Source organism: Helianthus annuus, chromosome 8, assembly GCF_002127325.2.
Source record: "Helianthus annuus cultivar XRQ/B chromosome 8, HanXRQr2.0-SUNRISE, whole genome shotgun sequence".
Lineage (NCBI taxonomy): Eukaryota > Viridiplantae > Streptophyta > Magnoliopsida > Asterales > Asteraceae > Helianthus > Helianthus annuus.
This window is the reverse complement of record NC_035440.2, coordinates 7,107,082-7,179,170: the sequence shown is the minus strand read 5'-3', so window position 1 is coordinate 7,179,170 and position 72,089 is coordinate 7,107,082. Positions and strand designations below refer to the sequence as shown.

At 41.1% G+C, this 72,089-nt stretch overlaps 2 protein-coding genes, 4 long non-coding RNA genes and 1 other non-coding gene across 7 annotated transcripts; 6 read left to right on the top strand and 1 right to left on the bottom strand.

Moving 5' to 3' along the window:
* The first annotated feature begins 15,879 nt into the window (after positions 1–15,879).
* LOC110870778 lies at positions 15,880–17,209 on the top strand. The gene is made up of 3 exons (XR_002553228.2): positions 15,880–16,016; positions 16,555–16,608; positions 16,909–17,209. It is a non-coding gene; the product is annotated as an uncharacterized LOC110870778 (long non-coding RNA).
* A 5,368-nt stretch (positions 17,210–22,577) lies between these two features.
* On the top strand, positions 22,578–23,826 carry LOC110870779. The gene is made up of 3 exons (XR_002553229.2): positions 22,578–22,714; positions 23,253–23,306; positions 23,607–23,826. It is a non-coding gene; the product is annotated as an uncharacterized LOC110870779 (long non-coding RNA).
* A 3,032-nt stretch (positions 23,827–26,858) lies between these two features.
* LOC110870780 lies at positions 26,859–28,107 on the top strand. Its single transcript, XR_002553230.2, has 3 exons — positions 26,859–26,995; positions 27,534–27,587; positions 27,888–28,107. It is a non-coding gene; the product is annotated as an uncharacterized LOC110870780 (long non-coding RNA).
* A 5,473-nt stretch (positions 28,108–33,580) lies between these two features.
* On the top strand, positions 33,581–34,808 carry LOC110870781. Its single transcript, XR_002553231.2, has 3 exons — positions 33,581–33,696; positions 34,235–34,288; positions 34,589–34,808. It is a non-coding gene; the product is annotated as an uncharacterized LOC110870781 (long non-coding RNA).
* Positions 34,809–49,711: 14,903 nt separating this feature from the next.
* On the top strand, positions 49,712–49,783 carry TRNAT-CGU. Its single transcript has one exon. It is a non-coding gene; the product is annotated as a tRNA-Thr (tRNA).
* Positions 49,784–50,376: 593 nt separating this feature from the next.
* LOC110869477 (probable LRR receptor-like serine/threonine-protein kinase RPK1) lies at positions 50,377–51,570 on the bottom strand. Its single transcript, XM_022118730.1, has one exon. It carries the CDS (start codon positions 51,568–51,570, stop codon positions 50,377–50,379), a length of 1,194 nt encoding a protein of 397 aa, XP_021974422.1.
* A 13,961-nt stretch (positions 51,571–65,531) lies between these two features.
* LOC110871896 (magnesium transporter MRS2-5) lies at positions 65,532–70,582 on the top strand. The gene is made up of 7 exons (XM_022120653.2): positions 65,532–65,728; positions 67,150–67,728; positions 67,834–67,904; positions 68,687–68,815; positions 69,287–69,652; positions 70,057–70,104; positions 70,212–70,582. The coding sequence occupies exons 2-7, from the start codon at positions 67,281–67,283 to the stop codon at positions 70,440–70,442; spliced, it is 1,293 nt and encodes a 430-aa protein (XP_021976345.1). The 5' UTR covers positions 65,532–65,728; positions 67,150–67,280; the 3' UTR covers positions 70,443–70,582.
* Positions 70,583–72,089: the final 1,507 nt, after the last annotated feature.

The following is a 72,089-nucleotide window of genomic DNA, read 5'->3' as shown; positions in this document are numbered from 1 at the left end:
GGTTGTTACAACTGATTACATAAATGGATTTAAGGTGCAACAATATACTTCCTTAACATGAAAATATCACTCCTAAATGCAGAGCAAACAACTATAACTAGTTCTATACTCGCTCGGTGGACGGGTTATCTAAAGTCATCATGGCAATAAAAAAAATTAATTGATTTGTAAGGCAAAAATATTTATTTAATAAAGAGCCAAACCATGTAGAATGTTTCACTTAAGACTGAAGGGAGTGGGGCGTCCACCCCTACCCAAGAAGCCCCAAGTCGCCCCTCACACCGCGCCACATAGGCGTTCCTTGGGCGTCCACCTCCAAGGCGTCTCCCACAAGTCGCCCAAACCTCCACTTTTCCTTTTTCATCAACCAATTAAAAACCTCACTTTTTCAAAACCTCACTTTATCAAACCTCACTTTTTCAAACAACCAATCACAACTCTTTATTGGGCATCTTGAGTTGCCATGAACACCACCCCCATTTTTTACCCAACTACCTCTATGATGATGTGGCGCCACGTGTCGCAAGACGCCCCCTCTAAGGACGCCCCACTCTCTTTAGTCTAAGAATTCATATTAACATGTAATTTATGACAAAGAACCCTGACAAAGCAATGTTGAAGGCAAGTTTTCGATTTTAGATCGCCAGAGATAAAGCATCACACGGTCATAACATCATGATAATCAGGCCAAATTGCTAGTCTAGTTGAAAGACCTTAATACTCCATCATAATTCCTCTAGTATGTTTTGTATTTCTCAATATCAATACCTAACCATAGTTCATAACTCCATCATTATAAGTTATTGTGGATGGTCTAATGTAGTTTAGTAGTAAATTATAAGAGTGGTATCTTCTAAATACACGGCCTTGGCATAACGTATTTTTTTTTATTTAAATAAATGCAAACCACCAATATGTTATTATTGTTGTGTAAAGATTAGATACAAATGTGTCTTAACATACAATATACCCTTTAACGTAAGAAGCTAAGGAGAAATTTTGTTAAAATTACATAATTACTCTACTAGTGAAATCATGATTTTATTGGATTCCGAGACCAAAATACATGCTTAATAAGTAGGGAAAAATTTTCAAAAAAATAAAAATTTCCCCCTTCACTTCTTACGTTAAGGTTACTTTATATGTTAAGACTCATTTGTATAATAACTTAATCCTTAGGTGACCCGGGGCGGTAACGTGATGACCACCGGTCACGCGTGATAATCAAACGGCACACCGCCGCCGGTGAACATATAACGCGTTATATGTCTAACGCGTTAACCACACAACGCGTTGAAATTTTAAAAAATCGACCGTTGGGCACATGACCGTTGATGAACGGTAAGTTCAATAAAAAAAAATAATAATAATCCATTTTATATATATATATATCCACATTTTAACCATTTTTTCACACACCAAACTATATCTTTTAAACCATTTTAAACCCATTTCACACAATTTTTTATATCTTTCTCAAATGGAATTCCCTACCGATTCGACGTTTCCGATGTCTAGCGATACCGATACCGAGTCGTCTTCCGACAACGACACGCTAAACTATTTTGTGTCGGTGTATAACGAGCTTGATGCCGAGTCGTCCCGCCCAAAGAAGAAGATGGTCGGCCGTGATCGTATAAGTGCCAACGAAGTTTTGATGAACGATTATTTTGTGGAAAACCCGCTATACAATGCCAAAACGTTTAGAGATCGTTTTCGTTTACCCAAAGAATTATTTTTAAAGATTGTTGGAGACATCGAGGCAAGCGAGGGATGGTTTCAAGAAGGTTACGATGCGAGGAGCAAACCAAGTTTCACGCCGATTCAAAAATGCACGTCCGCCATTCGCCAACTAGCGACAGGTAACCCACCCGATCAATATGATGAATACCTAGCTATGTCTGAAAGAACTTCACGTGAGTGTTTGCAATTTTTTTGCAATGCGGTCATTACGTTGTATTCTAATGAGTTTTTACGTAAACCGACGAGCCACGACATCTCACGTATTTACGCCGCACACGAGGCTAGATGGCATTTTCCCGGGATGCTCGGTAGCATCGATTGTACACATATCGAGTGGAAAAATTGTCCAAGAGAGTTGCGAGGGGCGTATGTGAGGGGAGACATCAAAAGACCAACCATCATACTAGAAGCGGTGGCGTCGAATGATTTATGGATTTGGCATTCGTATTTTGGTGTCCCAGGTTCAAACAACGACATCAATGTGTTGCACACGTCGCCGTTGTTCCAAAGCGTAACGGATGGTACCGCACCTTCCTCTCCTTTCTATGTTAACGGTCGTCATTACAGACGAGGCTTTTATCTTGTGGATGGTATCTACCCGTCTTGGTCTGTTTTTGTGAAAGCTCCCTCATTTCCCGTCGAGGCTAAAGAAAAGGCGTTCAAAAAATTGCAAGAATCGGCAAGAAAAGATGTTGAGAGGGCATTTGGTGTTTTAAAGGGTAGATGGGGTATACTACACCGACCGGTTCGTTCGATGACCAAGAAAGCAATACATAGCATAGTGTATGCGTGTATCATATTGCACAATATGTTGATCAAACACGACGGACGTGCAATATCCCCGGATTGGGTACCGGATCCTCCTACACAAGTTCAAGTTCCACAAGATATCAATTTACAATTGCGTAACGAAGAAACTCACTTTCGGTTGAGATACGATTTAATCGAACTAGTAGGTTCTCTAGGTTTGGAGTTTCCGGATTCGGACGTGGAGTAGTTTTTTTTTTTTAAATTGTATGTTTCTAGTATGTTAAATTCGAGTAGTAGGTTTTTTTTTTTTTTTTTTTTTTTTTTTTTTTTTTTTTACAAATTATATGTTTCTAGTATGTGAAACTGAAGTAGTATGTTTTAAAATTAATGAAATTTTTAATTTTAGTGTTTTATTGTTAATTTCTAATTTAAAATAAAAAATTAAAAAAATTGGGAGGGAGTGATAGAATTCCATCACTAGTGATTCCACCCCTCCTACATTTCTATAACTAGTGATGGAAATTGGATTGATGACATGGCATTACTTGATTGGATAGTGGGAGTGATGGAATTCCATCACTAGTGAACCACCCTTTAGTCCCCTTATTAACAGACTTTCAAACTTAAAACAAATTTAGTATAAGTTGATATCGTGATTCACTTTAATTCTTATATATTGAAAATATAAAACCAAAATGATTAAAACATTTTAAATTGATCAATATACTTTGTGAATAATCAGTTTGATCTACCATATAAAACAATTTATTATTAAAGGTTTTATAAGTTTTTTTTAATTATAAAAATTTTTAAGTCTTCTTTATATGCTATTTTAGGAGACTAGATAGCCGTCACTTTTGAGGTGTATGTGGAGTGAAGTTGCAGAGAAAGAGGGAGGAAACCCCATTTTCGGCTTAAGATGCAAAGTATACCACACACTAATAATACACCATATACAGGTGGCAAACATACGTAGTTGGTTACGGATCACGTAAACCCACTGAAATTAAAATTTTTGATAGACACTGGAGCGAACCCATTAATATATTGTGAGGTGAACCCATAAATACCAAACAATCAGCCGATGAAGTGGGGACTAGCAATTAATCAGGGATAAATCATCGATTAATTAGCGCCTAGTTAGAATTTTTACGACCATTTACATATGTGACACAGTGAAAAAGGCATTTGTTTTCCATAGAGACCTGGTTCGGGTCTTGTGCCTGTCACTTATTAATTCCAAGTAGTTTTGAGTCATTAAACCCGATATTCTTTTAGCTTGAGCCAGAATCCAGATTTGAATTTCACCAAGAGGTACTTGACTTCTAATTGATCAGATTTACTATTACTTTATTAATTTATAGAAATAGTAAATCTGATGTATTCTTTTCCTGTTTGATTGTAGTATGGAATCACGATTCTCTGTTATACCTTGTTTAATCATCTTTTTTTTCTCCTTCCAACTTTTACAATTTCCATTCAATTTCCGTTCCTGTTTCTGATTCTTTTCTTCCAACTTTTACAATTTCCATTCAATCTCCGATCTCCATTGACGAGGTGTGACCCGCATCGGTCACCCGACCCGGTTACAACCTTTTATATTAATGTGAATACAAACATTTATTCTAGAACCTTCCATATCTACATGGAAGGTGCACAACTAAATCTCCCACTTTTTGGGAAGATCGTGTAAATTTCCAGTTTATCGGAACGTATCCTGGAATAAGGGAAACCCTAATGGAAAACCTATAAATAGAGACGAATGCATAAGGTATGATCATCTAATTCCCATATATCTTCCTCTCCAATACTTCTCTCAAGAACCAATACTTATTCTCACGCCGGAGGGTGGTTACAGGAATAACCCCATTCCTGTAACGAGTCCTAACGGTGTTTCTGTTTTGCAGCCACTCGTTCAAGTCACTAATCATCGAAGTCATTGGTGCTGTTAAGGTTAGTGTTTCTTCATTGGCGCCATCCGTGGGACCATATTAGCGACAAAGAACTTCATGGCAAGTGATCAGAACATGGCTGGTCAAACGTTGACAAATAATAACTTGGCGCTGGGGGCGGGAAGCGGAACCACTCCACTATCGTCCCCGGCCGTCACCAGGTCGTTAGATCCAGAGTTCGAGGCGGAAGGGCCGCCACCGGGTTTTGATAATATCACCACCGTCTCTTCCCAGGCCGTGGTTACAAACCCTTTCCTCTATATGCCCTCACAAACACCACCTGGGAAGACGGAGGGGACAGGCGGTAGCGCCTTTGCCCCAGGGACTGCTGTTTTTTCACAGACTTCACGCCTTTACTCCACTCCCGTCATCACCTCGGCGAGTCCCAGTATCTTAGTATCTGAAACAATACTCCCCAATACTACCAACCGTTGGTTTCTAATCCAATGCCACCGTTGTATTCAGCCGCGCTTACGGCGGCGTTATCTACCCCACCTCATCAGCCGGTCATCATGCCAACCGGGGTAATGAATGCCCCTGTTACACCAGGAAATCAAATGTATTTCCCGGGGTATTGCTACGCGCCCCCTTTTGGGTATTTACCCTCATACGGGGGAACAGCTTATCCGCTTCAGGGAACAGCGCAAGGAAGCTCTCAATCGCCATACGCGGCCTACATGCCGCCGTGGTGGAACTTTCCGACGCCACAACCAATGTATACCCAAGCGCCAACTGAACCTGTGCACAACAGAGAAAATGCGGTCAGACCCCGGATGACTCCTTTGGAAAACTCCGGTCTGGGAACAGGTCCCGCCCCGGGTGTGAACATCCCACCTACACAGCCGGTGAATGTAGAAGAGGACGAATTAACCAAGCCGTACAAGCCAGTAGATGCAACATTCCGATCCAAATTCACGCGTAGGATCGCTGAAGCCCCTATCAAAGAAAAACCGAACATGCCCCAAACAGTCGGCAAGTACGATGGCCTCACTGACCCGGACGATCATCTTAATTTATTTAAGAGCGCGGGTGAAGTGGCCTGCTGGCCCATGCCCCTATGGTGTAAGATGTTCGTACAAACTTTAGTGGGAGCGGCGCGAGTATGGTGGGACAGCTTACCCACGGGTGAGATAGATAGTTTTGAAGATTTGGAGTCAAAGTTCATCCTGCAGTTCAGTCAGCAGCGCCGACACACGAAAGATAGGAACGAACTCCTTCATATCCGTCGTCGAGACAATGAGACGGTAGAAAACTTCATCATCAGATTCAACAAAGAAAGCCTGGCGATACCAGGCGTCACCAATGATTTGGCATGTGGAGCTTTCCTCCAAGGGGTTAACGATGATGAATTACTGAGAACATTGCACGGAAGGGACGGGGTACCCCCGACCATAGACGAGATACTGCGGATAGCCAAAGTATACGTTATACAGGAAAAAGCGGTAGCGGCCAGCCACGCGGCTAACAGAAAGAAAGAAGCCCTAAAAAACCAGGAGGAAAAAGATCACCGGGGGTCCAAGAGCAAGCACAGGGGAGACCGATATCAGCGAAACGACAAAGACTCGCGGTATGACAGACACCGGAGCTCCTATTCAAGGAATGAGACGTCAAAACCTCGGTCTGAATATCCCAATTTAAGCAAGACCCCGGCAGAGATTCTTGCCTCAGAAAACCTCAGGCTCAATCCACCAAAACCACTGAAAGACAACCCGAACAAAGATACGAGCAAATACTGCGAGTATCACAAGGGGAGCGGACACGACACTAACGATTGTTTCCAGCTTAAGAAAAAGATCGAATACTTCGTAAAGTCAGGAAAATTGGCACACCTAGTGCGAGATATCAAACAAGGCCCGCCCGTGGTCAAGGAGGAGAACGATAAGGCGGCAGGAAAAAGGCCGCGCGAGTTGAACATGGTTCATGCCGATATAAGAAGAGGGGCGAAGCGGAGTTTCTCCACGCTCGAACCCTGGATGTTGGCAACAATGACTATAGAACCACGAATGGAAGATTTGCATCTTACCACGGACGCCCTGATCATTTCCGCGGCGGTAGGGGACTACCGTATGAGGCGAATCCTAGTCGACACTGGAAGCTCAGAAGATATCATCTACGAACATTGCTTTGATAGAATGCAACCAGAAGATAAAAAGCTGCTCGAATCAGTACATGCCCCTATTAAAGGTTTCACAGGAGAGAAGGTGGATCCTATTGGTCAAATCACCTTCCCGGTAACTTTCGGGCAAGCACCCAAAGAAAGAACAATACTACTAACTTTCCTCGTGGTCCGCGCCGAGTCCTACCACAATGTGATTATCGGAAGGTTCACCCTGGGAAAGTTAGACGCCATAGTCTCCACGGCGAGAGGTTTTATGAAGTTTCCAACACCACAAGGTATCGCTACCGTATTTCGTGATAGAATTGGAGAAATATTGGATACCAAACGATGTCACCAAGGGCCCGCGGGGGCCACGGGACCGGAAAGGTGGGTATTAAGCACACGCCACCCGGACCAAATGGTCACCATCGGCGACACTCTGTCCCCAGAAGTAAAGAGCGATTTGAAGCAATTGTTAAAAAGAAACGCAGACATCTTCGCTTTCGAGCACGCCGATATGACGGGAGTCCCCCGCGATAAAGCGGAACATAAACTCGCCACGCTCCCAGGCATTAAGCCAGTCGCCCAGGGTAAACGCAGCATGGCCCCGGATCGCCGGGCAGCGGTCGTTAAGGAAGTGCGCAAGTTAGTGGAAGCTGGAATCCTCAGGGAAACACAGTACCATACTTGGGTGTCTAACCCGGTCATGGTTAAGAAACCAGATGGCACATGGCGGATGTGCATCGACTTCAAAGATCTGAACAAGGCGTGTCCAAAAGACGCGTACCCGTTGCCCGAGATTGATTTAAAGGTCGACTCCCTGGTGCCATATCGATACAAGTGTTTTTTAGATGCGTATAAAGGATACCACCAGATCAAAATGTCCAAAGAAGATGAAGAGAAAACAGCCTTCCACACCGATGTTGGCATCTTTTGTTACACCAAAATGCCTTTTGGGCTACGGAATGCAGGAGCTACCTACCAGAGGCTCATGGACAAGGTGTTCGAAATTTGGAAGTCTATGTAGACGACCTTGTAATCAAGAGCAGCGAAGAAAAACAAATGTTGGCAGATATAGAGGAAACTTTCCAGCGGCTCAGAGAGTACAACATAAAGTTAAACCCAAAGAAGTGTTCGAAGAGGGGAAGTTCCTGGGGGTAGTAGTCACCCGAGACGGTTTTAAAGCTAACCCAGAGAAAATAACCGCCATATCGCGAATGCCTTCTCCCCGAACGTTGAAGGAAGCTCAAGCCCTAAATGGACGACTGGTAGCAATCAACAGGTTCTTAGCAAGGCATGCTGAGAAATCGTTACCATTCATAAAAACGCTAAAAGATTGCCTCGACAAAAAGAATTTCAAATGGACCAGCGAAGCGGAACGAGCTCTGCAGGAAATGAAGCGTTTCATAGAAAGGCTACCCACGCTGACTGCGCCTAGACACGGTGAAGTGATAAAAATGTATCTAGCGGCAGCCCACACAGCAGTGAGCGCCGTGCTCATGGTTGAGCGGGAAGGAAAACAAACACCAATATACTACATAAGCCGGGTATTAGCAGGGCCTGAAACGCGCTACCCTACGCTGGAAAAGCTAGTTTTAGCATTGGTACACGCCACGAGGCGATTAAGAAGGTACTTTCAGGCACATCGCGTACAGATCTTAACCAACTATCCGCTACAGCAGGTCCTGCACAAACCGGAGGTCTCGGGTAGGTTGGCCAAGTGGGCTATCGAGCTGGGAGCCCTAGATATCGAATATCAGAAACGAACGGCGGTTAAGGGGCAAGTAATTGCTGATTTCTTAGCCGAAATACCGGAAGGAGAGGTTGTTACAGACCCGGTCATCCAAGATATACCAGAGTCCAGCACCGCGAGGCAGACTTGGAAGTTATACACAGATGGATCATCTAGTGGAAAGGGATCCGGGGCAGGCCTGATGCTGATAAGTCCAGATCAAATCAGGCTAATGTACGCCTTACGTTTTGACTTCGAGTGCTCTAATAACGAAGCGGAATATGAGGCATTACTGGCAGGGTTGCGAATGGCAAAATCCATGGGGGCAGCCAGGGTAGACGCGTACGTCGACTCGCTGCTGGTCAACAATCAAGTCAACGAAACATATGAAGCAAAAGACGAGGCAATGGCAAAATATCTGGCAAAAACCAAAGAGCTCATGAATTCCTTCGACAAAGTCACACTTAACCACGTGCACAGAGGGAAGAATCAGATAGCAGACGTCTTAAGCAAACTCGCCACCTCCGGCATGGAAAGGGAAGTCAAAGTTGAAACATTACAGACGCCTTCAATCGAACCACGAAGCGTTTCCGCTGTCACAATAGAAGAACCCTGTTGGTATACCCCAATCCTACTTTTTCTTAAAACAGGCGAGCTGCCCCCCGCCAAGGGCGAAGCACGAAAGGTACAAACGAAAGCGCTGCAATATGAAGTCAACGATGGCGTCCTGTATCGAAAATCTTACTTGGGTCCGCTGCTGCGATGTGTTTCCCCAGTAGAAGCAAAATACCTCATCAGCGAAATACATGAGGGTATATGCGGCATACACGCCGGACCTCGAGCAGTGGTGGCCAAAATTCATAGCGCAGGGTATTACTGGCCCGGGATGCACGAAGACGCTGTAAGAGAATTGCGAAGATGCCTTAGCTGTCAGAAGTTTGCTCCTCAAACAATTCGGCCCAAAAATAGCCTGGTACCGGTGACATCAGCATGGCCTTTTCAGAAATGGGCCGTAGATATCGTGGGACCTTTCCCGCCAGCTCCCGGGAAGTTAAGATATTTAATCGTGGCGGTTGATTACTTCACCAAATGGGTGGAAGCAAAACCTTTGGCTAAGATAACGGCGGAAAACGCCAAAAAGTTTCTCTGGGAACACATTGTATGCAGGTTCGGCTTACCGCTCTACCTGGTAAGTGACAATGGGACGCAGTTCACGGATAGAATTTTCCAGGAATGGTGCGCCGACCTCCACATCCAGCAGATCTTCACGTCGGTAGCACACCCACAGGGTAACGGGCAGGTGGAGCGGACGAACAGGAGCTTGCTAGAGGGTATTAAAAAGCGGTTAGGACACGAGGGAAGCTCGTGGGTGGAAGAGTTACCACATGTCCTTTGGGCACATCGAACAATGCCCAAGACTAGCAACAACGAAACCCCATTCAGCCTTACCTACGGAATGGAGGCGATGATACCTGCTGAAGCAGGGTTGCCGTCATTACGCCGTCTCAAGGTAAACAACAACAATGATCAATCGCTGAGAGAGGGCCTAGATTTGTTGGAAGAGAGGCGCAAGGCGGCCGCCATCAGCGAGGCACGATACAAAAAAGCGCTGGAAAAATATTACAACAAACGGGTGGCTAAACTAAGTTTCAAGGTAGGCGATTACGTCATGCGCGATAACGAAGCAAGCCGAATGGAACCAGCGGGAAAACTGGGCCCAAACTGGGAAGGCTCCTATGTCATCCATGAAGACCTGGGTAAAGGGGCCTATCGCCTGTCCCGACTAGATGGCACGCCGGTCCCGCGCAGTTGGAACATCGCCCAGTTGAAGAAATGCTACCTATAATGCCTTGCTCCTAACAGCAAGAGTTAATTATCTCCTCCAACTCACACTTGTAACCCGTGATGGGACTTTTTTCTGTTTTTCTTTTTTGCTTCATGCAAGTTTAACAAAGATTTAAGTTCATTTACTACAAAAGTTACCACCGCACGATGAATGCATTAACCGGTAAAAACAAAAACAAAACCCTTAAACACGAAATATCTTTCATTATAAGTCATAGGGTTAACCACAACAAGCGCTTACGGCGGGTATCTTGGTAATAGATACATAAACCGCCTCAAAAATAGATAGGCATCATCACATATACATGACCTATCTCAAAAAAAATAAATAAATTAAAAACCAAGTACTTGTCCCTGTTTCTAAAAACCAAACATAAGGGAACCAAAATACAGAACATGTTCACAAACACCTACTGAGGAAGGCTGGGTGCCATCACCACTGCAGGGGTATGCACTCCCACCTCATCATCCACCACCACCACAGGGTTGACGGCCAAATGATCAGTTGAGCCACCAACCATTGGGGGTACCATGCCAGAGCCATCCATCTGCTGCCTCCTCGTCCGACCACCGGACTGGCGCTGGTAGGTCAGACGATATCGCCGTTCAGGGTCCACCGGAATTAAACCAGTCAGCACATCAGCCGATAGCTGCACTCCGGGATCCACCGGTTGAGGATCCAAAATAACAAGGCTCTGACATGCTCGGTTGGCACGAACCGGAGCAGCATTTGGGATGGGTCTTCTCCCCCTAAGCATCGATTTTGTTACCGGATGTTGCAGCATCAGCAGGCCATCAGCAGCATCAAGCACCCGGAAGATTTCGAAAAGTCTTTGCCTGTACCGTTTTCTTTCCATTACACAAACATAACCAAAAATGGAAACGAGGGGTGAATTTATAGCAGTAGTTAAAAAGTTTTGACAGTGGTGACATCAGATGTATTAATTAAAAGTAATCATCACAAGTCACAGAGCCATATTTTACAAGCCGACGGTGTCAGAAATCATGACATCTGCATTAATTTAGCTGTCAAATCAAAACAGAAAATGGGCACTAAACCCAATTCAAACAGTGTCATTAACAAGGCAACAAGAGTACACAACAAGCAACAAAACGAATAACGGAGTAGTCATTCTTCTTCGGATTCATCCGCGGGGTCCAGCATCAGACGTAGCGATTCTATTCCATCCTCATTGACTTTATCCATTAGGTCGCCATAGCACGGTAGAGGCTCGGTATACGCCGCTTCAAGGGCACTCGCCATATCAGCCTGCAACTTATCTTTGATAGCTTGAAAATCCAGCGGCACTCTCTCCACTTGCTGGCAATCCATGTAGCCTTTATGAACACCGTCATGATGCCCGGATTGGTAGGCAGCTGCGGAGAGACGGTCAATCAGGCTAGTAAAATGGGACGATTCACGCAGATACTCGAACGCCCCCACAAGCCCATTAGTTATCAACCAATTCCTGTCTCCCCGCATAGCCGCTAGCTGGCTGGTCAAATCATCGATTTCCGCATTGGATTGTGCCAGCGCGTTCTCCACCTCCTTTAACTTCGAAGACGACGATGCAGCAAGTTTGTTGTTTTGAGTGACAAGGGAGTCACAATGATCCTGCATCTCCTTGAGTTTTTCTTCACGCTCCTCCAGCTCTCCTTGCATCAGTCGGATTTTGGTATGGCAAGCTTCTACTTCAGCTGTCAAATCCTGGTATCGCTCCTGAACCTGGGACACAAAATCGGTGTCAACACGAAATTTTTCCAATTGGGCTGACAACTCGTGTCTCACCTTCTGAGCCTCCGCTACAGCCTTACGTTCCAACTCCTCTTGCACATTTTTCGCCTGAGCCAAAACCCGATCTTTTTCCGCCATATCGCGGGCCCATAAGATCCGTTCCTCAGCAAGATGTTTGGTCACCCTTCGCAAATCTTCTTCGGCTTTGTTTTTCTCCGACAAAAATCGGGCCTCCTTTAAACCCGCAATTTGCAGTTGACTTTCGAGGCGATGCTTGTCGTCCCTCAGTTCTTGAATAGTCGCCCGAGCCTCATGAAGTTGGGTGTTATCACGCATCCACCGACGTCGAATCTCTACCAACCTTCGTGGTAAGGTCACAGAATCTGATATGGAAGAATTCATCAAATCTTCATTATTTAACCCCTCAACGTACGCCGCTTCGGCAGGTGGATACGCCCTCTCGATCCAATGTTGAACCACAGGAGGAAAGATCAGCCGGGAGGATTCAGCAATTTTCCATTGAGGTTGGTAACGTTTATCCTGAGCATGAGGATCCCAGCAAACGGTGGGTATAAATAGGTCGTCAATCAAACGAGCACCGTCGTCAGCAATACCGCTGCTTGACCCTCGATTGTCACCACCACCCACGCTAGTCGCCTCATGCGCGGTCGACGTGGCAGCAGCATTCGTGTCAACACCAACAAAAATGCCCTTGGGCGAGTCAAGTAAAGGTGTGTCAAGACCGCCTGATCGAAGCGACGATAGCGGATCAACAGATACAGCTACCGATACTGTAGGACTAGGGAGCGGCATGACACAGCTCACAGCGGGAGCAACGGAGGCTAAGGATTGCGGGCCCGTAGACACGCTAACATTAATACCAGGGCATGACGCCGCTACGGTCGGCACAATAGTGGATGTCACAACTCCGGATGACACTCCCACGGAGGTACCTACACCATAAGCATAGAAGGACGTTAGTAACATGAGCGCCAATACGCTATAAGGGTAGTTAGCAATAGATACCTGGTGAAAAAGCACACGCAGCCTGCACCGCTTTAAACGCGCTCAGAGTAGGCGCGACGAAGGTTTTTCTTTTCTTCGAGACACGACCGGGACTGGTCAGGTCGGAGACCAAGGGAACATCACGCCCCATACTGGACGTTTCCTCCATTGTGGGCACACTCCCGTGAGTTGCTGTGTGTTTTTTCCCGGACAGTTTTATTCGGGCAGCTTTTTTCTCCGACAACGCCACGACAGTAATCGTCATACCCGACAGGGGAGCAATGTACGCCAAGGGGTCCGCTGGTACAGCGGGTAGAAGAAATTGCTCCAGGTGCACTTTTAGCACATCAGGATCCCCTTCGTCCAACATACGGTCGGCAGACTTCAACGCGAGGTGCCGTGGTGGGTCAATAAAGTCAAACATACCCCACTCCCCTGCGCGAAGTAAGTGATTTTTAAAAAAAATAATAATAATAATAAATACACAAAAAACAAACTGTAAAGGTTAACAAGGCACGATGATGTCAACATACCTCCATCGTCCCGTTGAAATGAGGGATAACGCTTTATATCCGGCCATAACAGACTCATGCCGGCCATCACCAGTGCACCTTCTGGAATTGTCACACCCCGATTTCCACGTGTCTCACCGGTGGGCCCGGTGGGGGATTACCGTGACGATGTTGGCAACAATATAGTCAAACCACACAATTATATAATGCACAGCGGAAGCATAAGATAAATATATAAACTCAACCTCTGGTTGTAATATCAAATGTATTACAGAAGTTGAATATATCCACAGTGGATCGTAAATAAACATAAAGTATTGTTCCATCAGATACTGCAATCAAGCTTGCGAGACTTATCACGACGCTAGGGAGCTAATACCAGCCAATTTACGTTTAGGTACCTGCACTTAATCTTTTGGGGGAAAATACGTCAGTTTACACTGGTAAATACATTCAACTGACACATTTGAAAATGTTTATTAAAATTGATTTGAATGCACAAGGCACAAACTCTTTTATAACTTGGGAAAATTATAATAAAATCTTGTGAACGTTTTACATGTTCTTTTATGCGTTCAGTAGCCCGGGTCGTGCCGGGTTAAAGATTTATAGACACACCACGTTTGCGTAAAACCGTAGTATAAAAACCAACGGCTACGTCTTTTAATTTAATGTCGACACTTTATACCGGGTGTACGCCTACACCGGGATGTCGATGGTCGTGGCCATTTCGTAAAATGATGCCAAGGATATCCGGGACAACGGTCATTAAACCCCCCAAAGGCTTATAAGCAACAAAACTGTTTAAATGAGCCGATCATATTATTTAATTGACCACCTAAGCGATGGATGAATATAATGCTCAATCAAGCGGTATTAATATACCGTAACCCAAGCCCATATAGGGGAAATAAGTTAAAGTATTTACCTTTGCAAGTATATTTCCTTAATCGGATTAAATCACCGATAGCTTTTACTGGGGCTCCTAATCTGGAACGAAGGTTTTAATTAACCTCTTAGAATCCTAACGGGTCGTTATAATGGCCGTAGCCTAGACCGGTTGGTTCCGATATATATAGATATGGTTTAATCACGTGAAAGGCGAAAACCGAGAATGGAGTGTGATTCTGACCCAACAAGTTCAGAGACTTGTTTTATATGGGTTAATGGTTCACACTCTGGCTTTTGGGGTTCAAATGATATTATTTGACCCGTATCGGCTAAATTATGAAAACTAGTTTCATAAGCCGAACCGTGCGCGCAATAGGCGAAACGGTTAACCATGAGAGTCGTACGCTTATTTCCTAAGTCAACATGCCTTAAATGGGTTGTGGTATCAGTAGGATACCTTCCGTGATGCCCGTAACGAGTTTAAGTTAATACTATGCCCCGTAGGGGCTTTTCGGTCATTTTAAAGACTTTAAAAGGGCTTTTCGAGTTCTACAGGAAATCTGAGTTTCCCGAACAGCTTATAAAGCTTAAAATACTTTATTTATTATTTAAAACCAGTAGCAACTGGAATCGGGTCAAAAGACCTTGTAGAACTCATGTTTTGGCCGAAAAGGGCATATTCGGTATTTACCGAACCGTAGCCATAACCGCAGGTTATGAGCGAGGTAAAAATTATTAAAAATCTTTAAAATTCCCAAACTATTATTTTAATACAGTGGGTAAAAGTTTTGGTGGCGAAATCTTGGTTTAGATAGGTGTTATGCTAATTGCGCCGTTTATTACAAAAGTTTATTTAAATTGCGCTAATTAGCATAACTCTCATTCTAGAGCTCGGATTGATGTGAAACTTTGCGGACATGCTTATAATTTAATAAGCAAGGTTTTGGTCCGTTCACGCGTCCGAAATACTCGTTTTAATTTTAAAAGGCCGTTACGGTCAACTTTTAGGCGAATGACGGAAATGCGCAAAAGACTCGGATAACTCATGAACCGATCACAGAGGTTTATACCAATATGTGACCTGGTCCTAAGAGAGTCCTAAGGCATATCTATACCTCACTAAAACGGGTCAGAACTGAAGTCAAAGCAAAAGTCAAACTTTTGCGACATTCGGCTCCGAACCGGTTCAATATAGCAAATGGTCGATTCAAACGAGCGCAAACAAGTTTATATACTTATTATCATGTTTTATGATTGTCAAAACAGGTTCCATAACATATACATTACAGATTATGCATAAATCGCTAAAATAGCTTTCTGTTGACTTTTTAACCGCACGTTTGACTCGATATTTGACATAGTTAGAGTGGTGATCAGGGGGAACCTTTTTAGAGGTTTATTACTGTAACACCCCAAAATATGTAATTTATTTATATTACTTGAAAGCCTAGTCATGTTATATTTTAACCTAGCATGTTAGTAACTTATTAGAAGGAAGTTAAATGATAAATAAACAAACTAAGAAAGTTAAGGGGCTAAACTTGTTAAAAAGAATAAAAGTTTTAATTAAAACAAATAAAAGGAAAATTGAAAACACAAAACACACTACTGGTGTGATTGTGGGATCGATCAAGAAGGGGGGAGCCAAGAACAAACCCTAATTTTCAGAAATTCACAAGATTAGGAAGGAATTAAGGGCTTAAATTGATGCATGAGCTCTAATCTTTAACTATCTAAGCTTGTTCAACTCAAGGTAAGTCGAAATTTCTGATTTGACGATTTGTAGAAAGTGGGATTTAACCCAATCATGAAATCATGTGAAAATCTTGTGTAATTTGAGTTAGGAATTCGTACTAGACTGAGGATTTTGTATAATTTTGATTGTTTGAATGATTAGGGTTCATACCCACTTGTTGTAGGAAGAAGATGAAAATGATGATTTATAATGATATGTTTATGAAATGTTAATTGATACATAATCTGATTGTGAAAGGGGAATTTAGATTAGCTAGATGTGTAGGATGAAAGAAAGTCATGAACTTGATTGATTCTTGTTAGATTAGAAGGTGAATAAGTAGGGTTATGCCAAAAATACTTGTATCTTGGGCTTTGATGATAACATGCACATCAAGTGTTTGACAAAATGCCTCAATGAAAATGCTAGTCATATAAGCTATAAATCTTGTATGAATTTAACATGTTTATGAAGTATGAGCAAGTTGTATGATGTTTTATTGATATGTGTAAATGAGTATGAAACATGAATTAAAAGAATGAATGTTTATATGTAGGCATTAAGGAAGAAAGTTCAAGTCAAGGGAAGCCGCAAGGGAATCAAGACCGAGGTACGTTATTTGTACAATTTGGGTTTACTTTAGATATGTGTTTGTCCGTAATTGTACTAAATTGTATCAAGCATGGTTAAGATATATGATTGGACCTTTCTCTTGAATGGGTCGGATAATGAAATTGTAAGACTAGAAAGACGGGTATGAAGTTTCGTTGGAACTCACTACCGTGTAAGTATGAAAGAATGTAGCTTAGTATAAGGTTTGTATGTCCCTTTTATTTTAAGTTCGTAAGGTAATTTCTTAAGTAAAGAAGGAACCCTCCTTCTAATATGTTTTGATGTTGTGATCATGTAGGTAAATCTCATGTCTAGTTATCAAGCTTGCCCGGATCGAACACACCTCAAGCCCGTCAAGCGCTCCGCATTTTGTATAAAGTCGATGTCAAATTACCTAGTTACTTATGTTTGTGTTTTGTACTTAAACTAGTTTGGTTATGGTTGTCTTTTGAAAAGTTGTCGTAGGTGCTATACTTATGGTTTTCGAAACTAAGGATAGGTCATCTTTTATTGTGTATGTCATGTCTTTGAATGTTTGTGTATAGTTGAATGAAGTTTGTTTATGAAAAACAGGGTATCGCCCGTTTACCAACGGGTCATGCCCAAATTTTTGTTAGAAAAGTATGTTGTCATTTATTAAATTTTAAAGGAAAAATTATGGTCGTTACAAGTTGGTATCAGAGCCTAGGTTTGAGGGATTCAAGCATCAAACACTTGAACTCAAACCGAAGCTCATGTGAAGAGTGTGTTCGACCCGCGGCGCGAAGCAAGTAAGTACTTTAAAGATTATTTCGTATTATGAATGAGTTATTTAGGGAACGTTAGGAAAGATCATCATGGGATGATGTGTAAAGGTCTGGGACGAAACGGATTGGTACGGGTTAAAACGGGATGAACAGATGGCTGTAAAAATAAGAAACTCATCAAAGTATGCTGGGCGTCACCGTAAATTACGGTGACACCGTAATTTACGGTAGACACTGGGAAGAAATTCCTCTGCCGTAAGGCAGTAGTTTTACGCCGTAAAGAAAATATTGCCACCGTAAATTACGGTGACACCGTAATTTACGGTGGTACCTGTTTTCAGCCTTTTTCAATTGTGATGTTTTGCTTAATGTTTTCTATCATATGTGAAGAATTGTAAACGCTATAATAAGACTCGAAAGAATATTAGTATGCATGAATGTTAACTTTCAAGGAAGTTATGTACTAATAGAATGATTATATGACTGAAAGGATGATTGAATGTTGGAATAAGAAGGATGTTTATGTGTAGATGACGGATTCGAATGAGGATGAAATGACACGACAAGAACAACTGAAAACTATGATCTCGGAAGAGATTGGAAGGGCAATGCAAGCAAGTACTCCTCACTTAGCCCAAGAAGTGGAAAGTCATGTGCTAGAAGTAGTAGAATCGATGATGACGAGTAAGATAGACGAGTTAAAGGGAATGATTAATGCAATGCAAGAGAGGAAAGGAACTCGCAAGTGCACATACAAGGAATTTATGGCGTGCAACCCGTTACCATTCAAAGGAGAAATTGATCCCATAGTATGCCAAAGGTGGATTGCAAGTACGGAAGCGGTGTTCGTAAGGAGTCATTGTGAAAAGGAGGATCAAGTGATGTTCGCCACCGGTTTGCTACAACTCCGAGCTAAGGATTGGTGGGATGTTTATAGTAAAGAGCTTGGGGAAGAAAAAGTTCAAGTCTTAACATGGCAGGAGTTCAAGGAACCTTTTCTGAAGCATCACTGTCCACAATCTGCCATCGACAAGATCCAAGAAGATTTCTTACATCTTCGTCAGAAAGATGAAACCATTGATGAAATCACCAACGTTTTCCTAGACAAGCTGAAGTTCTGTAACGAGATAGCAGGAACGGAGAGAATGAAGATAAACCGTTATTATGGTATGTTGAAGGCTGAATATCGGGAGTTCATAATTCCCGCTAAATGTGAAACTTTGAATGAGCTCATTGAGCTGGCCCGAGATAGGGAGATTGAAATGAGAAGACAGGCGGAAAGGGGCGAAAAGAGAGCATCTGAAAATGTTTCTAGCTCGAGCCCTTCAAAGAAACCAAAATTTCAAGATCAAGGCAAGAAGGATAAGGCGAAGGGTAGTATTCCAAAATGCAAAACGTGCGGAAAGTTACACACGGGGGAATGTTTGAAAGGGAAAAAGGGTTGTTACAACTGTGGTCAAGAGGGACACCCATACTATAGGTGCCCTAATCCTTCAAGAACGTGTTACAACTGTTTCCAACCGGGTCATATTAAGGCTGAGTGTCCCAAGCTTCAACAGAAAACTGATAAGGAGGCAAGAAAGGAGGAAGCCCCAAGAGCTAAGGGGAGGATGTTTCAGATCACAACCGAGGAAGCGAAGGACCACCCGAATGTTGTATCAGGTATATTCTCATTGAACTCGATGCCTACGTATGTGTTATTTGATACCGGTGCCAGTAGATCGTTTGTATCAAGTGAATTAGTGTCACACCCCTCCTTTAGAATCGAAAGACTGCGTGTACCATTAGAAGTAGAAATAGCCGATAGTAAGAGTTACTTGTTGCACGAAGTTTGTAGAGATTGTGAAATAATCATTGAAGACGAAAAGTTTGCTATCGACCTTATTCCCATGATATTGGGGGAATTTAAGGTTATAGTTGGCATGGATTGGCTAGCTAAGCATCAGGCCGAAATTCAATGTGAGAAGAAGGTAATTCATGTGTTAACATCGGAAGGAAAACGAGTAAGCATACAAGGGGAAAGGAATATCAATTCGAAGCTTTGTTCTATAGTCCAAGCATACAAGTACGTACGAAATGGAAGCAAGGCATTTCTAACTTACGTGGTGGATACTAAGCAGAATATCCCTATGATAGAAGAGGTTGAAGTTGTGAATGAGTTTCTTGATGTTTTTCCGGAAGATTTACCGGGGCTTCCACCGGAACGCGAAGTGGATTTCAAGATTGAATTGTACCCTGATGCCAAACCCGTAGCCAAGGCCCCTTATAGGCTGGCCCCAACAGAAATGCGGGAGCTAATGGTACAAATACAAGAATTGCTCGACAAGGGATTTATACGCCCGAGTGTCTCGCCATGGGGAGCGCCTGTACTTTTTGTCAAAAAGAAAGATGGTTCGATGCGCATGTGCATCGATTACCGCGAGTTGAATAAGCTGACTGTGAAAAACCGATACCCATTGCCCCGAATCGATGATCTCTTCGATCAGTTACAAGGGGCAAGTTGGTTTTCAAAAATAGACTTGCGGTCCGGGTACCATCAGTTACGAGTACGAGATGAGGATGTGGCGAAAACGGCTTTTAGAACGCGATATGGGCATTACGAATTCTTAGTAATGTCCTTTGGGTTAACGAACGCGCCTGCCGCGTTCATGGATCTTATGAATCGAGTTTGTCGGCCTATGTTAGACAGATTCGTTATAGTTTTTATCGATGACATCTTGGTTTATTCCCGAAGTAAAGCCGATCATGCATGCCATTTGCGTGAGGTTCTTGAAGTGCTTCGCAAGGAGAAATTGTACGCGAAATTCTCCAAGTGTGCTTTTTGGCTTAGAGAGGTACAATTTCTCGGTCATGTTATTAATGCGGATGGTATCTTAGTAGACCCGTCAAAGGTGGAAGCCGTTATGAAGTGGATGCCTCCCAAGAACCCAAGTGAGGTAAGAAGCTTTTTGGGTTTAGCAGGCTATTATAGGAGGTTTATCCAAGATTTTTCTAAATTGGCTTTGCCGTTGACCAAGTTAACCAAGAAGGATGAGAAGTTTTCGTGGGGTGCAGATCAAGAAAGGGCGTTTCAAACCTTGAAAGAAAAGTTGTCGAGTTCCCCGGTACTAACCTTACCAGATGGAACGGAAGACTTGGTGGTGTTTACGGATGCGTCACACCAAGGGTTGGGATGTGTTTTGATGCAAAGGGGTAGAGTCATTGCCTATGCTTCTAGGCAATTGAAGACACACGAAAGTAATTACCCAATCCATGATTTGGAGTTAGCTGCAGTAGTATTTGCTTTGAAGATATGGAGGCACTATCTTTACGGTACGAAAAGCGTTATATATTCCGACCACAAAAGCCTTAAATATTTTTTTGAGCAAAGGGAATTAAATATGAGGCAGCGAAGGTGGTTAGAACTTCTTAAAGACTATGATTGTGAGATCCTTTATCATCCGGGTAAAGCTAACATAGTGGCCGATGCCCTGAGCCGAAAGGATTACCCGCCTCCAATTCAAGTTAAGTCCATGAAGATGGTAATTACACCACGATTTCTCGAAATGGTTAAAGAAGCCCAAATCAAGTCACTAAGCGGAATGGATTCTAAAAAGGAAAGAACAAAGGGATTTGTGGATAAATTCGAAGAAAGATCCGATGGGATTAGAACCATGTATGGTCGTATTTGGATACCCCGGTTTAGCGAAGCAAAGGGGGCATTACTCGAAGAAGCTCACAAATCCCGATTCTCGGTCCATCCTGGAGCTACAAAAATGTATTTGGACTTGAAGAAAAGTTATTGGTGGCCCGGCATGAAGCGTGACATTGTCAAGTATGTTGCCAAATGTTTGACATGTCTGCAGGTAAAGGCAGAACATCAGAAACCATATGGGAAGTTGCAACCGTTAGAGATTCCGGTGTGGAAATGGGAAGAATTGACGATGGACCTAGTGACCAAGCTTCCTAAGACAAGGAAAGGTCACGATGCTATATGGGTGATTGTAGACCGCCTCACCAAGAGCGCGCACTTCTTACCCATTCGGGAAGCTTTCTCCTCCGAAAAGATGGCGGAGATCTATGTTAACGAGATAATATCACGACACGGAGTTCCTGTATCTATTGTGTCGGATCGAGATACCCGATTCACATCTCGATATTGGCAAGGTTTTCATGAAAGTATGGGTACAAAATTACATTTCAGCACCGCCTACCACCCCCAAACGGATGGTCAGTCCGAGCGGACCATTCAAACACTTATCGACATGCTGCGAGCATGCGTAATAGACTTCGGGGGAAGCTGGGATGACCACTTGCCGTTGGTGGAATTTTCATACAACAACAGTTATCACAGCGGCATTCGAATGGCACCGTATGAATTGTTGTATGGAAGAAAGTGTAGAACTCCAATTTGTTGGGGAGAGGTGGGACAGAGAGAAATTGCACCCAACGAGGTGGTGGCTAAAACTAACGAGAAGATCGATCTTGTGCGAGCCCGTTTGAAAGCGGCTCAAGATCGACAAAAGGCCTATGCAGATCAAAGGAGGCGACCCATCGAATTTCAAGTAGGTGATTATGTGTTATTAAAGGTTTCCCCGTGGAAAGGTATAATCCGTTTCCGTAAGCGAGGAAAGCTAGGTCCTCGCTATATAGGACCTTTCAAGATTGTGGCCCGGGTTGGGGAGGTAGCATATCGGTTGGAATTACCGCCAATTTTGGATGGAATACATGACACATTCCATGTGTCACAATTGAGAAAGTGTTTAGCGGATGAGACGGCATATGTGCCCATTGACGATATTGAGCTGGACGAAAGATTGAATTATATCGAGAAGCCGATAGCTATCAAGGATTCTAAGGTAACGCGCCTGCGGAACAAAACTATAAAGCAAGTCTTGGTGCAATGGCAACATCGGAAGGGATCGGATCTCACATGGGAGTTAGAGGATGAAATGAGGAAGCTCTACCCGACATTATTTGGTATGTATTAAGGTTTCGGGGACGAAACCTTTTGTAAGGGGGGCAGACTTGTAACACCCCAAAATATGTAATTTATTTATATTACTTGAAAGCCTAGTCATGTTATATTTTAACCTAGCATGTTAGTAACTTATTAGAAGGAAGTTAAATGATAAATAAACAAACTAAGAAAGTTAAGGGGCTAAACTTGTTAAAAAGAATAAAAGTTTTAATTAAAACAAATAAAAGGAAAATTGAAAACACAAAACACACTACTGGTGTGATTGTGGGATCGATCAAGAAGGGGGGAGCCAAGAACAAACCCTAATTTTCAGAAATTCACAAGATTAGGAAGGAATTAAGGGCTTAAATTGATGCATGAGCTCTAATCTTTAACTATCTAAGCTTGTTCAACTCAAGGTAAGTCGAAATTTCTGATTTGACGATTTGTAGAAAGTGGGATTTAACCCAATCATGAAATCATGTGAAAATCTTGTGTAATTTGAGTTAGGAATTCGTACTAGACTGAGGATTTTGTATAATTTTGATTGTTTGAATGATTAGGGTTCATACCCACTTGTTGTAGGAAGAAGATGAAAATGATGATTTATAATGATATGTTTATGAAATGTTAATTGATACATAATCTGATTGTGAAAGGGGAATTTAGATTAGCTAGATGTGTAGGATGAAAGAAAGTCATGAACTTGATTGATTCTTGTTAGATTAGAAGGTGAATAAGTAGGGTTATGCCAAAAATACTTGTATCTTGTGCTTTGATGATAACATGCACATCAAGTGTTTGACAAAATGCCTCAATGAAAATGCTAGTCATATAAGCTATAAATCTTGTATGAATTTAACATGTTTATGAAGTATGAGCAAGTTGTATGATGTTTTATTGATATGTGTAAATGAGTATGAAACATGAATTAAAAGAATGAATGTTTATATGTAGGCATTAAGGAAGAAAGTTCAAGTCAAGGGAAGCCGCAAGGGAATCAAGACCGAGGTACGTTATTTGTACAATTTGGGTTTACTTTAGATATGTGTTTGTCCGTAATTGTACTAAATTGTATCAAGCATGGTTAAGATATATGATTGGACCTTTCTCTTGAATGGGTCGGATAATGAAATTGTAAGACTAGAAAGACGGGTATGAAGTTTCGTTGGAACTCACTACCGTGTAAGTATGAAAGAATGTAGCTTAGTATAAGGTTTGTATGTCCCTTTTATTTTAAGTTCGTAAGGTAATTTCTTAAGTAAAGAAGGAACCCTCGTTCTAATATGTTTTGATGTTGTGATCATGTAGGTAAATCTCATGTCTAGTTATCAAGCTTGCCCGGATCGAACACACCTCAAGCCCGTCAAGCGCTCCGCATTTTGTATAAAGTCGATGTCAAATTACCTAGTTACTTATGTTTGTGTTTTGTACTTAAACTAGTTTGGTTATGGTTGTCTTTTGAAAAGTTGTCGTAGGTGCATACATACTTATGGTTTTCGAAACTAAGGATAGGTCATCTTTTATTGTGTATGTCATGTCTTTGAATGTTTGTGTATAGTTGAATGAAGTTTGTTTATGAAAAACAGGGTATCGCCCGTTTACCAACGGGTCATGCCCAAATTTTTGTTAGAAAAGTATGTTGTCATTTATTAAATTTTAAAGGAAAAATTATGGTCGTTACAATTACCCACATAAATACCAACTCATAACCACTTTTGATCCGTCATAAGACTGAATCATTTGCAAGTTATTGTAATGACAACCGTTAGTTACGACGGTTGCGTTTATGAGCTATAACTATGGAAATGCAGGATAAAATGAGTATGAACGACTTACAGAAGTGTGTTCTTGCTTATAGAGCAGAGAAAGATGCTTGGAGCTTCTTTAGAATGACCAGAGAAGTTGATTTGTGTTGTGTGAATTGTTATGAGCCAATGTGGCTATTTATAGTGAAACTTAGGCTCTAAGATCATTACAACTCATGCTACAATGAGTGTGGATGATGGGCAGATGTCCCCTAAGTGTTATGGGTCGAGCATAGAGTGCCCATGCCCCATTAATTGGTTGTTGGTCGTTCAAAGGGTCCAAAGGTCAAGTAGTTACAATGTTTCTGCATCTGGGCGTCTAATGTGGCCCGCATGGGAGTTCCATGCGTTTACAATGCGGGCCGCCTGGGATCTAAATATCAGACGAGTAAAAGAGAAGGCGCGCGGCCCGCCTCAACTTAACCAACATGCAATGCGGGTCGCGTGAGGCCTGTTTTTTCAGATTTTTAAAATCTTTTGAAATGATTACGAAATCCTGGTAATTAATAACGAAATCTTTCGTAATGATTTACCTGACCTTTCGAGTTTGAAGGGGTAACTTTGCGGTTTGGCCCTCGGTTAATTACAATTAAGGACCTCGTGTTATTTACCCGCGTTGTTAAGTCCCCGTTTATTTTATTAATTGTTCAGAAAGCCTTAACTTTCATTATTGACGCTTTTAACCCTTCTCATACGAATTTGAGTATAACTCTTTCGTTTTAAAACGGAACTCCGCGGAATTTATACAGTATATTCTAGTGAGCGTGTAATACTGTTACGAAGCCTTGGGAACGTTAAAGGGTCACTCAGAGGTATAATTAAACATGTTGACACAGTTAACCCCTGTAGCTCGTAATCTCTCACTTTCTTCCGCGTTTCACTTCCGTATGATTTATGATTTATTCGTTTGAAGGTACAAGCATTTATTTAGGGTTACTATACAATATATTTACCCTTGTTGACATTTATAGCCCTCGAATTTATATACTTTCAAGGCTTGTCAAAATTAGTCCTTTATTTATTATAGATGCCACGTGTAAACAAATGACACGTGTTAACACATCATTGGACACAAAAATTCGAGGTGTTACATCCTCACCCCCTTAAAATAAATCTCGACCCGAGATTTACTCAAATAAATAGGGGTACTTTTCTTTCATTGTAGCTTCGACTTCCCACGTATATTCAGGACCTCTACGAGCATCCCATTTGACTTTTACAATCGGTACGTGCTTTCTGCGAAGCTTCTTCACCTGTCGATCTTCAATCGACAAAGGTTTTTCTATAAACTTTAAGCTCTCATCTATATGCACATCTGTGTGTGGAATCACCAATGATTCATCGGCGAAGCACTTTTTGAGATTGCAGATGTGGAACACATTGTGAATTCCATTGAGCTCTTCAGGCAAGTTTAACTTATAGGCAACTGATCCGACCCGTTCAATGACCTCAAAAGGTCCTATGTATCTCGGACTCAGTTTGCCCTTCTTTCCGAAACGCATCACCCCCTTCCAGGGTGACACCTTAAGTAATACCTTTTCACCCACTTCGAAGTGAAAATCCTTACGCTTTGGATCAGCGTAGCTCTTCTGCCTATCACGGGCAGCCTTGAGACGTTCCCGGATCTGGACAATCTTGTCCGTCGTCTGGAAAACAATCTCTGGTCCTGATAGTTGGACCTCCCCTACTTCCGCCCAACAAACAGGCGATCTGCATTTCCTACCATATAATGCCTCGAAAGGCGCAACCTTTATGCTGGTGTGGTAGCTATTATTGTAGGAGAATTCGATCAGGGGTAGGTTCTTATCCCAGTTACCACCTAAATCGATCGCACATGCACGAAGCATGTCTTCTAGCGTTTGGATAGTACGCTCACTTTGACCGTCCGTCTGTGGATGGTTAGCCGTACTAAAGTTTAGACGCGTGCCCAAAGATTGCTGGAAACTTTTCCAGAAATGAGATGTGTATCTAGTATCCCTGTCGGAGATAATAGACACAGGTATGCCGTGTAAGGCTACAATCTTATCAACATAAAGTTGGGCTAGCATATCGGAGCTATACGTCTCCTTGATGGGTAGAAAGTGAGCTGATTTAGTCAGCCTATCGACTATGACCCATATTGTATCGTTTCCTTTCCTGGTTTTGGGTAACTTGGTTATGAAGTCCATAGTTACGCATTCCCACTTCCACTCGGGAAGCTCAGGCTGTTGTAGCAAGCCAGACGGCTTTTGGTGCTCGGCTTTGACTTGAGCACATGTTAAGCACTTTGCTACATGGGCGGCTACAGACTTTTTCAAGCCTATCCACCAATAATTTGCCTTTAAGTCTTGGTACATTTTGTCTGCACCAGGATGGACTGAGTATTTGGAACTATGGGCTTCCTGGAGAACAACATCTCGTAATCCTCCATAAATTGGAACCCATATACGTCCGTTCAATCTAAGGATTCCATCCTTGCTAAGAGTCAACTGCTCCTCAGTTACTCCCAGCTTTTCATTAGGGTAATTAGCTTCCAACACAGCCTCTCGCTGTGCAGCTAATATGTAACACCCCAAAATATGTAATTTATTTATATTACTTGAAAGCCTAGTCATGTTATATTTTAACCTAGCATGTTAGTAACTTATTAGAAGGAAGTTAAATGATAAATAAACAAACTAAGAAAGTTAAGGGGCTAAACTTGTTAAAAAGAATAAAAGTTTTAATTAAAACAAATAAAAGGAAAATTGAAAACACAAAACACACTACTGGTGTGATTGTGGGATCGATCAAGAAGGGGGGAGCCAAGAACAAACCCTAATTTTCAGAAATTCACAAGATTAGGAAGGAATTAAGGGCTTAAATTGATGCATGAGCTCTAATCTTTAACTATCTAAGCTTGTTCAACTCAAGGTAAGTCGAAATTTCTGATTTGACGATTTGTAGAAAGTGGGATTTAACCCAATCATGAAATCATGTGAAAATCTTGTGTAATTTGAGTTAGGAATTCGTACTAGACTGAGGATTTTGTATAATTTTGATTGTTTGAATGATTAGGGTTCATACCCACTTGTTGTAGGAAGAAGATGAAAATGATGATTTATAATGATATGTTTATGAAATGTTAATTGATACATAATCTGATTGTGAAAGGGGAATTTAGATTAGCTAGATGTGTAGGATGAAAGAAAGTCATGAACTTGATTGATTCTTGTTAGATTAGAAGGTGAATAAGTAGGGTTATGCCAAAAATACTTGTATCTTGTGCTTTGATGATAACATGCACATCAAGTGTTTGACAAAATGCCTCAATGAAAATGCTAGTCATATAAGCTATAAATCTTGTATGAATTTAACATGTTTATGAAGTATGAGCAAGTTGTATGATGTTTTATTGATATGTGTAAATGAGTATGAAACATGAATTAAAAGAATGAATGTTTATATGTAGGCATTAAGGAAGAAAGTTCAAGTCAAGGGAAGCCGCAAGGGAATCAAGACCGAGGTACGTTATTTGTACAATTTGGGTTTACTTTAGATATGTGTTTGTCCGTAATTGTACTAAATTGTATCAAGCATGGTTAAGATATATGATTGGACCTTTCTCTTGAATGGGTCGGATAATGAAATTGTAAGACTAGAAAGACGGGTATGAAGTTTCGTTGGAACTCACTACCGTGTAAGTATGAAAGAATGTAGCTTAGTATAAGGTTTGTATGTCCCTTTTATTTTAAGTTCGTAAGGTAATTTCTTAAGTAAAGAAGGAACCCTCGTTCTAATATGTTTTGATGTTGTGATCATGTAGGTAAATCTCATGTCTAGTTATCAAGCTTGCCCGGATCGAACACACCTCAAGCCCGTCAAGCGCTCCGCATTTTGTATAAAGTCGATGTCAAATTACCTAGTTACTTATGTTTGTGTTTTGTACTTAAACTAGTTTGGTTATGGTTGTCTTTTGAAAAGTTGTCGTAGGTGCATACATACTTATGGTTTTCGAAACTAAGGATAGGTCATCTTTTATTGTGTATGTCATGTCTTTGAATGTTTGTGTATAGTTGAATGAAGTTTGTTTATGAAAAACAGGGTATCGCCCGTTTACCAACGGGTCATGCCCAAATTTTTGTTAGAAAAGTATGTTGTCATTTATTAAATTTTAAAGGAAAAATTATGGTCGTTACAAGTTGGTATCAGAGCCTAGGTTTGAGGGATTCAAGCATCAAACACTTGAACTCAAACCGAAGCTCATGTGAAGAGTGTGTTCGACCCGCGGCGCGAAGCAAGTAAGTACTTTAAAGATTATTTCGTATTATGAATGAGTTATTTAGGGAACGTTAGGAAAGATCATCATGGGATGATGTGTAAAGGTCTGGGACGAAACGGATTGGTACGGGTTAAAACGGGATGAACAGATGGCTGTAAAAATAAGAAACTCATCAAAGTATGCTGGGCGTCACCGTAAATTACGGTGACACCGTAATTTACGGTAGACACTGGGAAGAAATTCCTCTGCCGTAAGGCAGTAGCTTTACGCCGTAAAGAAAATATTGCCACCGTAAATTACGGTGACACCGTAATTTACGGTGGTACCTGTTTTCAGCCTTTTTCAATTGTGATGTTTTGCTTAATGTTTTCTATCATATGTGAAGAATTGTAAACGCTATAATAAGACTCGAAAGAATATTAGTATGCATGAATGTTAACTTTCAAGGAAGTTATGTACTAATAGAATGATTATATGACTGAAAGGATGATTGAATGTTGGAATAAGAAGGATGTTTATGTGTAGATGACGGATTCGAATGAGGATGAAATGACACGACAAGAACAACTGAAAACTATGATCTCGGAAGAGATTGGAAGGGCAATGCAAGCAAGTACTCCTCACTTAGCCCAAGAAGTGGAAAGTCATGTGCTAGAAGTAGTAGAATCGATGATGACGAGTAAGATAGACGAGTTAAAGGGAATGATTAATGCAATGCAAGAGAGGAAAGGAACTCGCAAGTGCACATACAAGGAATTTATGGCGTGCAACCCGTTACCATTCAAAGGAGAAATTGATCCCATAGTATGCCAAAGGTGGATTGCAAGTACGGAAGCGGTGTTCGTAAGGAGTCATTGTGAAAAGGAGGATCAAGTGATGTTCGCCACCGGTTTGCTACAACTCCGAGCTAAGGATTGGTGGGATGTTTATAGTAAAGAGCTTGGGGAAGAAAAAGTTCAAGTCTTAACATGGCAGGAGTTCAAGGAACCTTTTCTGAAGCATCACTGTCCACAATCTGCCATCGACAAGATCCAAGAAGATTTCTTACATCTTCGTCAGAAAGATGAAACCATTGATGAAATCACCAACGTTTTCCTAGACAAGCTGAAGTTCTGTAACGAGATAGCAGGAACGGAGAGAATGAAGATAAACCGTTATTATGGTATGTTGAAGGCTGAATATCGGGAGTTCATAATTCCCGCTAAATGTGAAACTTTGAATGAGCTCATTGAGCTGGCCCGAGATAGGGAGATTGAAATGAGAAGACAGGCGGAAAGGGGCGAAAAGAGAGCATCTGAAAATGTTTCTAGCTCGAGCCCTTCAAAGAAACCAAAATTTCAAGATCAAGGCAAGAAGGATAAGGCGAAGGGTAGTATTCCAAAATGCAAAACGTGCGGAAAGTTACACACGGGGGAATGTTTGAAAGGGAAAAAGGGTTGTTACAACTGTGGTCAAGAGGGACACCCATACTATAGGTGCCCTAATCCTTCAAGAACGTGTTACAACTGTTTCCAACCGGGTCATATTAAGGCTGAGTGTCCCAAGCTTCAACAGAAAACTGATAAGGAGGCAAGAAAGGAGGAAGCCCCAAGAGCTAAGGGGAGGATGTTTCAGATCACAACCGAGGAAGCGAAGGACCACCCGAATGTTGTATCAGGTATATTCTCATTGAACTCGATGCCTACGTATGTGTTATTTGATACCGGTGCCAGTAGATCGTTTGTATCAAGTGAATTAGTGTCACACCCCTCCTTTAGAATCGAAAGACTGCGTGTACCATTAGAAGTAGAAATAGCCGATAGTAAGAGTTACTTGTTGCACGAAGTTTGTAGAGATTGTGAAATAATCATTGAAGACGAAAAGTTTGCTATCGACCTTATTCCCATGATATTGGGGGAATTTAAGGTTATAGTTGGCATGGATTGGCTAGCTAAGCATCAGGCCGAAATTCAATGTGAGAAGAAGGTAATTCATGTGTTAACATCGGAAGGAAAACGAGTAAGCATACAAGGGGAAAGGAATATCAATTCGAAGCTTTGTTCTATAGTCCAAGCATACAAGTACGTACGAAATGGAAGCAAGGCATTTCTAACTTACGTGGTGGATACTAAGCAGAATATCCCTATGATAGAAGAGGTTGAAGTTGTGAATGAGTTTCTTGATGTTTTTCCGGAAGATTTACCGGGGCTTCCACCGGAACGCGAAGTGGATTTCAAGATTGAATTGTACCCTGATGCCAAACCCGTAGCCAAGGCCCCTTATAGGCTGGCCCCAACAGAAATGCGGGAGCTAATGGTACAAATACAAGAATTGCTCGACAAGGGATTTATACGCCCGAGTGTCTCGCCATGGGGAGCGCCTGTACTTTTTGTCAAAAAGAAAGATGGTTCGATGCGCATGTGCATCGATTACCGCGAGTTGAATAAGCTGACTGTGAAAAACCGATACCCATTGCCCCGAATCGATGATCTCTTCGATCAGTTACAAGGGGCAAGTTGGTTTTCAAAAATAGACTTGCGGTCCGGGTACCATCAGTTACGAGTACGAGATGAGGATGTGGCGAAAACGGCTTTTAGAACGCGATATGGGCATTACGAATTCTTAGTAATGTCCTTTGGGTTAACGAACGCGCCTGCCGCGTTCATGGATCTTATGAATCGAGTTTGTCGGCCTATGTTAGACAGATTCGTTATAGTTTTTATCGATGACATCTTGGTTTATTCCCGAAGTAAAGCCGATCATGCATGCCATTTGCGTGAGGTTCTTGAAGTGCTTCGCAAGGAGAAATTGTACGCGAAATTCTCCAAGTGTGCTTTTTGGCTTAGAGAGGTACAATTTCTCGGTCATGTTATTAATGCGGATGGTATCTTAGTAGACCCGTCAAAGGTGGAAGCCGTTATGAAGTGGATGCCTCCCAAGAACCCAAGTGAGGTAAGAAGCTTTTTGGGTTTAGCAGGCTATTATAGGAGGTTTATCCAAGATTTTTCTAAATTGGCTTTGCCGTTGACCAAGTTAACCAAGAAGGATGAGAAGTTTTCGTGGGGTGCAGATCAAGAAAGGGCGTTTCAAACCTTGAAAGAAAAGTTGTCGAGTTCCCCGGTACTAACCTTACCAGATGGAACGGAAGACTTGGTGGTGTTTACGGATGCGTCACACCAAGGGTTGGGATGTGTTTTGATGCAAAGGGGTAGAGTCATTGCCTATGCTTCTAGGCAATTGAAGACACACGAAAGTAATTACCCAACCCATGATTTGGAGTTAGCTGCAGTAGTATTTGCTTTGAAGATATGGAGGCACTATCTTTACGGTACGAAAAGCGTTATATATTCCGACCACAAAAGCCTTAAATATTTTTTTGAGCAAAGGGAATTAAATATGAGGCAGCGAAGGTGGTTAGAACTTCTTAAAGACTATGATTGTGAGATCCTTTATCATCCGGGTAAAGCTAACATAGTGGCCGATGCCCTGAGCCGAAAGGATTACCCGCCTCCAATTCAAGTTAAGTCCATGAAGATGGTAATTACACCACGATTTCTCGAAATGGTTAAAGAAGCCCAAATCAAGTCACTAAGCGGAATGGATTCTAAAAAGGAAAGAACAAAGGGATTTGTGGATAAATTCGAAGAAAGATCCGATGGGATTAGAACCATGTATGGTCGTATTTGGATACCCCGGTTTAGCGAAGCAAAGGGGGCATTACTCGAAGAAGCTCACAAATCCCGATTCTCGGTCCATCCTGGAGCTACAAAAATGTATTTGGACTTGAAGAAAAGTTATTGGTGGCCCGGCATGAAGCGTGACATTGTCAAGTATGTTGCCAAATGTTTGACATGTCTGCAGGTAAAGGCAGAACATCAGAAACCATATGGGAAGTTGCAACCGTTAGAGATTCCGGTGTGGAAATGGGAAGAATTGACGATGGACCTAGTGACCAAGCTTCCTAAGACAAGGAAAGGTCACGATGCTATATGGGTGATTGTAGACCGCCTCACCAAGAGCGCGCACTTCTTACCCATTCGGGAAGCTTTCTCCTCCGAAAAGATGGCGGAGATCTATGTTAACGAGATAATATCACGACACGGAGTTCCTGTATCTATTGTGTTGGATCGAGATACCCGATTCACATCTCGATATTGGCAAGGTTTTCATGAAAGTATGGGTACAAAATTACATTTCAGCACCGCCTACCACCCCCAAACGGATGGTCAGTCCGAGCGGACCATTCAAACACTTATCGACATGCTGCGAGCATGCGTAATAGACTTCGGGGGAAGCTGGGATGACCACTTGCCGTTGGTGGAATTTTCATACAACAACAGTTATCACAGCGGCATTCGAATGGCACCGTATGAATTGTTGTATGGAAGAAAGTGTAGAACTCCAATTTGTTGGGGAGAGGTGGGACAGAGAGAAATTGCACCCAACGAGGTGGTGGCTAAAACTAACGAGAAGATCGATCTTGTGCGAGCCCGTTTGAAAGCGGCTCAAGATCGACAAAAGGCCTATGCAGATCAAAGGAGGCGACCCATCGAATTTCAAGTAGGTGATTATGTGTTATTAAAGGTTTCCCCGTGGAAAGGTATAATCCGTTTCCGTAAGCGAGGAAAGCTAGGTCCTCGCTATATAGGACCTTTCAAGATTGTGGCCCGGGTTGGGGAGGTAGCATATCGGTTGGAATTACCGCCAATTTTGGATGGAATACATGACACATTCCATGTGTCACAATTGAGAAAGTGTTTAGCGGATGAGACGGCATATGTGCCCATTGACGATATTGAGCTGGACGAAAGATTGAATTATATCGAGAAGCCGATAGCTATCAAGGATTCTAAGGTAACGCGCCTGCGGAACAAAACTATAAAGCAAGTCTTGGTGCAATGGCAACATCGGAAGGGATCGGATCTCACATGGGAGTTAGAGGATGAAATGAGGAAGCTCTACCCGACATTATTTGGTATGTATTAAGGTTTCGGGGACGAAACCTTTTGTAAGGGGGGCAGACTTGTAACACCCCAAAATATGTAATTTATTTATATTACTTGAAAGCCTAGTCATGTTATATTTTAACCTAGCATGTTAGTAACTTATTAGAAGGAAGTTAAATGATAAATAAACAAACTAAGAAAGTTAAGGGGCTAAACTTGTTAAAAAGAATAAAAGTTTTAATTAAAACAAATAAAAGGAAAATTGAAAACACAAAACACACTACTGGTGTGATTGTGGGATCTATCAAGAAGGGGGGAGCCAAGAACAAACCCTAATTTTCAGAAATTCACAAGATTAGGAAGGAATTAAGGGCTTAAATTGATGCATGAGCTCTAATCTTTAACTATCTAAGCTTGTTCAACTCAAGGTAAGTCGAAATTTCTGATTTGACGATTTGTAGAAAGTGGGATTTAACCCTATCATGAAATCATGTGAAAATCTTGTGTAATTTGAGTTAGGAATTCGTACTAGACTGAGGATTTTGTATAATTTTGATTGTTTGAATGATTAGGGTTCATACCCACTTGTTGTAGGAAGAAGATGAAAATGATGATTTATAATGATATGTTTATGAAATGTTAATTGATACATAATCTGATTGTGAAAGGGGAATTTAGATTAGCTAGATGTGTAGGATGAAAGAAAGTCATGAACTTGATTGATTCTTGTTAGATTAGAAGGTGAATAAGTAGGGTTATGCCAAAAATACTTGTATCTTGTGCTTTGATGATAACATGCACATCAAGTGTTTGACAAAATGCCTCAATGAAAATGCTAGTCATATAAGCTATAAATCTTGTATGAATTTAACATGTTTATGAAGTATGAGCAAGTTGTATGATGTTTTATTGATATGTGTAAATGAGTATGAAACATGAATTAAAAGAATGAATGTTTATATGTAGGCATTAAGGAAGAAAGTTCAAGTCAAGGGAAGCCGCAAGGGAATCAAGACCGAGGTACGTTATTTGTACAATTTGGGTTTACTTTAGATATGTGTTTGTCCGTAATTGTACTAAATTGTATCAAGCATGGTTAAGATATATGATTGGACCTTTCTCTTGAATGGGTCGGATAATGAAATTGTAAGACTAGAAAGACGGGTATGAAGTTTCGTTGGAACTCACTACCGTGTAAGTATGAAAGAATGTAGCTTAGTATAAGGTTTGTATGTCCCTTTTATTTTAAGTTCGTAAGGTAATTTCTTAAGTAAAGAAGGAACCCTCGTTCTAATATGTTTTGATGTTGTGATCATGTAGGTAAATCTCATGTCTAGTTATCAAGCTTGCCCGGATCGAACACACCTCAAGCCCGTCAAGCGCTCCGCATTTTGTATAAAGTCGATGTCAAATTACCTAGTTACTTATGTTTGTGTTTTGTACTTAAACTAGTTTGGTTATGGTTGTCTTTTGAAAAGTTGTCGTAGGTGCATACATACTTATGGTTTTCGAAACTAAGGATAGGTCATCTTTTATTGTGTATGTCATGTCTTTGAATGTTTGTGTATAGTTGAATGAAGTTTGTTTATGAAAAACAGGGTATCGCCCGTTTACCAACGGGTCATGCCCAAATTTTTGTTAGAAAAGTATGTTGTCATTTATTAAATTTTAAAGGAAAAATTATGGTCGTTACATAATATCTTTTCAATTAAATTGTTCTTGACCTCAATGCTTTTGGCATTGATTCGAATAGGTTTTACCCTTTCTTTTCTGCTCAAGGCATCGGCGACTACATTCGCCTTGCCGGGATAGTACCTGATTTCGCAGTCATAATCATTCAGGGTTTCCATCCAACGACGTTGCCTCATGTTCAACTCTTTCTGGTTGAACAGGTGCTGGAGGCTTTTGTGATCGGAGTAAATCACAAATTTAATACCATAAAGGTAGTGCCTCCATAACTTCAGTGCAAATACAACGGCACCCAACTCCAAATCATGGGTGGTGTAATTCTTTTCATGCACCTTTAATTGCCTCGAAGCATAGGCAATCACCTTGCCCTTTTGCATAAGCACACACCCCATGCCCGTGTGTGATGCATCGCAGTAAACTACGAATTCATCTGTACCTTCTGGCAATGTCAGCACAGGTGCGTTGCTTAGCTTTTGCTTCAGTATTTCGAAGGACTCTTGCTGCTTTGGGCCCCAAATGTACTTTTCTTTCTTCTTGGTCAAGGAAGTCAAGGGCGCAGAAATCCTTGAAAAATTTTCAATAAATCTCCGGTAGTATCCTGCTAACCCCAGGAAACTACGGATTTCGGTAGGCGTCTTTGGCTCTTGCCAGTTCATGACCGCCTCCACCTTAGCGGGATCCACTTGGATACCACGCTCACTCACAACGTGACCTAAAAACTGAACCTCTCGTAGCCAAAATTCACATTTCGAGAATTTGGCGTAGAGTTTCTCACGCTGTAGTAATTCGAGAATGCAACGGAGGTGCTTCTCGTGGTCAGCTTGGTTCTTGGAATATATAAGGATATCGTCGATGAAGACTATGACGAATTTGTCCATGTACGGCTTGCAAACGCGATTCATGAGATCCATGAACGCAGCCGGTGCATTTGTGAGCCCAAAAGGCATCACTAGGAACTCGTAATGACCATAGCGAGTCCTAAATGCTGTCTTATGTACATGTTCATCTCTGACCCTTAGTTGATGATAACCCGACCTTAAGTCGATCTTTGAGAAGTAGCTCGCTCCTTGCAGCTGATCGAACAGATCATCGATCCTCGGCAGAGGGTATCTATTCTTTATGGTAACTTTATTCAATTCTCTATAGTCGATGCACAACCGCATCGATCCGTCCTTCTTCTTTACAAATAGGACAGGAGCTCCCCAGGGAGATGAACTAGGTCTGATAAAACCTTTCGCCAGCAGTTCATCCAACTGGGTCCTCAGTTCTTTCATTTCCGTCGGAGCTAATCTGTAAGGTGCTCTTGCTATCGGAGCAGCTCCAGGAATGATGTCTATTCTGAACTCCACTTGTCTATCTGGTGGCAAACCAGGTAGTTCTTCGGGAAAAACCTCGGGGTATTCAGAAATGACAGGAAGATCCTCGATCTTTGGCTTCGGTTCTTCAAGTATCACCTGAGCCATGTAAATTACACAGCCTCTGTTCAAACATCTTGAAGCTTTCAGCATAGATACGTCTTCGGGCAATCCGTAATGCGTATCCCCTCGAATGGTAAGAGATTCACCACTCGGAGTCTTTAAAACTATCTGCCTTTTGCCGCAAATGATTTGGGCCTGATTACGAGATAACCAGTCCATGCCTAGCACAATGTCAAAACCCGCTAATTTGAAGGGAAGTAGAGATAAAGGAAAAGAATGGTTCCTAATGGATATTTCACATCCTTCTAGAACAGTAGAGACGGTTTCTATCGTGCCGTCTGCTAACTCTACTTCGTATTTCACGTCAAGGGTTTTGATTGGCATATTTAGTAGTTGGCAAAATTTCTGGTCTACAAAGGACTTATCAGCGCCAGAATCGAATAGTACTCTTGCAAATATATTATTTACGAGAAAAGTACCTGTAAGCACATTGTCGTCCTTAACCGCTTCCTTTGCATCCATGCGAAAAACTCTCGCATTTGACTTCTTAGTCTCCTCCGCCTTCTTGGCATACTTAGGGCAATTACTCTTTATGTGCCCCTTTTCGTTACAACCATAGCAGGTTGCATCCTTTATCTTTTTGCACTCCACGGTCTTATGATCCTTGGACTTGCATAGCCCACAGGATGGAGTCTTTTGTTGCGACTGTGAACCAGACGCAAACCTACACTTCCCGGAGTGAGGTTTCTTGCAGACCTTGCAGTGAGGTCTTCCATCAGTTTGCCCCTCCTTCTTTGCCTCCGACCCTCTCTTGCTCTCACCGTTTCCACGGTGCTTTTTCCCAGACTTTCGTGAGGTATCATCCTCACGTTTTCGCTTTTCAGCCTCCTTGCTCCTTTGTGCCCTCAGACGGACAGCATCAAGTGTAAGAGACAAGGAGAGGTCAGTAACTGACCTGAAGGTCGTCGGCCTAGAGGCCTTCACACTGGCCTTGATCGCCGGCTCTAAGCCCCCAATGAAGCGGGCAATCCTTCGAGGTTCTGGTGTCACAAGATATGGCACCAGGCGTGACATGGTGTTAAAGCTTGTCAGATATGCTTGACAATCCAGGTTTGTCATCACTAGTGAGACAAAATCCGCCTCAATCTTCTCAACCTCATGTTGAGGGCAGTAGTTTTCTTTTATGAGGGCAATAAACTCCCCCCATGACATTTTGTATAAGGCAGACTTACCTGAAGCCTGCACCAGAGCTCTCCACCACGCCAGGGCCTCGCCCTTGAACGACTGGGACACAAACTTTACCACGTCCCTCTCAGCGCACCCGCTGATGTCCACAATCGTGTCCATCTCGTCTAGCCAGGTGATACAGTCAACCGCACCTTTCTCCCCTGTAAATTCACGGGGCTTACATGATACAAAGTATTTGTAGGTGCAACCCTTAGCACTGGATGCATCAGTATATTCTCTATCGCGATGAACGCTGTGCTCAGTGGACGAGTGTTTGTCGTCATCTTTCTTGGGTTCAGAGGGTGGTTTGGAGTGTGTCTTTGGTTTAGAGGGTGGTTTTGACACGGTTCTGCCTTGGGACTCAGTATATTGACGATCAATAGCTGCCTGAACAGCATTGTCAATCAGAGCCTTCAGTTGTGCGCCTGTCAAATGTACTGGCGTATTGTCATAGTCATCTTCATTTGTGTGGCTGTTCTCTCCATTGGGATCCGCCATTGTAACTTGAATCTGTTACAGAAGATAACAAAATTTTATTTAGGCGATTATTATATAATTTTCTTTTATGACAATTTGTCAACCATGGTACAGAGACCATATTTGGTTAACTTATTATTTCTTTAAATATTAGGAATTGAATATATCCTATTTCAGCTATATAAATAGTATTGGCGGCATAAAGCCTAATCATGATGATGTTTTATAATATTAGCCGAGATTTCAGAGAATCAAAGGCATAGAGATTTGAACCGTAGTTCTTTTATCTCTTTCTGACAGAGAGTCATAGACTACCACTGCCTTTTGTCTTTATAAGACAATTATTATGGCCCATAGGCACTACACCTCTAATGGATGTTTAAATATAGTTGGCCCGTAGGCACTACATCTCTAATGGATGTTTTGATATGGTTGGCCCATAGGCACTACATCACTAAATGGATGTTTTATAGTACTGGCCCGTAGGCACTACATCACTAATGGATGTTTTTATAATATTGGCCCGTAGGCACTACATCACTAATGGATGTTTTTATAATATTGGCCCGTAGGCACTACATCACTAATGGATGTTTTTATAATACTGGCCCGTAGGCACTACATCACTAATGGATGTTTTAATGATATTGATCACCTTCATTGGTGATTTAACCCACGATTTATAAATCATTTAGTTGGGTTTTGAAATCCTTAAAGGATTATTGTATAAGAATGACGTGCGTGATCTTAACGAATCACATCTGCCATGATTGTTAACATGCGTACAGAGGTTAACCGGGAATCAGAATCTTTTCAATTAGGTCATACCATCTTGACTGGATCTTAAAAGACACCAAGCTAGGTTTCACCTTTCAAGATTCTTTTATTTAGGCAGATCAATATAAAAGGAATGGTTTTGATTTATTTTATACATATTAAAACAAAACTCATAACGTACATTCCAAAATCTCAAATACAATTACATATTGCCCTAAACGGGTCTTTTAAATAGTACATACCTCCATAGAGGTTTAAAATAAGTGACAAGTCCACGCAGGGACTAATATAAGATAGATGTCCATGCAAGGACTAAAGATAAGTCCACATAGGGACTAAAATACGATAAGTTGTCCACGCAGGGACTTATTTCAAAGTAGAAATTACATTCATACAACTATTAAGGGCTAATGGTCACGTTTCTTCTTTTTGCCCTTTAGTAGGTTCGCCAAGCCTTTGAGAAATCCTCGGTGGCTCTTTTTCTCTTCTTCGAACTCTCTCTCCACACGATCTAGTCGATGGAGTATTTCTTCCTGTTCAGGAGGAGAGAAACGTGGTTGCGGCGCTTGTTGCGGAACTGGAGGTCTGGGAGGGATTGGATACCCATGAGCTGAGTAGTCCGGTGGTCCCATGTTTCCATGTGCTCCGTCAGGGTAGCACGCATTATATCTTGCCGACACCACATATGGGTCGCGCTCATAGCCGTAGTTGTATTGTGCTTGTGACGGTTCGAACGGGTTGTAAGCCATTGGACCCGTATAAGCTGGTATGGGTTGGTCATACCCAAATGGTGGCGAATTTTGTGCAGCTGGTGCGGAGTTCGCCTCCTGTATAGGACTTGAAGGTCCTTCTTCTCGTAGTGGCGGATAGTGGCTACTACTAGAATGTCGAGGAGTGCTGAAGTGGATACCCCCTCCTCCTCGTGTAGACATACGAGCATTTGTCCTCCTACGCCTCGGCGGATCAGGTATTACTGGTTGCGCCGGTGGCGGAGGTGGTGGCGTAACTGCCTCAAAGCGTGAATCCTCAGAGGGATCCTGTGGATGTCGCGGTTGTTGAGATGTCTGTTGGGGTGGCGTGTAGTACCACTCATGCCGGTCAAACAACGCTTGGAAACTGTCTGGTCCTTGATAGGGCGTTCCATGGAAGGATGACCCATCAGAGACTTCTATCGGATGCGTGGGCGTACCACGCGCAGGTTCAGTTGGATCAGTATCTTCATCCATATGGTCCTCGGAGAAATGATCTTGCGGCCCTAATGGAACAAAGCCTGAAGGTTCCTGTATGTAGTCAGCCGGATTAAACTGACCTATGTAGTATGGAGTAGGGTCGTCATAATTCCGGGTCGATACCGAACGTTGTAGAGGTATGAAGGAAGGTTGTGGGTTGTTGGGATCATTTTCTGAGTTTGGTCCAAAGGAGTGCCGGTAGGATGGCGTCGAGCTGTGCGAAGTGGAATGCCTCGCGGGTTCGTAAAGATCTCTTCGTCGTTGTGGCTCTTCGCTCCGTGTCATCGAAGGATGTCTTGTACCAGATGGTCCAGCCTCGTTATCGTGATGTGTCACGATTTCTCCTCGGCCTCTTCTTCCTCTTCCTCTTCCTCGGAATATAACAGGTGGCATTTTCCTGCTCCAAAACTTATTAAAAATCGAATCGAAAATAAAGACAAAAAGGAGTAATAATCCGAATTTGTCCTAAGTTATTGTCTAGACTCAAGTATGTGCAATTGTGTCATTGAGATTAAATAGGATAGTGTTTAATTCACTCAATGTTGGCTCTGATACCAACCTGTCACACCCCGATTTCCACGTGTCTCACCGGTGGGCCCGGTGGGGGATTACCGTGACGATGTTGGCAACAATATAGTCAAACCACACAATTATATAATGCACAGCGGAAGCATAAGATAAATATATAAACTCAACCTCTGGTTGTAATATCAAATGTATTACAGAAGTTGAATATATCCACAGTGGATCGTAAATAAACATAAAGTATTGTTCCATCAGATACTGCAATCAAGCTTGCGAGACTTATCACGACGCTAGGGAGCTAATACCAGCCAATTTACGTTTAGGTACCTGCACTTAATCTTTTTGGGGAAAATACGTCAGTTTACACTGGTAAATACATTCAACTGACACATTTGAAAATGTTTATTAAAATTGATTTGAATGCACAAGGCACAAACTCTTTTATAACTTGGGAAAATTATAATAAAATCTTGTGAACGTTTTACATGTTCTTTTATGCGTTCAGTAGCCCGGGTCGTGCCGGGTTAAAGATTTATAGACACACCACGTTTGCGTAAAACCATAGTATAAAAACCAACGGCTACGTCTTTTAATTTAATGTCGACACTTTATACCGGGTGTACGCCTACACCGGGATGTCGATGGTCGTGGCCATTTCGTAAAATGATGCCAAGGATATCCGGGACAACGGTCATTAAACCCCCCAAAGGCTTATAAGCAACAAAACTGTTTAAATGAGCCGATCATATTATTTAATTGACCACCTAAGCGATGGATGAATATAATGCTCAATCAAGCGGTATTAATATACCGTAACCCAAGCCCATATAGGGGAAATAAGTTAAAGTATTTACCTTTGCAAGTATATTTCCTTAATCGGATTAAATCACCGATAGCTTTTACTGGGGCTCCTAATCTGGAACGAAGGTTTTAATTAACCTCTTAGAATCCTAACGGGTCGTTATAATGGCCGTAGCCTAGACCGGTTGGTTCCGATATATATAGATATGGTTTAATCACGTGAAAGGCGAAAACCGAGAATGGAGTGTGATTCTGACCCAACAAGTTCAGAGACTTGTTTTATATGGGTTAATGGTTCACACTCTGGCTTTTGGGGTTCAAATGATATTATTTGACCCGTATCGGCTAAATTATGAAAACTAGTTTCATAAGCCGAACCGTGCGCGCAATAGGCGAAACGGTTAACCATGAGAGTCGTACGCTTATTTCCTAAGTCAACATGCCTTAAATGGGTTGTGGTATCAGTAGGATACCTTCCGTGATGCCCGTAACGAGTTTAAGTTAATACTATGCCCCGTAGGGGCTTTTCGGTCATTTTAAAGACTTTAAAAGGGCTTTTCGAGTTCTACAGGAAATCTGAGTTTCCCGAACAGCTTATAAAGCTTAAAATACTTTATTTATTATTTAAAACCAGTAGCAACTGGAATCGGGTCAAAAGACCTTGTAGAACTCATGTTTTGGCCGAAAAGGGCATATTCGGTATTTACCGAACCATAGCCATAACCGCAGGTTATGAGCGAGGTAAAAATTATTAAAAATCTTTAAAATTCCCAAAATATTATTTTAATACAGTGGGTAAAAGTTTTGGTGGCGAAATCTTGGTTTAGATAGGTGTTATGCTAATTGCGCCGTTTATTACAAAAGTTTATTTAAATTGCGCTAATTAGCATAACTCTCATTCTAGACCTCGGATTGATGTGAAACTTTGCGGACATGCTTATAATTTAATAAGCAAGGTTTTGGTCCGTTCACGCGTCCGAAATACTCGTTTTAATTTTAAAAGGCCGTTACGGTCAACTTTTAGGCGAATGACGGAAATGCGCAAAAGACTCGGATAACTCATGAACCGATCACAGAGGTTTATACCAATATGTGACCTGGTCCTAAGAGAGTCCTAAGGCATATCTATACCTCACTAAAACGGGTCAGAACTGAAATCAAAGCAAAAGTCAAACTTTTGCGACATTCGGCTCCGAACCGGTTCAATATAGCAAATGGTCGATTCAAACGAGCGCAAACAAGTTTATATACTTATTATCATGTTTTATGATTGTCAAAACAGGTTCCATAACATATACATTACAGATTATGCATAAATCGCTAAAATAGCTTTCTGTTGACTTTTTAACCGCACGTTTGACTCGATATTTGACATAGTTAGAGTGGTGATCAGGGGGAACCTTTTTAGAGGTTTATTACCCACATAAATACCAACTCATAACCACTTTTGATCCGTCATATGACTGAATCATTTGCAAGTTATTGTAATGACAACCGTTAGTTACGACGGTTGCGTTTATGAGCTATAACTATGGAAATGCAGGATCAAATGAGTATGAACGACTTACAGAAGTGTGTTCTTGCTTATAGAGCAGAGAAAGATGCTTGGAGCTTCTTTAGAATGACCAGAGAAGTTGATTTGTGTTGTGTGAATTGTTATGAGCCAATGTGGCTATTTATATTGAAACTTAGGCTCTAAGATCATTACAACTCATGCTACAATGAGTGTGGATGATGGGCAGATGTCCCCTAAGTGTTATGGGTCGAGCATAGAGTGCCCATGCCCCATTAATTGGTTGTTGGTCGTTCAAAGGGTCCAAAGGTCAAGTAGTTACAATGTTTCTGCATCTGGGCGTCTAATGCGGCCCGCATGGGAGTTCCATGCGTTTACAATGCGGGCCGCCTGGGATCTAAATATCAGACGAGTAAAAGAGAAGGCGCGCGGCCCGCCTCAACTTAACCAACATGCAATGCGGGTCGCGTGAGGCCTGTTTTTTCAGATTTTTAAAATCTTTTGAAATGATTACGAAATCCTGGTAATTAATAACGAAATCTTTCGTAATGATTTACCTGACCTTTCGAGTTTGAAGGGGTAACTTTGCGGTTTGGCCCTCGGTTAATTACAATTAAGGACCTCGTGTTATTTACCCGCGTTGTTAAGTCCCCGTTTATTTTATTAATTGTTCAGAAAGCCTTAACTTTCATTATTGACGCTTTTAACCCTTCTCATACGAATTTGAGTATAACTCTTTCGTTTTAAAACGGAACTCCGCGGAATTTATACAGTATATTCTAGTGAGCGTGTAATACTGTTACGAAGCCTTGGGAACGTTAAAGGGTCACTCAGAGGTATAATTAAACATGTTGACACAGTTAACCCCTGTAGCTCGTAATCTCTCACTTTCTTCCGCGTTTCACTTTCGTATGATTTATGATTTATTCGTTTGAAGGTACAAACATTTATTTAGGGTTACTATACAGTATATTTACCCTTGTTGACATTTATAACCCTCGAATTTATATACTTTCAAGGCTTGTCAAAATTAGTCCTTTATTTATTATAGATGCCACGTGTAAACAAATGACACGTGTTAACACATCATTGGACACAAAAATTCGAGGTGTTACAGGAATGATGGTGCACTCAAAGGGGCGGCCACATAACTTCACATATAGCACGTTCGATGCGTACAAATCCTCAGAAGGAGCATCATCCTTCACTTTATCTTTCGGTCCTTTCTCTTGCCAGTGCATCTCCCCAGGAATGGCAACGGCGTCCAGATAGAAGAACTTTTTCTTCCAATCTTTGTCCCTAGAGCTAGTGGGAATCTCCCTTAGGCATGATGCGTCTGTATCCCTCCGATCAAAAGTAAAGAAAGGGGATTTCCACACAAGCACAAAGAAAGCCCTAAAAACAACTAGTTCTGGGATATGGCCCAGCGCTATGCAGGCATACTCGAATTGTCGAAGTTTTACCAAGCCAAGGGGATGTACTTGAGAAATGTGGATACGGTAAAAATCAAGCACCAATTTCAAAAATTTGGTGATGGGTAGCCGGAAATTGCAAAATTTGAAAAAATCACTGAATAAAGTGATTTTACCCACCTTCAGGGGGAAGGCAGTGTCGGTTTTCGACGGCAAAACAGGATTCCACTCGGCCCTAATACCGTAATCATGAACAAGATTGTTGAAGGATGTTACGCCCCATTTGCAAAATAGTATGTCCGTAGGGGTGGCGGTGGTGGAAGACGATTCGTTCGTTTTCGAAGCCATGGAGTAGAGAGAGTGACGATGGAGTGATTTGGGGAAGGATTTTTGAACTCCTACGTAAGGCATCGTTCTTTATAAGCTACGGAAACTTTTCAAATTCAAAAATGTGTACGAACCGACACACGTGTCCACCAAGGGAAAAGACAGCTGTCACTAACATGGTGACCCAACTGTCACATCCTGTATTTTCGCCGTATTTTCCAAAGGTCGTTGTAAAAATCATCATGAGTTCACTTTTTCTTTTTCTCTTAGTCCGACCTAATGGACTCCCTCCATGAGCTCGGACTGGGGGGACATGACGAGGTGTGACCCGCATCGGTCACCCGACCCGGTTACAACCTTTTATATTAATGTGAATACAAACATTTATTCTAGAACCTTCCATATCTACATGGAAGGTGCACAACTAAATCTCCCACTTTTTGGGAAGATCGTGTAAATCTCCAGTTTATCGGAACGTATCCTGGAATAAGGGAAACCCTAATGGAAAACCTATAAATAGAGACGAATGCATAAGGTATGATCATCTAATTCCCATATATCTTCCTCTCCAATACTTCTCTCAAGAACCAATACTTATTCTCACGCCGGAGGGTGGTTACAGGAATAACCCCATTCCTGTAACGAGTCCTAACGGTGTTTCTGTTTTGCAGCCACTCGTTCAAGTCACTAATCATCGAAGTCATTGGTGCTGTTAAGGTCAGTGTTTCTTCATCCATCTTGTTCGTTTATAATATTCTATCAGCCCATATTATGTGCTACACACTTCAAAGCTCGTCTGGAAAACCGCTCACCTGCTTCCAATAGTCTTAACAAATTCCTACTTAATTAGTTTTATGTTTTTCTTCTTCGCACGCAAGGTGTTCGACGAAATGCCTAGGTGATTTTTCAGGGTTTTTTAGCGTAGCGGATCAATTACCTTTTGACCCATCAGCTGCGTTTCCTTTTGGGTTGGGTTTTCTTTATTGGTGGTGGCGTACGCGACATTACCTAAGTGTCGACTCCGCTTACTTAGTTTTGTTATGGTTGGTTCTAATGGTAGCGGTTTCTGGCCTTGTCCTTTCCGACGGTTTCATTATTGCCCCGATGGCTTGGTGGGGGCTAAGGGATTCCCAAGGCTAATGGCACATATCAAGAGTCACCATTTGGGCTCAGACGAGAGGAAAGATTCTTTGAGATGTGTAATTGCTGACGATCTTAATCTTTTTACCTCTGTTTGTGAAGCTTTGAGGGTGTCCGGACAATGGTTATGTGGTGAGCATGGTTTTAAAAAACGTTTGAGGCGTGCGCCTCAAGGCGCGCCTCGAGGCGAAACGGCCAGAAAACGAGTCTGAGGCGCGCCTCATGGTGTTTTTAATGTATATGCGCCTCAAAGGGGCTGAGGCGCTAAGAAAGCTGCGCCTCAGGTGCGCCTCAGGGCATTTTGATAGCTGTTTTTGATGTTTTTGACTTTTTGGGTCAATTTCAAGCATTTCATGTCTTTTTTAAGTGTGTTTTTGATGATTTTGATGAATCTGATGATCAAATTAGTTAATATTATTATTTTTATAATATATATAATTTTTATATTTATTTATTAATACCGCCTCGGCCTTACGCCTCGTTTCGCCGCAAGGCTTACGCCTCGTGAGGCGAAGGGAAAACGCCTCGAAACTCGTTTCCGTTCTTTTAAACCTTGGTGGTGAGTGTATGTGCCCTCATGCTTTCAGTCGGGCGTGCCACCATGAGGATAAGGTTATTCGGTTTGTGCCAAGTGAGAGAGATGAACAGGGTTTTATTGTTGTCATCACTAGACCCGGTGTTGAAAACGTTGATACCTCGTCGGAAGAGTTGGGTGTAGATATTGCTTTGCTTGACCGTCTTTTCTCTCTCCCCATCAAGACTGTTAAGAGTATCCCCCTTAGTTGTCGTATGGCTTTCGCTCAAGTCTTAACTGCAGCTTTGGACAAGGTGGTTGCTATGCCTGATTCTGTTGAGGCATGGGTTCGACTTTTGATATTACCACGTTGCACTTTGCGGGTGTTCAAGCCTGCTGGTCGTCAGGACAAGAGGTCGGGCAATAGGAAGACGGGCTAATGCCTTAGCATCCAGCGGTCTTTGGCTCAGTGGGGTGATCATGAGGGTTTTGCCATTCTTGTCCAGTCGTTGTTTGATCAACCCGCGAGGGGGGTTACGGATGGAATCAAAAAGGGCAATGAGATTGATAATGAGTGTGGGGGGACCAATGTGAAACAATGTTTACGTAAGGTTGCTGATGGTCATTTCACTGCAGCGGTTAAGGTTTTATGCTCCTCGGGGGTCGCCCCTCTCAATAAGAATACTCTGGAGGCTTTAGTGGCTAAGCACCCATGTATGCCCCCTCCTTCCATGCCTGCCTCCTTGCCTTATGAGTCTCCTCTTGTGGTTGAGCCCGATTGTGTGGTCGGGTTTATTAAATCTTTCCCTAAAGGTACGTCGTGCGGGAGAGACGGCTTAAGGGTCCAACATCTTTTAGATGCTTTTTGTGGGGAGGGGTCTGTGATTGCTGATAGCCTGCTTAGAGCTACTTCAGCTATGGTTAATTTGTGCTTGGGGGGAGGTACCCGAGGAGTCTGGCGGAGTTTGTTGCTTCTGCTCCTCTTACGCCTCTTCTCAAACCGGATAATGGGATTAGGCCTATCGCTGTTGGATCGATTTGGAGGAGGGTGATCTCCAAGATGGCCATGAAAGGTGTTGGGAAGGAGATGGCCAAATACCTTGGCGATTTCCAGTTTGGGGTAGGGATTCCGTGTGGGGCAGAGGCTGTTCTTCATAGTGCGAACAGGTTCCTTAATGAGTACCACCAAGATGGGTCTCTTGCTATGCTTACTGTTGATTTTTCGAACGCTTTTAATTTGGTTGATAGGACAGCCCTACTGTACGAGGTAAGGAAAATGTGTCCTTCTATTTCTACGTGGGTCGATTTTCTATATGGTCAACCAGCTAGATTATATGTGGGGGATGAGTTTATTTGGTCTACTACTGGCGTTCAGCAGGGGGACCCCTTGGGGCCCCTCCTTTTTGCCTTGTTCTACACCCCCTTGTTCACCGAATAAGGGATCGCTGCAAACTTCTATTCCACGCCTGGTACCTAGATGATGGAACGCTTATTGGAGATGCCACCCAAGTGGCTAATGCTTTAGATATAATCAGAGCTGAGGGTCCTTCCTTAGGGCTTCAACTTAATATAAAGAAAACTGAAGTTTTATGGCCAACCTGCAATGGTGTAAAGGTTCAGGGGGGCTTATTCCCTCGGGGGATTGGGAGGCTGGTGCTGGGTGTGAAACTCTTGGGGGTGCCGTTAGTCGTGATGCAGAGTTTATTAGTAGTATGGCTCTTAAAAGAGCGAACTGTGCAGTCGAGCTGATGAGGTGCCTTAAACGCCTACGGGACCCACAGAGTGAGCTCCTCTTGCTTCGTTCTTGTATGGGTGTTGCTAAATTACTGTTTGGTCTTCGAACGTGTCAACCTTCTTTGGTCGGGGGAGCTGTCTCTGTTTTTGATGAAGGCCTCCGGGGAGCATTAGAGGATATTGTTGTTTGTGGAGGTGCCTTTTTTGGAGATCTCCAGTGGAGGTTGGCTTCTCTCCCGACCCGGTTCGGAGGCTTAGGAATTTGTACGGCCGAGGATGCCTCTTCATATGCTTTCGTGGCTTCAAGGGCCCAATCTTGGGGTTTACAAGACCACATACTCCGAGAATGTGGTGGGGATGTTTTAGACTCCGATTACAGGAGTGCGTTGGACCTTTTGCATAGTTCTCTTCCCGACCTTAATATTGGCGGTTTCTACATTAAAGACACCGCCCCTCCTAAATCCCAGAAAATTCTGGCGAATGCCTTATATGGCGAAATTGTCAAGAGGTTTGAAGAGAAGTTTGTTTTATCCCCTCGGCAAAGAGCTGTGTTTGAATGTCTACGTGCCCCACATGCTCAGGATTTTCTGTCTGTCGCACCTATTGAAGGCTTGGGGCAACACATGTCGGCTGTGGAATACCGTGCTATCCTTAGATACCGACTGATGATTCCTTTGTTCCCAGTTGACGAGCCATGTCCGGTATGCCGCAAAGCGTGTTTGGATTCTTTCGGCGAGCACGCGATCCACTGTAAAGAGCTACCAGGGTTTAAATATCGGCATGATTGGGTGAGAGATGTGTTATGTGATGTTCTTAAGCGGGCCGGGATCTCTGCCAAAAAAGAGGCTCCAGTAAATTTTCTGACTGACCCCTTAGAGGGGAGGTCCACTTTACGCCCAGCGGACATCCTTGTGTTTGGATGGGAAGGGGGAAACACGCTTGTTTAGATCTAACTGGAGTCTCCCCCCTTGTCGGGCTCAAAGACAAGGGTTTTGTCGTAGGGCAAGCGGTGCTCAAGGCAGAAGCGAGCAAAGTGGCAAAACATGAGAAAGCCTGCCTGGAGAATCAACATGTGTTTGTCCCGTTTGCGTTTGATGCCTTTGGTGGTCTCGCTCCTAACGCTGTACGATTTTTGAATCGGGTTCAAAAAGTCGTTAATAGTAATTCTTCGTCGCCAAAGGTTTCAAACTTTGTATTTAGTAGAATTGGTTTTTCTATTCAAAAGTGGGTGGCGGCGCAACTTGTTGCCCGACTACCTGCCATTGCTTTGTAATTGCCCTTTTTCGTGTGGAATGATATTATAATTTATAGATCGTATTATTGACACGCTTTGACAAATTAAATCAACACCACCTATACGGGTCGTATAAGCCTATACGACCCGTATTAGGCAACTTTAGTTTCCAAAGTCAGTCAAAGTCTGACACTGTCTTCAGATGCTCTCTTAATGCGTATTGTATAAGGCTAAAAATAGTGAACACACCGACTAAAATTCTTGGATCCACCACTAACCATATACAAACCCAATTATGAAAAGTATTTTCACGCTCGAAACAACATCGTTGGATTCTCTAAAAAAATTAAAGATGTATATGTACGTATAAGTTATATTCCAAAATCTCAAAACAAAAGTTCAACTGTATTAATATAGATAAACAACGCCTCCGTAGCATAGTGGTAGTGCGTTCGCTTCGTAAGCGAAAGGTCGCGAGTTCGATCCTCGCCGGGGGCTATATAATTTTTTAAAACTATATTTTTTAAAACTATTAAATATTTTAAAACTATTAAAAAGTGACCCAATCCTTATCTATTTCTTAATTAGAAAGAAGAAACTTAGAAACTGTCTTTTCTTAATTTTGACCTTTTAAGTTCATTGTCTTGTAAATCAAATTCTATAATTTTTAATTTCCTTAGTAATATTTTAATTATTTTAAAAATAACAATTTCATAATTGAATTTAATTTTTCTCTAATAGTTTGCGTTCGATAATTTTTTTTTTTTCCAAAGTATAAGCTCTAAAGACGCAACTATGTTTACATTTTTCTTTGCCAACATTTTGACATAAACTTTATTGAAAACAAACTCAAAATAAATTACTTTTAGTATAGTAATACCAAAAACCAGTAGCATATCGTTACTAGCGTTGTACTGATAATGTATCGTTACCGTATCAAACCGCCAAACCGGTACCGACCGAATAATATTGTTACGAGTGCCCCTCTTCAGTTTTATAGTTTTCGGTTTTAAATATCATAAAAATCATAAAAATTTGATTTCATAATTCATATACATTATACATACAATTAGCTAACTGGAAAGACCAAGTCAACAGTCAAAAACGTATCGAATCTGCTTCAATTTCTTTACAACTTGCCTCATCGTAGGTCTCCCGATGGCCGCTTCAGCCGTGCAAATCAATCCCAATTGCAACAAATCCAGCAACGTTTTTTCCGGCCCCGCTTCCCACATTCCGGGAGCGAAAACCTCCTCCATCCGCCCCTCTCTTCGTAGCATACCCGCCCACGACACGATCGTATAACCATTTTCCTGACTTGAAAACGACGGGTCCAAAGCCCGTTTATCCGAAATCAGTTCAAGAAGCATCACACCGTAGCTATACACATCTGACCTATCGGACGCCCGACACGTCAAAGCATATTCGGGTGCAACATATCCAAAAGTCCCCGCAACCCCAGTTGTCACATGTGACTCGAACCCCTCCAAAAGACGTGACAACCCAAAATCTGATAAATACGCATTTAAATCATTGTCTAACAAAATATTACTCGGCTTTACGTCGCGGTGGAGTATCCGCGGATTACACTCGTCGTGTAAAAACGCGAGTGCGACCGCCACGTTAAGCGCGATTTTGCTAACCACTTGCACGCCCGTAACACGGTTTCTTTTCAATTGTATAAACTCTTCCAAGCTCCCACCCGGAAGATAATTGTAAACTAGAAACATCTCGGACACGCTCGCGTAATAGCCGATTAACGTAATAAGATTCGGGTGTCTGATCTGTGCGAGACTACGGATTTCCGCGTTAAACTGCGGTACTCCTTGACACATTTCTACCGTGAGCCGCTTCACGGCCACGATCGTGCCCGGGGATATCTCGGCCCGGTACGTCGACCCGAAACCGCCACTTCCGATACAATACCGTGAAGTGAAATTCCCGGTCGCCTCCACGACCGTATTGAAAGTTAACGGTACGCCCACTTCTTTAAATATCACAAGGCGTTCTAGCCCGGTCCGCGGTGGCGATGGGACCATTTCGATTTCGATTCGGGCACTCTTTTTCATCCTCTTCATGTAAAAGTAAACAATAATCAAAGCTATGAGAATTAGAACAATTAATGCTGCTACTAAAATCAGCATCAATTCGAACGGGCGGAAGCCCGTTCTCTTGCCATCCGTCGGGCCAACGAGGAACCGACGGTGGTGTCGTGGGCCCGATGCGTTATCGCCCGAAACGAAAGAGAAGAATAACAGATTAAACACGGCAACCAGGAGGTTCATTCTCTTGATGGGTTGAAGTTGTTTTCAAGAAATGAAGGGGTGAGAAGATTTCTTATGGGATTGATTTTACATTTATGTGAGTTGAGCCAATTGGGTGGGTAGTCAAAGTCAACAGTGGGGACTAATTACAACGTGGTCAATTAGTCAGCCAGTCAACATATGGCACCTAACGGTGGGGTTCAGTCGCAACGTGTAATACACGGTTCTTGTCGGTGAAAAGGTGGACTTTTTCGGCGTTTATAGGACCATGTCGTCTGGCTGATTGGACTGACAATATGTTATTTTGGATGAGTATAGTTAATCACATTATGGTGTTTGAGTCAGATTCTACCGAATAATATTATGTCATGTTAACTCTGCATTCTACTTCTTATTTTACACTCAATCACTAGGTATGGCCTAAAACGAATTAAAAACTCGAGGTCTTTTTACAAAAAAAAAAATACTACTTGAGAAAGACCCTCCTTTACCCGGACTTGCGACCAGCAAAATAAACTGAATTTTTTTTTATGTATAGTGTTATAATACACTTCTCACACTTTAGGCCCTTTTTACACTATCCTTACCCTGTATATATATATATATATATACAGGGTAAGGTTCATGCGAGAACCGCGAGAACCAATGTGAACACAACCTAAAATAGCTAAAAAAAACCTAAAAAAAACCCTAAAAAAACCTAACCCCCACCCCCCAAAAACCTAAACCCCCCACCCCCTCTCCCCAAAACCTAACCCCCCCCCCAAGCTAAATGCTAAAAACTGAAACCCCCAAAAAACCTAAAAAAAACTAACCCCCCCCTCCCAAAAAAAATAAAAACCTAAACCCCCTCCCCAACCCCCCAAAAACCTAAACCCCTCACTCCAAGCTAAAATGCTAAAACTAAACCCCAAAAAACCTAAAAAAATCTAAATTTTTTTTAATGTTTTTTATGTTAAAATCGCTACTTTTAATAGCAAAATTTTTTTTTGCTACCAAAAGTAGCGATTTTTATATAAAAATATTCAAAAAAAAATTGTGTTTTTTTTAGCTATTTTTAGGCATTTTTGGTTGTGTTCACATTGATTCTCGCAATAAAGGGTGGTTCCTAACGGATCTTTGTCCTATATATATATATAGGGTAAGGATAGTGTAAAAAGGGCCTAAAGTGTGAGAAGTGTATTATAACACTATATATAATACTATATAATATCATATAAACACTGTATAACAATATGTAACACCATATAATACCATATAACATTATGTAACACTATATAACATTATATAACAAATATAACACTATACATCTATCATAGACATGCTATCAGACAACCTATAGTGTTATATTTGTTATATAATGATATATAGTATTACAGAGTGTTATATGGTATTATATGGTGTTACATATTTTTATACGGTGTTTATATGGTGTTATATAGTATTATATATAGTGTTATAATACACTTCTCACACTTTGAGCACTTTTTACAGAATCCTCTACCTATATATATATATATATATATATATATATATATATATATATATATATAGTAGGGTTCCTGCGGAAAGTGTGTTTTTCCTAGAAAGTCTAGGAAGCAATAAGAACGCGACATGTGGCATTGAAGAATTTTAACTAAAAGGGCAATTGTGTAATTTAAATATTATTTTAATTATGGATTATTTTATTAGGATAACTAACTAAGCTATAATTATGGAAACTAAATATTCCATTTAATTCAATTTAAATCATACAATCCATACAACATATTCACAGGAATTCGTAAAAAAAGATTTTACAACATTGCTGGGGGATTCTTGACGCTGTGTTTTAACAGCAAGCAGATTTCTTGACGCTGTGTTTTAACAGCAAGCATATTTCTTGACGATTGTGTTTTAACATCAAGCAGATTTCTTGACAATATGTTTTAACAGCAAGCAGATTCCGATTTCTTGATGATGTGTTTTAACAGCAAGCAGATTTCTTGACGCTGTGTTTTAACAGCAAGCAGATTGCTGGAGGATTCTTGACATTGTGTTTTAACAGCAAGCATATTTCTTGACGATGTGTTTTAACAGCAATCAGATTTCTTGACGCTGTGTTTTAACAGCAAGCAGATTGTTGGAGGATTCTTGACATTGTGTTTTAACAGCAAGCAGATTTCTTGACATTGTGTTTTAACAGCAAGAAGATTTCCTTGACGTTGTGTTTTAACAACAAGCAGATTGATGGACATTGTGTTTTAACATCAAGCAGATTTCTTGACATTGTGTTTTAACAGCAAGCATATTGCTGGACACACTGTCAATGTCTTCGTCTTCAAACACAACCCAGTGTCTTCGTCTTCAACACACTGTCATCATCAACATTAAAAATGGTAAAACACATAAACCTTAAAATACACTGCCATCATCAACATATTCAGATGTCATTTTAAAACACACTTTTATCATCAACATTAAATTGGTAAACACTTAAACCTTAAAACACACTGCCATCATCAACATTAAAATGGTAAAACACATAAACCTTAAAACACACTGCCATCATCAACATATTCAGATGTCATTTTAAAACACACTTTCATCATCAACATTAAATTGGTAAACATATAAATCTTAAAATACACTGCCATCATCAACATATTCAGATGTCAAAAAAAGAACCCGATTCAATGATAGATAAAAAAATTGAAACAGGTATGAAAAACAACAACCGATAGGGAAACATCACCGGCCGACCAACGATTAAAATCATCTTCCTCGTAATATAATATAAAAGAAGAATGACAAAATTAATAACTTACAATCTTCCTTATTCACGTGATGATGACTAATACTTGATATGATGTTGCCGTTAATATGAATGATGATCATGTTTTTCTTCTCAAAAAATCGTGCCCTCCAAAACCTGTTGTCGATGATGATGTATGATGTTGTCACAACATCTGGCTGCCGTAAAAAACAAGTGTTGATGATGATTTTGTGATTGTTCCTAGAAAATCCTGGCATTTTCGCAACACACATCGCCATCGAGAGAGAGAGAGAAAGAAAGAGGAAATCCCATGATTTTAGGGATTGGTTATTGATATGGCAGTTTCTTGATTTAAAACTCTTACAATTACCAAAATACCCTCACTATATTAAAAGTCTCTAATTATATAACTAAGATATTACGAAAATGCCATCCATTTGATCTAAGCCATTAAAAACACCAAACGGAGTGCCCAGATCGCTTCCTAGACTTTCTAGGAAAAATGCACTTTCCGCACAACTCCTACTCTATATATATATATATTTAAGTTGGATACCCTATTTATTTAGAGGCCTAAAGCCCAAGTCTCAAAATACTTGGACTTAGGCCAACTCTGTACAAACAATGAGCTACACCGGTTTAATATGTGTTGTTAGAGCATCCAATGTTTTAAAAACCGGTAAATACCGGCCGGTTATACCGGTATTACCGTTTTCGGATGTAAATCCGGTCCAAAACACCCCGGTAAGTAGGAGAAACGGCATTGACATTGTACCGCTATAAAATCCGGCATTCCGGTTTGAACCGTTATACCGGTACCGTCTCATGTATGTTTTTGGGTTAGGATTTTATTTCTTATCGTCTCATCTCCATGTTTACTCTTAGCTTTAACCTAACAACTTTTAATATTTTATCTCCATCTATCAAAATTCAAAACTTGCTTCATCACTCCATCATTACTGACTTGTTCCAGACTTCCATCACCCCATCGTTCGTTCCAGATTTCCATTTTAATCCAATTTTGTATTATTTTTTGAGTTAATGTTGTAATTTATGATTTTACAATTAACTAGTCAACCCGGTTGAACCGCTCGACACAACCCGGTTCAACCGGTTAAACCATTTTTGTGTCTAATCCGGTATGATTAAAAAACGGGATTTTAAAACATTGAGAGGATCACCAATAAGGCAATTTAGAACGAAATTAGATTAATTTTAAAAGAATCACGGTTTTAGCATTACGTGATATGATCGTTTATCAAAAACCCATTTTACTGTATCAAATTGATTATATTAATATATTATTATGTAACTTTTATATATGCCATGTTATTAATAAAACATAACAAATAACATTTAAACTTGTTAGAAATTCAAAATTATAGAACTATTATAAACGTAGTTGAGTATTTTATATTTCAGGTTGCCTTTTAAGGGTGTGGGTCGTTGGGGTTTTACTTTGGCAGATTTCAAGGCCTAAAAGGGGTATAAATAATGGTAGATGTTTGGGTAAGTCGCACCACTTGAAAATACACAGAAAATCACCAAAAAAACGCTCCTAAAAAGCTGATATATTCCCAAACCCGAACCGTACCAAGCCATACCCGAACCCATAAATAGGGTATTCTAATACTCGGGTATAGAAAACCCAAATCCGAACCCGGGTGCACAGGTTATCGATTTCCTGGCCAATACCCGGACCAGAACCTGACCCACGTATTGGTAATACCCGAAAATTCAAAACCCGGGCATATTCGTATCCGGGTATGTACCCGAATCCGGGTATTTAGAAAACCCGGTTTTGTGCGCCTCTAGATGCTAAGATTGTGTTAGTAATGGTGAAGATGGATATAATCGGGTGGTTTCGCTGATGGCACAATGATACTTTAGTGGTCCGTTAGTGATCCAAATTTGCGATTAAAAAAAATATAATACCGTAAACACAGTTATACCCACAAAGCCCATGAGTAACATCAATGAGATGCCAACCCAATACTCGGCCCATTGTTCCATGTGTTGTGTACAAATGTGGTAGAAAGAATGAATGAATCGTGTAACGTCTAAGTCAGGTCAGTCTGATTGATAGGAAACACTTTTATTTATATTTTTGTGTTTTAGGATTAACTAACGTTTAAGAATATGATTATAAGTTTATATTATTTTAATGATTATGTATTGGTTTAATTACCATGATTTAGGAGTTCTAATGCATGCATTTTTTGACTGGTTCATAGTTAAAGTTTTTTAATTTATAAGAAGCTAGAGATAAACACATTCTGATTATACATCACTTTCAAAAGCATATTAATTATCCCAGTCAAGAGCATGATGGATAATCCTAAAATTTTGATGAAATTACCATCTTCAATCATAAATTGGATATATAAAAGAAATGTTAAATACATGTTAATACAATTTATTCATTAAATCATCAGTGTGTATTATATGCGTATCTATTTAGTAGTGACAATATATAGAGTTTTGGGAAGCGGAAACAACTACCATTCTAAAAAAGTATCCTATAGTTATTTGGTGGAGTGGCAAAGCCAATGAAGTTAAGAATTAGGCCTCTTTTGGAGGTTGCAAGTTCGAATCCGAGGCAATACGGGTTTTCGTCGTATTGTGCGTTACGTCAAAGAGTCTCGGCTCTTGTGCCGGCGTAATAACTGTCAAGTGGTAGTCGGTGGTATGGTTTCCATTGGGGACACATAAAGGTCCCGTTAAACCAATTTTATGCCCCTCTGTGGAGAAACTCGATCGGTTTCGATCTGCAGCTAGCCTCACAGCCATGTCTACTAGTGCTCAGTCCTAACCGTCCAGTAAGTGGCATCCTCACAATCGTTCTTTAAAAAATGTTAATAAGTGGATAGTGGACTTAATCAGCTTCAACTTCATGAATAGAAAGATAAAGGCTAATTTTATTCCCATACCTCTATAATCTTATTTATACATCCTTTTCATTCTATATCTCTATATATATCTATGTATAAACCAGAGAGATAGAGGGGAGAGGCGTGTAAACCATATTTATCATACAAACCGTAAGAACAGATCTCAAGACTTAAAAATGTTAAATTAACACATACTAAAAAATACATATATAAAAGAAAAAATAGTACTTTTGAATTATATTAGCAGATATAAATTGGATCATGCTAATCACACACAGCCAAAATAATTTTCACACCCCTAAGCGCTCCGCTTTGGCCATAGCGCGGCGCTTAGGGCGACAAAAGGTGATACGAGGTTTCGAATGACTGACTGAGTGACAGACTGACAGACATAAAGGTTACTAAGTTTCAGTCGCCCCGTGAACCCTAAGCGCCGCGCTTTGGCCATAGCGCGGCGCTTCGATCCCAAATTCTGGCTTTAAATCACTGGCCAGACAACAGATTCATCACTCGAATTGTTTTCTGTCGATCTTCTTTGCTCTATTAGTTAAATTTTTTGAAAAAACGATGTCGTGGTTCAGTAACTATCTTTTCGGTGATTATTCTGACGAGTCGGTTGTTCCTGATTCTTACGAGGGGACCGCTATTTCTGACTCGTTTGAGAAACCGGTGTCGTCCAACTTGAGGGAGACAGAGGTTGTATCTGGCATTCGTTATCGTGATAACACGGTGCAGCTAGATTTGAATACCCCTGTGGAGGACCCTTACGCACAACAAGGTTATTCGAATTTCGGTTACGGTGGCGAGTATAGCTTTGTACAGCAGGAGTGTTATCCAAACGACAGTTACGGTTGTCAACAAGGTTATTCGAATTTCGGTTACGGTGGCGAGCAAAGCTTTGTACAGCAGGAGTGTTATCCAAACCAGAGTTACGGTTGTGAACAGAGCTTTGAACATCAAGTCTATTCGAATCTCGGTGACGATGGTGAGCCGGAGGATGTGTCTGTTGACGAGGAAGGTTGTTACCCGGTTACATTTTCGTTTGATACAACGCAGACCTTTTCGTCACGTAAAGAGTTGGTGCGTTGGGTACAAGACACGGCAAAAGACAATGGTTACCTCATTGTGACAAAGAGGTCGAATAAAAGAGGAGAGAATTACAAGATTTGGTTTCAATGTACTTTTGGTGGGGAGCATAAGAGTGTAGCTACACAGAGGAAAACGGGTAGCAAGAAAATAGGCTGCCCGTTCGAGATGATCGGGTTTTCGGAATCATCCGGAAGTGTTTGGAGGATCGAGGTGACGAAGGCGAAGCATAACCACACTCCTATTGAAAACTTCGAGGGTCACGCGTATGCGAGAAGGCTTTCTTCGGAGGACAAAAAACTGGTTAAGGAGTTGGCAGAGCAAGATATTCGCAACCAAAGTATTTGGCGAACGCTGACAAAAAACAATCCGGCTAGAAAGCTTATTCCGAAAGATATACACAACGCTGTTCAGAAGATCAACGCCGAAAAAAATGTCGGTAAGTCTCCGATGCAAAAACTTGAAAACATTCTTATCGAAAAAAATTACACTTATTACATGCGCACGAATGAGATATCGAACGAAGTTGAAGACGTCTTCTTTGTTCACGAAAAATCATTCACTATGTGGTGTGCCTTCCCGCATGTGCTAATGATTGACGCCACATACAAAACGAACATGTACAACCTGCCATTTGTTCAGGTCGTAGGCATGACGTCGACAAACAAATCGTTTACGGCTGCTTGTGCTGTAATTTCCGCCGAGAAGTCAGAGAACTACCTATGGGTGTTGCAGAGGATCAAGTCTATGCTGGCAGGATGTATGGAACCGCGCGTGATTTTAACAGACAGGGATTTTGCGCTAATGAACGCGTGTGAACAAGTTTTTCCAAAAGCGCATAAGTATCTTTGTCGGTTCCATATTCAACAAAATATTAATAAGAACAGCAAGAAGAAATTCTCTGACAAGGAGTGGAAAGAATTCGTACGTACATTTTGGACATTGTGCGAGTCTACGACCGAGGAAATATACATGTATAACTTGGAAAACTTTGAAGCACAGCTGAAAGAAGCTGACCGTGAACGTGAGTATTTCTTACATAATTATGTTCAAATTTTATATAATAACAAAAACTGACTATTTACGTTTTTTAATTTTAGAGGTTTATGATTATATGAAGAAATCCTGGTTGGATCCGTACCGTGAAAAGTTTGTATCTTGCTGGATTAACCAAACTATCAACTTTCACCAGACTACGACCAACAGGGTTGAGAGCATGCATGCAACATTAAAAAGTCACTTTCCAAGTCATCGCAACACACTGGATAAACTTGTACTGTATGTTGATCATGTTGTTGCTAAACAATACGCCGAGATTAGAAGTACCTTTGAAACAAGCCTCCGAAAAGTGATGACGCACCACAAGAAGCAGCCCATGCTTGCATATATTCTCAGAAAGGTTTCAATATATGCGATTGAGCTTTTGAGTATGGAACTAAAGCGTAAGGAAGACGGGTTGAGAGCCTACGGTGCAAGCTGTGGTTGCCAACTTTTTACCAGCTGTGGTTTGCCATGTGCCTGTCGTTTGGAAAAGTTGGAAAATAAAGGTAATTATTATTTTTGAACTTTCTCGTTATGATTTTGCCACCTAATTTGTTTTCATCCACAGGTCAGCAAATCCGGATCACACACATAGACGTGTTTTGGAAGAAGCTTGACTTCAAGCCTGCAAGGAATAAAATAGAGGATATTGATGTAGACGCGGAATTTGAAAAATTGAAAAAACAGATCGATCCAACACCCCCTCAAGTGAAAAGGAGCTTCTTTGAAAAGTTTCAGCAAATCCTCAATCCAGGGAACAGTAACAAAAAACCTCCTGCTGTTCTGAAGAAAACTCGTGGTCGACCAACATTGAAAACGCAGGAAGAAAGAAAGGTTGAAGCTGCTAGACAAAGCTCTTACATTCCGTCAGAAGAAACTTGGGTCGATGCCTCAGACGATCTTCCCCGTCACAGCTCGTACATATCAGCCGAAGATTCTTGCAGAGGAAAGAATACCAAACCGCTCAACCTACACCCTGATTTCCCGAATATCAAGCTCGGTCCTAAGACGGATATAGCGATCCGCAACTACGCATCTCAGATTCCCAAAGTGATCCATCCATACATCGTTAAAATAAAGGACGTGAAACCAGATGGTCATTGTGGATTTAGATCGGTGGCTGTTGGGTTAGGAGTGAAACAAAATTCATATTTGAAGATCCGGGAACAGCTTCTAAAGAAGTTACGTATGAACGAATCGCTTTGGAGGCAGGTTTTCGATCCGGAAAATGTAGGACATTATGATGCGCTGGTTAAACGGATCGATTTCAAGGGGGTGGGACGAGCAGGTATCGAAAATTACATGTCGATGCCTGAGACGGGGTTTCTTATTGCCCAACGATACGGTGTGATTGTTCACACCTTTGACATTCGTGGGAGCGATACAATTTTCCCTATGCTGGGCGGCCCAAACGAAGCTGAGGAACCTCACCTGGTAGTTGCGGTTGTGTTCGTCGACAAGGGGCATTTCATACATGTAGAGCTTGGAGGTTGTTATCCAATGCCTCCCCCAAACCTACTCTGGACAGCGAACAGAACAGAGCGCGCAGCAGCCTGGCATACATTATACATGGATCAGATCAACACGTACGAAATGCTTACGTATCGTGCCCCTGACCTTAATGCAACCCCATATGTTCACGATGTATCTTAAATGTGTTTAATAATAATCACGTTTGTGTTTGTGTATCTTAAATGTGTTTAATAATAACCACGTTTGTGTTTGTTCAATATACGCGTTACATCACGTTAAAAACCGAATGTCACCGACACGACCCAATCGGATTCAATACGCACTTGTACGACCCGAAATGACAATATACATCATAATACTGCAATTAATGAAAAAATACGTCATGTTCATGTACGGTAGGCGGCTGATACACATAACACTTCTCACAGGAGTACTTGTGATTTCAAACCTAAATGATACGAGATAACGGAATAAGACATCACACGTAACCGATTTGATCCGGAACTTGCCGTATAGTCCATATATATTAAAAAAAGATGTATAAAGGAAAAAACGGCAAATTTAGACTATTTATTGACCCGTTTGTTAATTAAATACAATTTTAAAAAATTTAAAAAAAACCCCAAAACGCCCCGCTATGCTCATAACGCGGCGTTTTGGTCCCAAAGCGCCGCGCTATGGCCATAGCGGGGCGCTTTGGACCCTCGTTATACACTGAAGCGGGGCATCTTCCCCCCCACTTCACCCAAACAACCAAACACACACACTAGGTGCGATTCACACACACTCGAGCGATTTTCGACGATTTTTTGAGCTTTCCACCGCATAAAGGTTAGATCTAAACCCCTTAATCTTTCCTGTATCTTTTCATTCAAATTTATTGGTTGATTGTTGTTGATTTGAGCTTGATCCGCTGTCTCTTTGGGTTCTGTTCTTCAGAATGAAGAACCAAAGCGCCGCGCCGAGGCCATAGCGGGGCGCTTTGGTTCATGTTGATTTTTTTTTAATTTGTTTATTTATTATTAGTTTATTAATATTTGTTTAATTATTATTATTTGTTTAATAATTATTTGTTTAATTATTATTATTTGTTTATTTATTATTAGTTTATTAATATTTGTTTAATTATTATTATTTGTTTAATTATTATTAGTTAATTATTATTTGTTTAATAATTATTTGTTTAATTATTATTATTTGTTTAATTATTATTATTTGTTTAATTATTATTATTTTATTAATATTTGTTTAATTATTATTATTTGTTTAATTATTATTAGTTAATTATTATTTGTTTAATAATTATTTGTTTAATTATTATTATTTGTTTAATTATTATTATTTGTTTAATTATTATTTGTTTAATTATTATTTGTTTAATTATTAATATTTGTTTAATTGATCAACGTGCAGGGATGGATTTATCCGATGAGGAGATTGAGCATATGGATGAGGGATTGGTGGGGGACGAGGAGGAGCCGGCATGTCCGTATCTTTAGTTTCCGGTGGGGTCATGGGCGAGGGGGAGATGCGCTAGGTTGCGCACCATACCGATTGGGGAGCACGTAGGCATAGACTGGTAGCTGCTATCTACCGTGGGGGAGATCGAGCGGGCGCGTGAGATAGTTGGGCTAGATACTCCTTGGTCGCGCCTATTTGAGTTAGCGATGGAGGACTCGTACCCGGAGCTTACGGTCGAGTTTTGCTCTACGTTTACATACGCGCCGCATCCGGCGGATTACGTGGAGGACCCTTTATTTCCGGTACACGAGGTTACATTCCGTCTGGCCGGTCAGCAGTTTGAGATGAGTGTGCGGGAGTTTGCTGTCCACACAGGTTTGTACACTGAGCCTGAGCTTGATACTGATTTATATACGCAGGCTGTTACGATGATGGACAGGCAGACGCTTATTAGTTTCTGGAGGGCCATTTCCAGGGTTCCCTTTGGGAAATCCTGGCAAAAGGCCACCACCATCATAGATCCCTTGTACCGATACCTGCACCAGGTGATTGCGTCGACTATCGTGCCGCGGGGTTCCAGCAAGGAGAAGGTCAACCTTAGTGACCTTTTCTTTCTTTACTGCCTACTACGCCGCCAGCCCTGCGATCTAGCAGCCAGCCTGGCAGAGTACTTTGCTACTGCATACCACCGGCAGCTCCGCGGGTTTCTTCACACTGGCTCGTTTATCACCGCCATTGCACGATCGCTAGGGATCGTGCCCGAGCTTGATCCGCTGCTGTCCGATCCGGTCCCGTCATTCAGGTTGGGCCGCGCGTCAGTAGCCGCTATGCAGATCACCCGTACCTTTGATGTCGGTCTGCGGTTCAGGGGTGCTGACGGGCTGATTTGGCAGCCAGAGGCGTTGCCGGAGGTCATCCCGGTTGTTATTGAGGTGAAGCCTGGGGTGTTAGCCCCTCCTGATGTTCAGCGGGACGCTCGGCGGGCTCAACGACAGGCTCTGGGCATCCCTGAGCCTGAGGATCAGCCTGAGGGTCAGGCTCAGGCTCAGGCTCAGGATGATCCGGCGCAGGAGGACCGGGTCGAGGAGGTCCATGTACCACCAGTTCAGCCAGCTCCTGAGCCGCCACAGTACCCGCAGCACGTTTACGCTGACCTACCTCCGGTAGCGCGTGAGGTGGCTCGGGACTTCGACCGGCGCCTCAGACGTCAGGGCGCACTCATTGACTGGATGGTCCAGACGCTCGTTGAGCTACGAGAGCTCGCTGCGTTGCCTCCACGTCCCCTCCCACCGTCCCCACCGCACGAGGATTAGTACATTAGTTTGTTTGTTTAGTGTTTTGTTATGTATTATGTACTCAGTTGTACCTTTTTGTTGTGTATTGTATGTACAAACTGATATATATATATATATATATATATATATATATATATATATATATATATATATATTGCAGTTAATCTTCTATTTACATCACGTTGGTTCTGGATTGTTTACGTTTAATTCTTATGGCTTTCTGTATATTTTATTTAACGTGTTCGTTTTATTTAACGCTCGTTGAACTTATGTTATACACCTTCTATAAAAATAATGACGTAACGACGTAATTATAAAACAACGTTAATTTAATAAAATAACAACGTTTTAATTCAAAAAAGGCAACATTCAATCATTCAAAAACAAATTCCCATTCACAACGGCAAATCTCACATAAAAATTTTTTACTCAAAAAATCTCTACCATACTAATTCAACCAAAAATCCCTACCAAACTAACCCACATCAACCCAAATAATCCCCAACCAAGGCTGTTGTCTTTTTTGCACATCCAAAGCGCCTCGCTATGGCCAAAGCGGGGCGCTTTGGCTTGGTCAACAGACAAGGACTGTCCTTGTCTGTTGACCAAGCCAAAGCGCCCCGCTTTGGCCATAGCGAGGCGCTTTGGATGTGCAAAAAGACAACCAGCGTGTGCGAATAGACCCAACCTATAAATTAATCAATCTAATTGATTTTAACATATGTCAATGATATCAACACTTTTCTTTATGAAGAATTATATCAACACATTGAAAACAAAAGGAGGCTCCAAATAAAGAATAGATTGCTTGTTAGCATAATTATAAGGAATTCCCTATAATTGATATAACTTATTTTAATATCTTACCATTTCTTTATAATTGATTGGATGTCACAAGACACTTTTTAAATGGTTCTTAGGCTAGAGGGTATGGTATACCGCCTCTGGCCACATCACCACTTTTAGCGCCCCCTACCCATCCCTTGCGCGCCAAAAAGGGGGACACCATCGATCCCCCACCAGCCTAATAACGAGCGCTATTAAGTATGCATGTGTGACCCATTTCTTTTCCACCAATCACATTTCCCTCTTTTTTATAGAGTATATTACAACAATCTTCCCTTATGTATGTCACTTATTGCAAACTGTGTCCTTTGTTTTCAGTAATTACAGAAAACGTACTCGATGTTTGCAAACCCTTGGAAGTTATGTCCTTTAGCCCGAATTCAGTTAATTTTTGTGGTTAAATCTGACCAAACGGACCCCACATGAGGGTATTTTGGTCATTTTACTCTCATGTGGGGTCCATTTGCTCAAATTTAACCACAAAAATACCCCACTTGCAAGGGTTTGCAAACATCGAATACGTTTTCTGTAATTATTGAAGACAAATGACACAATTCCGAATAAGTGACATACGTAAAGGACGATTTTTGTAATTTACTCTTTTTTTATATTGTTTAAAAGGGACTTTAAACTATTGCAAGGATTTTAAAGGAAGGGTCTTTAAAGCCACCCATATGAGGTGAAGCCTAGATGGAGCTGATGTGGCGTGATAAAGCCTCCAGGGGCATTAAACTACACCCTCTAGCCTTACAGTTTGTGTTTGTATACGAAATGTGATTTGTATTTAATGATAAACTATAAGGCTACATGTTACAGGGCGCCAACGGAGGGCGTTGGTTGCCTCGTTGGCCGTGCCACCGGTGCTAACACCAACACAGGGGCGTGAGGCAAGCCCGTGGTTGGAACTATAGGCGTGGAGGCAAATCTTTGAATATTGTGGCCTTTGAAACTGTAGGCGTAGCACAGAGGATTCCACTAGTTATTAACAAAACCCCCAATCAAGCCCTTCCGCTATATCTCTTTAAAGGCCATAAGGGTGAAAAAAAGTGTGTCACGTGACAATATTTTTCTCTCAAACAAGCCCTCGTAACACATACTCATAACATATATTTTTATGATCAAAATTAAAAAGGTGTGTACACGAGTCAAATAAGTGCATACTTTAAACTATTTCATAAACGTTATCGTGTCACTTTGTCGACAAACCTATAATCACAAATTCGACGATAATCAGGTTTCCAATCTCCATGGAATAATTCATCACTACAACAATCTCCATCTTCTTCACTTCACTGTCCTCCACAAATCCAATATCTTAATTTCCACTCAAGGTATCATAATCATCAATTTCGTGTTTTTTTTAATCTCATAACAGTCTGTTTCATCATCGATTTTCATGAAGTGTAAATTAGGTTACAGTTGTATTCCAATTTATGGCAATTTGAAATTTAGGCGATCGAATTGCTTACAATTTGTGATGTTTACATAATTGTTCATTCAGTTAAAATTAGGGCTTTTTAAAGTTTTAAATTGAAATTCATGGGTAGAGAAGGGTGTATTGTTTGGTTTCCTGTAGCGATTTATAACGAATTACATATTAAATACTTCCCTTTTATTGATTGTTGTGTTATTGTGTCTAATGGCATGTGTATACTCTGTTAAAGTGTTAATCATACTAAATAGATTTTACTTATGTTGTTGAAAATTGTAATTTTTTAAGGTATGGATAATTACGTTAGTAGTGTAGAGCTTGGTTCAAAAAGGCGCGCCTCAGGCGTGCATAACGCGTGAGCCGCTGTGGTAAACGCATCAGGGGGATCAAGGCGCACCTCATGTAGTTCTGGTTCAAAATTGGTCAAAATTTGGAGGTTTATATGTTAAAGAGTAAATTACAAAAATCGTCTTTATGTATGTCAGTTATTGCCAACAGTGTCCTTTTTATTCAATAATTACAGAAAACGTACTCGATGTTTGCAAACCCTTGCAAGTTATGTCTTTTAGCCCTAACTCAGTTAATTTTTTGTGGTTAAATCTAACCAAATGGACCCCACATGAGGGTATTTTGGTCATTTTACTCTCATGTGAGGTCCATTTGGTGAGAGTTAACCACAAAAATACCCTCATGTGGGGTCCATTTGGTCAGATTTAACCACAAAAATAAACTGAGTTAGGGCTAAAGGACATAAATTGCAGGAGTTTGCAAACATCGAGTACGATTTCTGTAATTATTGAAGACAAAGGACACAGTTTGCAATAAGTGAGATACATAAAGGACGATTTTTGTAATTTACTCTGTTAAAACAAGTTTACTTGAAAAATAGTTTATGTGTAGAACGTATGAGAGATTTGCGGTTTCTGGTTGTAAGTAAAACTTATTTGGTTGTACATAGATACACGCCTCACCTTTTGGGACCAAAACGCCTTGGAGCACCTCACGTTTTTCTAAACCAAGGTGCAAAGAAATTAACCATAACTTCTTTGTTGGGTTCATCATAAATACATTACGACTAAGGGGTCAAACTCATCTTTTTCTTAGAAGAACAAGAACCTTATTTTTTCATAAAAATCGATGAATTCAGGTGACGGGGTCAGCCGACCCCTTGACTCCGTTGACTTCGCCTGTGGTAGTGTGTTGTTTGGTTATCGCTTTCTGTTTGGACCGAACATTAGTTTTTATAACTTATAAGCTATAAGCATTCATACAGTTAACATAATTTTATTTTTTTATTAATGAAATTTATTTTCTACTTAGGGTATTTGCTAAGAGAATGAGGTATTTATACGCGAGGGGAGCTTAGATGCCATCGGTTTCACACTGATGCAGACATCATATGACCACATAAACAGTTATTCAAATTTCAAAATCAAGAAAAGTGGCACCTAATGGAACAAGAATCAAGAAATCCATTTCTTCAGCCTAACATTATCGAATCTGCTAACGGGTATAGCTCAAGAATCAACCCGGATAAACGCGGGCGCCAAAACTTCATCGGGCCCGGTTTTCCCGGGTTGAAAAAACGAGGTCATACCCTCGGAAACCGTTCTTGGATCAAAATCGAGCAAAATGGGAACTCTAGAGTTGTGGAGTTAGATAAGGCTACTGTAATGAGACATTGTTCTTTACCGGCTAGAGATCTTCGGCTTTTGGATCCGCTTTTTATATATCCGTCCACAATATTAGGTCGTGAGAAGGCGATTGTAGTTAGTCTTGAACAGATTAGATGTATAATTACGGCTGATGAGGTTTTTCTTATGAATTCGTTGGATGGATCTGTCGTTCAGTACAAATCTGAATTGTGCAAACGCCTTCAGAGAGAAAAATACCACTCAGGTAAATATTATGTTAGAGTTTCTCCTATCGGGCCCACAATCATGTGTATTATTCCAGGAGTTATATTGCATAACTTTTTTAACCTTGCTGTTTGTTTACATTTAGATGATCTAGCGTTTGAGTTTAAAGCATTGGAACTAGCTTTGGAGTTTGCATGCCTCACTCTCGATACTCAGGTACAAGCGCGGCCTAAGTAGCTAATAACGGGATTCTAGGCAATTAAAGAGCCGAAATAATCGTTATATTCGAGTAGATAGATGTGGAAAATGGGCGGGTGTGGGGTGGGCGGGTTGGTTGACCCAAAACACTTACGTCTAAAAAGGTTCGAATTTTTTTATAAACAACTAGTGTGTCTGTAAGTTATATATGTTTTTAGGAATATATATCAACCCCAAGTTAGGGGCTGTTTGTTTACCTCTTAATAAGACTCTTAATGGTTCAAACCTTTTACTGATTCAACACTTAATGGTTCAGACTGTTTGTTTCGCGAGCAGATGTCTGAATGGTTCAGACATTTGCCTCTGAATGGTTAAGTTTTATACTGAGTGTCTGAGTTTGAATAGTTAAGACCTCTAATCTGAATTGGTCAGACATTTGCCTCTGAATGGTTAAGCATTATACTGGCTCTTAATGGTTCAGACCTCTTACTGGTTCAGCACTTAATGGTTATCTCTTACTGATTCAGCACTTAACCATTCAGAAGTTGCCAAACAGCCCCTTACCTTTTTTGTGATAGATACTTCAGTAAAGTACACGGATGGTCCCTGAGGTTAACCAAAATTTTGGATTTGGTCCCTAGCTTTTGAAAAGTACATGGATGGTCCCTGTAGAACTAAACCCTAAACTACAGGGACCATCTGTGTACTTTTGAAAAGCCAGGGACCAAATTCTAAATTTTGGTCAAGCACAGGGACCATCCGTGTACTTTACTCTAGATACTTATTGGTATAATTAATAGGTGAAGGAGTTGGAAATGGAAATTCATCCTGTGCTTGATGAACTTGCAAAATCAATAAGTACTCTCAATCTTGAACGTGTTCGTAGATTCAAAGGCCACCTTCTAGCATTGACTCAACGGGTGCAAAAGGTACAAGTAAATTTGAATAATTATTTATTAGTAAAATAGGTTTGGCCAATTTTGCGACTTTTGTCCAAAGGTTTGTTTTTCCGCATCTGGATCCAAACCTTGCCATTTTCATGCGGTTCGTTAACTCCATCCATTTTTCTCCGTTAAGTCAGGGGTACTTTTGTCTTTATTGTTAACTTAAAGGGCAATTTAGTCTTTTTCTACGGTGTTCGGTCTTTTTACATAAAGTGAAAAAGACCGAATTGCCCTTTAAGTTAACAAAAAGACGAAAACACCCCTGACTTAATGGAGAAAAATGGATGGAGTTAACGAGATGGATGAAAATGGCAAGATTTCAAACCTTTTGGATCCAGAATCGGAAAAACAAACCTTTAAACGAAAGTCGCAAAACTGGCCAAACCTCAGGGACGAAAATGGCATTTTACTCCAAAACTTATAATAATTATTTTTTTTCTAAAACAAAACTTTCAGGTATATGATGAAATAGAACACCTAATGAACGATGATGGAGATATGGCTGAGATGTACTTAACTGAGAAGAAACAAAGGAACTTGTGTAACGATTTATACGATCAAGTACAAGGAAATGATGATACTAGCGGGCCTGAAGTGGGGTTAGGATCAAAATCCGCTCCCGTATCTCCTGTGGGGTCCGCTGTGGGGTCCGCAAGTGGTGCGCATAAACTGCAAAGGGCCTTTAGTAATGTAAGTGCACACAAACATGGAAGCTTGTTGGGTTCATCAGTGACTGGTGAAACCGAAAACATAGATCAACTTGAGATGTTGCTGGAAGCCTACTTTGTTGGAATTGATAACACTCTAAACAAGCTGCTTTCGGTAAGACATTAAATTATCCAACCGCAATGATTGTCACTATATTAGATTTTTGAGTTAACTGTCATTTTCGTCCTTGTAGTTTGTCCGGATATGCTAGTTCAAACCAAATTTTATATCTGTACCATTTTCATCCCTGACATTCTTGAAACATGTCAGTTCCGTCCAAAAAAACATGAGTTAACTGCCGTTTTCGTCCCTGTGGTTTGTCCAATTATTCGGTTCATCCTTAGTTTTTTTAGATGGAACTGGCATGTTTCAAAAATGTCAGGGACGAAAATGGTACAAATATGAAATTTGGCCTGAACTGGCATAATTGAATAAATCACAGGGACGAAAATGGCAGTTAACTCTAGATTTTTATTTACATTGATACTTACCTCATTTAAATTATTATACTACTACAGCTCAAGGAGTATATTGATGACACCGAAGATCTGATCAACATTAAACTTGTAAGCGACATGTTCCTTCTTTCTTGCAAATGTTCGATATCAACTTCAACCGTCGCAACTGTTTTTTAGTATTTGACTAATGATTTTGTATGATGTTTGGTAACAAGGGTAATGTCCAGAATAAGCTGATTAAGTTCGAGCTGCTCTTGACGGCGGCTACTTTTTTGGCAACCGTATTTGCAGTAGTGACAGCTGTATTCGGAATGAACTTTGAAGATGAAGTTTTCGATGAACCAAACAGATTCCACTGGGTCGTTTCTACGAGTGCAGTGTTATGTGGAGTTTTGTATATCTGTTTCTTGCTTTATTTTAAACATAAGAAAGTTTTTCCTCTCTAGATTTCATCATAAAAAGTTGCAGCTGATGTATGTATTTCTTTCTTATTGCTTCTTCTATACAGTTAAATTATCTTTTACTATGGGCATTGTGCTTCTATGGTTGTACTAAACGGTTAAATAATTACACATCCTTTAACCTATATTATACTCATTATTCACCATTCAAACTTTTGATACAAATAATATTGTTACTTTTGGAAATATACCAAGTAGGGGTGTAAAAAAGCCCAGAGTCTTGAGAGCTACTCGTGATCGAATTGGTTAAAAGTTCGAACAAGCCGAGTTTTAACGAGCTTGAGCCCAAGATCAAGCCTGAAATAGAGCTTGTTTAGTTATCGAGCCCTAGCTTGAGCTTGAAATACAAAGCTCGTTTAGACTCGCAAGCTTAAACAAACCATAAGAAAATTTGTACATATAATATAATTAATGATAATGATGATTCTTTATAACCCATTTAAACCCACTTCTAAAAAGTCCAAGGGGGTTTCAACTTAGGCCTATAAAACGGGCTCGAGCCGAGCTTCGGCTCGTTTAAGCGATATTGAAGTGAGCTTGAGTCGAGCTTTTAGGTCGTTTGAGGTTCTCAAAATAGCTCGAGCTGAGTCGAGCCGAGCTTAAGCTTTGGGTTTTTGCTCGCGAGCCGAGCTCAAGCTCGAGAGCTTCATAAAACGAAATTTAACACAAAAAGTTGTGCATGAAAGTCATATGTGATGTCAACAACATGTCACCAAAAGAAAAAGCTTTCGTGCTTTTGTTTTATTTTGAATGGTAACTACTTTGTGTCTTCAAAAAGAAAACAACGGGATGACCGACATTGCACAGCGGAGCAAGCACGCTCAATTTTCAGATCAGTGTGGCGGATAGGGGATATTGTTTAGAACCGTAACTGGGACTTTATTTAGAACGTGAAATAAGAAAAAAAAAAGAATGATAGGAAACGAACGGGGCCGGACAGGGCGGCGGCAGTGGCGGCATGCCGCCCTGTCTAGGGTTTTTCTCAAGTGGTGACGGCTAGGGTTTTGTTATTTGTGTGTGACGCGGCGTAAACGATATAGAGCGTAGGTTGCTCTGTTATTGATATGTTTGATTACAATAAGCTCAACCTATTCACAAACCCTATCTGCCTATTTAGACACCCTTTGCCTCGTATATGCCTCGTATAGGCCTATACGAGGCGTATAGGGTTACATCAAAGTCAGTGTCTGACTTATGTCACTTCTGGTTTGACTGCTTCAATATGCCTCGTATAGGCCTATACTGGGCGTATAGGGTCCCTCGTATAGGTCTCATATATGACCCTTTGCCCCTTATATGCCTCGTATAGGCCTATACTGGGCGTATATAAGGGTTTTTTTTTTAACAAACATTTTATACAATATTAATCGTTTTAGCAAACTTTTATACAAAAACGAGTTTTTTATTTTAAATAATTAATATTAGGACCCCTCGTTGGTGTTTTTTTGAGTTGAAAAATGGATGTTTTGGTAGGGTAATTTGATTTTTTTGGAGGGTGATGTTTTTTTGAGTAAAAAAATGGGTGTTTTGATGAGGTAATTTGAGTTGTTTTTTAAGAAAAGTTTTATTTTTTTATAAAAATATTTTACCGTTTTCAAGATCGGCCTTTAAAAATATTCGATCGTAGAAATA

What these genes read in the sequence shown, in the direction of transcription:
- LOC110869477 (XM_022118730.1), bottom strand. Translation starts at nt 51,570, where the DNA reads ATGAACCTCCTGGTTGCCGTGTTTAATCTGTTATTCTTCTCTTTCGTT.
- LOC110871896 (XM_022120653.2), top strand. Translation starts at nt 67,281, where the DNA reads ATGGAACAAGAATCAAGAAATCCATTTCTTCAGCCTAACATTATCGAA. An exon ending in GAGAGAAAAATACCACTCAG is followed by an intron (nt 67,729 to 67,833) that starts GTAAATATTATG and finishes GTTTACATTTAG; the next exon opens with ATGATCTAGCGTTTGAGTTT. An exon ending in TGACTCAACGGGTGCAAAAG is followed by an intron (nt 68,816 to 69,286) that starts GTACAAGTAAAT and finishes CAAAACTTTCAG; the next exon opens with GTATATGATGAAATAGAACA.